Raw genomic sequence first — 72,089 nt, forward strand, 5'->3', positions numbered from 1 at the left:
TTATCATACTTTTGAGGGCTGATGGAGCCTTCAAGATGAGACTGGAGGCTGGTCTTGGCTCTGGGCCCTCGTAGTTTCCTGACTTGTATCCTTGTTATCACCGCATCACTGTCATCCTTGTATCACTGTGATAAAGCACAATGACCACAAGCTACTTGGGGAGGAAAGTGTACTTCAGCTTACAGCTCACGGTCCATCACCAAGGGACCATGGTGGAACCCTGCTTCCTGGCCTTCTTTCACTGGCTTGCTCAATGTAAGGTAAGACCACCTGCCCAGGAATTGAAATGCTTACAGTGGACTAGGCCTTTCTGCTTCAATCACCAATCAAGAAACTGCCCCATAGGCCAATGTGATGGGGACATGTTCTTAGATGAAACTTCCTCTTCTCAGATGATTCTAGTGTGTGTCGAGATGACCTAAAAAACCCAACCAACCCAACTGTCTGGTCTCTTTCTATCTCATGGGCCTATCTTATCTGTAAAATAAAGCCTAAAAGAGAACTTCTTTTTAAAAATTTATTATTATTATTATTACTTTGTGTGTCCATGTTTTGGTATGTGCATGTGTAGGCATGTGTGTGTCGTGGTGTGAGTGTGGAGGTCAAAGGACAACATCTCAGAGTCAGTTCATTCATTCCTTCCATTGTGGTTCCCCAGAATAAAAATCAGATTGTTGGGTGAAATCATTTCCCCAAAGGGCCATGGGTATAAAATTCTCATCCGGTATGACATGAATACAGACAAGGCTGAGATAGGCCTTAGAATCAGAGGGAGGAAAAAGTGGTGGGTGGGAAGGAAAGTGGATGAGGAGGGTGTGACAGAAGACTCCCCGAGGATAGGTAGTCTCCCAAAGACAGAGCAAGTGGCAGGTAGAGTAATGAACAGACTCAGGTGTGCCCGAATGCTAGCTTTGCTGTATGACTTTCAGTTGATACCCGATCCTGTCTGGGTTTCAGTGTCCTCCTGGGAAACACCAGTTCCATTGGTGAAGCCTCTTGGAGTTTTTAGATCCCCTGGTATGTTTGACTGGGGACACTGGATATACCTGTCCAAGAGCCCTCGTTCTTATTGGCATACTCGGAGCAAGGCTAACAAAGAGCGAGTACCCAGATCCTGAGTGGGATACTGAGGAGAGCTAAGGATGGCCAGGAACAACCCCCAGACCTTAGCAATAGGTAAGGACTATTCTTATGGTCGGTTGCTGGGCACAGTGGAAACTGAGCAAAATAAGTCCCTGTGCTTCGGCTAAGAAGAGTGAGCCACACCAAGTTCCTGCCCTCAGGACTCACATTCAGGGGGTGAGTACTGCCATTTGCTGCTTGTAGATGTAAAAGTCATCATCTCAGCAAATTGACATTTTAAAATAAATATATAATGTCCTTCTTTGTCTTTTAAAGTCACAATTGATTTAAAGGCCATTTTATGTGACAGTATAATCACCCCAGATATCTCCTGGCTACCCTTTACATGAGACACCTTTTCCGTTGCTTCTCTTTCATTCTATGCATGATGTCGGATGGAAAGAAAATCTTTTGTGGACACCAGATAGTTGAATTTTATCATAATTGAATCCACTCATCAGTTTATGCCTTTATGCATGTATGGTGTGTGTGTGTGTGTGTGTGTGTGTGTGTGTGTGTGTGTGTGTGTGTGCAGAGGTGTGCTTGTCATGGTGTGTGTATGGTAGTCAGAGGATAGCTTCAGGTGTCAGTCATTACTGAAGAGACCCTGGCTAGCATGGTTCTGGCAGGCCTTACCCTTCCTCTGCTCCCTCCTCCTTGCTAAAAACCATTCAATTACATTCCTATAGCTAGCCACCAAGGTCTATTCCTTTGGCCACTTCCTCCTGAAGCTGACAGCCAAGGTCCAGCTATCAAAGTATTGAAGTTCAGCAATCAAAAAAACCCCATCTGGCTCATCTCACCAATTAAAATTAAACACCACATCCTAACACAGGGTTTCCCATTTTACCTTTATAAACTGCCATTTTCTTATGTGCCACATCTGTCTCCTCTATCCAGAGGCAGTCCTTTGTCCCACTCCAGGACAGACCCCCTTACATCTCTCCTTTGCTGCTTTTCTCCCCTCTCCTTTGTTCCCTTTCCCATCCTCTCTCTTCCTCTCTCTCCTGTCTTTTCCCTTATCCCCACCCTCCGTCCCTCTGGAGCTAAAGAATCCCCTTTATCCTGAGATTTGGTCTTGGGAGACCTGAGCTGATCCTTTTCCTTGCAGAGAGTGTCTCTTGTAGTGTTCTGTTCTGTGTACACTAGGCCAACCAGTCCCTGAGCTTCCTCCTGTCTGCACCTTCTGTCTTACCACCACACTGGGATTCCAGAGCATGCTGCTGTCTGGCTTTATGTGGGTCCTGGGGATTTTAACCCAGTCCCCCAGTTTGTGTGGCAAGTACTTTATTCTCTGAGCCATTTCCTCAGTTCAGTGTTCAGCCTGTGCCTTTTGACTGAAAAGTTTAACCCATTTACATTTAAATGAGTTACTGATAATTACATTTGCTGCTTTGTTACTTGTTTTCATGGCTGATAGTATCTTGCCCTTAGTCCCCCCCCCCCAACCACCTCCACTTTCTTTTCTATTTAACTGTTTTGTTTTGTTTAGTTTAGTTGCTGTTGTTGCTTTTTTTTTTGTAGTTTTTATTTCCTTTTTGTGTCTGTTGATATTTTTTTTCAGGAACCACCCACCCACCAGCTCCCAACCTTTACCCCTAATGCCCTGCCCTCTCGCATCCCCATCCATCCCTACTCTTTTCAATGTTACAGGTTCCTTCTCTGAGACAAAGTCTTGCTTGGTAGCACTTACTGGATTGAAACTCGCTGTGTAGACCAGGCTAGCCTCTAGCTTGCAATGATCCCCACCTCCTTCTGAGAGCTGGAGCTACTGGTGCTCACCATCGTGCCCTGCAGTGATGCATCTGGTCTTCTAAAGCAAGGGTAAATTTGGAGCTTTCCTTAGTTTGGAGCCAAGAGCGTTCTTTCTCTTTTCTCAATAAACAAAGCCGATCCAGCTGTGTGTCTTGGTCATTTTCTCCCATGTGGCTATGCTACCGGATGGAGCAGAGGTCTTCCCAATGTTCTTGTTGTTTTTCCTTGTTTCACTGTTTGCGGCACAGCAGCAAAGGCTCCATCTTGTCTGCAGTCAGTATTTCCTGCTTTTATATTTTTGTCTTTTCAAGACTCTCAGTGTAGGGTAGGTAGCGGCTACCACTCTCACATATCGTGGACATTACTCAATAGTCCTGAAGTTACTAGAGTAAAGCAACTATGTAGGCAATTATTAAATGGCTACTAACAGGACTCTAATTCATTTGTGTTTTTCCTCCACAAACCGATACTCAACAATTTAGCAAAATACCAACAATCCACCCCCTACCCCAAACCTCCTATCGACCAAGTTAAACTAAGAAGAAATGGTTTCACAATGGCTACTCTCAGGGAGTTGGAAATGCTTATTGTAGAACAGAGCTATAAAGGTTCAAGTTAATATTTCAATGAAAATTCCTAGGAGGCATTCACCGTCTGTTAACATGAGAGAAATGTATTTGGTCATATCATTGAACTATTTTATAGAAAACTTCAGGTCCTGCTGTGTTCTCTCTGAAAAGCATAACATTTCAGTGGCCACACAAGACCATTTACGTATGATCTAGGCCTCTCCATAAACCTAATGTGTACCTTTATAATACATAAACATAGCTAATACATACTTGTTCTTTTAAATGAAAATAGTTTTATAGAAAGACCAGCTTCCTATATAGGAAATCTTTTTTTATTATTATCTTTGAAGTTTTAATATAGTTACATCATTTTCCCCCTTCCCTTTCTTCCCTCTGACTCCCCCTCTCACCCCTTTGCTCTCTTTCTAACTCTTGCCCTTTTCCTTTAATTGTTGTAACATATATATGCATATACACATATACATATCCTAATACAGAAGTACAAGCTGATCAGTCTTTATAATGTTACTTGTATGCGTGTGTTTCCAGGACTGACCATTTGGTATTAGATAACCAACTAACGTGCTCTTCCCTGGGAAGGCTGTTTCTCTCACTCTCAGCAATTCTTAGTTGGCTGTAGTTCATTGTCTAAGGCTGAGGCCCCTGATCCTTCCTTCTTCCATGTTATAATGTCTATTGGTGACATCCTTGCCCAGGTCTTATATAGGTAGCCATGTTGATGAACTATTCCACACTGAACATGCCTGATATCATCGGTTGGTCGACATTTAAAATATGTCCTATAAACAATAGAAATATGTTCTACCTATACTTATAAGTGGCTGTAGTTCTATGGCCTGCCAGATTACAGTTATTTCTTTTTGATTTTCACTGGAATTACACAGATCCCAACTTCTTAAACTGTAAGTTTCACCCCATGGGAGATCTTATAATGGCATGCGGTAGTTAAGTAAAAAAAAAAAAAACCTGGCAGATTAAAGAACAATAATAAAATAATAAACAGAAATAAGTATAAAATAAAACCTGGCAACAGGAAAAGGCTGCTGAATGTGTAACAACAAAACATCATTCAGAGCCCAGTGTGGAACGGATCTGAGGTTGCAGGCGGTGTTTACGCATGTTGCATCTTGAACTTCAGGGAAGCCTTGCTTCTGAACACACTTGGTACTGCACACGCCATGAGACTCAAAGCAGGACTGAAGAGCGTGGCTTCTGCCCGTAACCACACAGAGCATATTGTGCATGCCTTCCACAATCTTTGGCCACAAGCATCTGTGACCTAGTATGTGTCCTGCTCCTTTTTCCTTAACAGAGCCCAGTGGGTCGTCTCTGCTTGAGAGAGATCAGAGTCAGAACACACAGTAGCATCCAGCTGGCCTTGCAGCATGCTAGTAAGTTGTGAGTAAGGTTTGCAGGGAGAACCCCAGGTGCATGACTGCTATGCCTTCTTGTCCAATACAGCAGCAGCACTACAGAAATGCTGGGGCCCGGGCCCAACAGATGCCACAGAACTTTCCCGACTTCTCTGAAAGGGGCTGTTCCTTAATTGGACATCTACTTGGTTGTTATAAACCTTAGGCTTCTGTGTCAATTCATCCAGTTCCTGAGCGTGTTCACTTGATGCTTCCATGATGGAATGAGAAAGCAAAACTGGCACAGGAGAAACGCACCAACGTGGACAATGTACCGGCAGGGAGGGAGGTGCTACAGATGGGATCCAAAAAGACTATAGGGAAGGAGTGGCCTGGGGGCTTAAAAAAATGAAAGAAGAGGCAAAGAGAGAAGTCAAAGAAGGAACAAAGCTTGGAGTGGAAAATCTGGTTTGTCCTGGGTCCTGTTCAAAGGGAAGCAGGGGAATGTGGAGCTGAGCCAGGGTGCACAGTTGAGCCCCTGTGGTAATGAGGCTAGAGACTCATGAAGGGTATGAAGAGCCTTGTAGTTTTGTGTGAAAGGAACAAGGTTGTCATTCAGAGGAAGCTTGGGGCTGAAGCAAATACACTAGGGAAAAGGCTACGTGTATACCTGGGCAGGATACAGCCAGAGTGCGGGAATCAGGCACAGCTTTTGGCAGAAAAAGGGAGGCTGAGAGTTCAATAGGAACAGATTGGCTGGTCCCTGAGGGCTAAGGGGAGGCGGGGGCTGAGTAAACCAAGTCTGGCCCCGAGAAAGGGAAATCTTCTGGCTTCCTGGGCTCCCTTCTCTCCCAGGAAAGGAGATACATCCCTTCGCTGGGCTTAGCCGAGACAGAGTCTCTGAGGTTTATGCTTTTTGAATGGGAACCTTTGAGAACAATGAGGAAGCTGGGGCCCAAGTGAGGAAAGCAACCCCGTGCTTGGCCCTGCAGTAGGTGAGTCAGTTCCCTCTGACTAGGAAGTGTCAGCATGTTTTCTGTGTCTTAGGTTAGATGGAGAATTCAAGTGTCAGGGTCATCTGACCAGCATCCTGACCCCACTGGCTCACAATGTGAGGCTGTGGAGGCTGCTGCTCTTCTCGGAACCTTTCTCTTGGGTCCCACAGAGGTGAAAGTCATCCTGTGACACTGGTTAGCACAAGCTGCACACAGTACTCAGCAGGATTCCTGCTCGCTGTAAGTGTTCCCCATTAACACTTCTAATGATATTGTGATTACTGCTGTAGCTCTACTTTTTAACAAAGAATCCCACACTTGGTTTGAGATACCTCCAGAGGGACAGAATCAAGCTTGGTCCTGTGTCCAAGATTGTCAGTGATTCCTTCTTCCTTTTCCCTCCATCTTAGCCCCAGAGCTCACCTGTTTCCAGGCTCTGAAGGTTGTCCTAAGTCAAGAGGCAATGTCAGGGGTGAAATGGAAGGGATGGTAAGAGGAAGGACAGGAGAGTGAGCATTCATGCTCTAGCCCCAGGTCTAATAAAGAGAGAGTGAACAGGCAGACACTGGGACTCTTCCTTAAGGTTGGCTTGGAGTTGCTTTGCCAAAGTGACAGGAACTTTGCAGTTCTTAGAGCCCAGATGTCAGCTACTGACCTCAGAGCATGGAAGGAGAGTGTCCCTAGCTCCCCCATCTCCCCTGCCAGGAATGAGGCAGGACCCAGGAGGCTGCTGCCTCAGAGGGCTCTGTCATAAAGCACACAGTGGTAGGTTACTGGTTTCCACCTAAGCCAAGCCCTTGATCTGCATGTTTGAGGAAACCCTTTGTTCCTTTCAAATCTCTATTCTCTCAGCTGGCTGGTACAGTGACTGCAACAGTCAGGGTTTTTTTTTCTTCCTTTTCTCTTTGGGTTTTTAAAAATAACTGGCTTGTGAGTTCAGACAGAATTGGGTTCCAGTCTTGGTTCAGGGCCAGGGACTTCTACATCCTTTTAACCCCCTCAAAGGTCCAGTAACAGGTAAGAGCCTGAATACTAATCAGGGTAGAGGAAGACATGCAGAGGTGGCCTCTAGCTCCGGTCTAATAAAGAGAGACGGAACAGTATTGTCAACAGGATGTACACTCTATGATAGCAGGGAAGGGGCGGACAGACACAGGCAGTGAGTGCATTTACCATCTACTCTAGAATAGGGGAAATAGTTTATTGGGTATATTGCAAGAGAACAGCAGTCCGAAGATCAATTATATTCCTACCTATATATGGTATTAAAGGGCAATGTCTCCGTTTTAGAGGAACACTTTTGGTTAGGACTTGTGTGCAGTTTCCTAGCATGCAAAGGAATACAGCCCAGTCTGGCTGGTGTACAGTCTGAGGTGTTAGCATCAGTGGCTACACACATAATTTCCAGCTCTCTAATCTCTGGCATGCAAATAAAGTCTGTGCAAACCATGACCATGCAAATACGGGCAGCCTTGGCTGATTAAGGTTCCATCCTGGTCAAAGCTTTTGGCCATAGGGCACTTGGCTCTGTGGTATGCAACTGTCCAAGATTAGCAGTTAGAGATTCCTGGAACACACTAGTGAGCATTCCTTAATTGGGAATAGACTCCATTTCTCTGCTCTCCTGTTAATGGCCTTCCACCCACAAAAGGCACAGGCAGAATGATGGGGATTCCTGTGCTGTCTGAGCTCCAGGTGCCCCATCTCATTCTGGAGCTCAATTTTCTTTGATATAAAACCAGGAGCCCTTAGATGTGTCTGCTTTCTTTGTCCACTCATGGCTGACATCGGTAATCATTTTTCCACATGCAGTTTGGATTCTCAGATCTCCGAGAATGCTTTTTAATACAGAGTCACAGTTACCTGCTATCAATTGTATTTGGCCTTCAAAATGAGACCTTTCTCCCATTCTGAGACAAGATCATCTCTAAGAGACCAACATGAAATATGTATGCAATAAACATTTGTTGCATGAATGGACAATTGATTTTAGCTAATTATTCCATGCCGGGGCTATTTTAAGAATTGTTTTAGCAGTTAAAAACATACGTTTTTGACTTTAATATAATGTGTATGGGAGATGGGCAGCAAGCAAATAAGAAAATATAATAACGCTTGTGCTTGGTAATGAGTAGTTGTAACAAATGAATAAACACAAAGCAATGGGAAGTGTCATTGGCCAGGGCACTTGTAGATAAGAAGTCAGGAAAAGCCCTCTAAAGCTGGAACATGGGAATGCAGAAAAAGAGATGGGAATACAAGAAACAGAGGGTCTCCTGGGACCCTGCTAGATTGTTAGTCTAACTTGGTCTGGCTGTAAGATTGAAATCTTTTAAGAAAGACTCTAGAGGTCCAGTGATTAGTCACTGTTCTATTGCTGTTACAAAGCGTCATGACCAAGGCAATTTATAAAAGAAAGCATTTAATTGGGGGTTCACAGTTCCAGAAGACTGCAGTCCATGACCATCATGGTGGGAAGCATGGTGGCAGGCAGATAAGCATGGTTCTGGGGCAGAGCTAAAAATTCACATCTGAGCTGCAAGCACAAGAGGGGAGGGAGAGAGGAAGGAAAGAAAAGAGAAGAGTGGGAGAGAGAGAGGAGGAAAGAGAGAGAGAGAGAGAGAGAGACAGAGAGACAGAGAGAGACAGAGAGAGACAGAGAGAGAGAGAGAGAAGCAACATGTGTTTTCTTTGATTGGTGGTTTAGTTCCAAGGAGCTCTGGGGGTGCTGCTTAGTTCATATTGATGTTCCTCCTATGGGGCTTCAGACCCCTTCAGCTCCCTGGGTACTTTCTCTAGCTTCTTCATTGGGGACCTTGTGCTCTGTCCAATGAATGACTGTGAACATCCACTTCTGTATTTACCAGGCACTGGCAGAGCCTCACAGGAGACATCTATATCAGGCTCCTGTCAGCAGGCTCTTGTTGGCATCTGCCTAGTGTCCGGGTTTGGTGGTTGTTTATGGGATGGATCCCCAAGTGGTTGGGGGGGATGGTTGTTCCCCATTCTAAGAAGGAACGAAGTATCCACACTTTGGTCTTCCTTCTTCTTGAGTTTCATGTGTTTTGCAAATTTTATCTTGGGTATTCTAAGTTTCTGGGCTAATATCCACTTATCAGTGAGTACATATCGAGTGTGTTCTTTTGTGATTGGGTTACCTCACTCAGGATGATATCCTCCATATCCATTCATTTGCCTAGAATTTCATAAATTCATTGTTTTTAATAGCTGAGTAGTACTCCATTGTGTAAATGTACCACATTTTGTGTATCCATTCCTCTGTTGAGGGACATCTGGGTTGTTTCCAGCTTCTGGCTATTATAAATAAGGCCGCTATGAACATAGTGGAGCATGTGTCCTTATTACAAGTTGGAACATCTTCTGGGTATATGCCCAGGAGAGGTATTGCTGGATCTCCAAGTAGAACTATGTCCAATTTTCTGAGGAACCACCAGACTGATTTCCAGAGTGGTTTTACCAGCTTGCAATCCCACCAGCAATGGAGGAGTGTTCCTCTTTCTCCACATCCTCACCAGCATCTGCTGTCACCTGAATTTTTGATCTTAGCCATTCTGAGTGGTGTGAGGTTGAATCTCAAGGTTGTTTTGATTTGCATTTCCCTGATGAGTAAGGATGTTGGACATTTTTTCAGGTGCTTCTCAACCATTCAGTATTCCTCAGTTGAGAATTCTTTGTTTAGCTCTGTACCCCATTTTTAATAGGGTTATTTGATTGGAGTCCAACTTCTTAAGTTCTTTATATATATTGGCTATTAGTCCCCTACCAGATTTAGGACTGGTAAAGATCCTTTGCCAATCTGTTGGTGGCCTTTTTTGTCATATTGACGGTGTCTTTTGCCTTACAGAAGCTTTGCAATTTTATGAGGTCCCATTTGTCGATTCTCGATCTTACAGCACAAACCATTGCTGCTCCGTTCAGGAATTTTCCCCCTGTGCCCATATCTTCGAGGCTTTTCCCCACTTTCTCCTCTATAAGTTTCAGTGTCTCTGGTTTTATGTGGAGTTCCTTGATCCACTTAGACTTGAGCTTTGTACAAGGAGATAAGAATGGATCAATTCCCATTCTTCTACATGCAAACCGCCAGTTGTGCCAGCACCATTTGTTGAAAATGCTGTCTTTTTTCCACTGGATGGTTTTAGCTCCCTTGTCAAAGATCAAGTGACCATAGGTGTGTGGGTTCATTTCTGGGTCTTCAATTCTATTCCATTGAATATAAAACCCATCCTTATGAAAGTATCACATGTACTTTAGAAAGACTTCTGATCTCCATTTAGCTTACTTTATTCCTTAAGAAAATTTATTGTAAGCTTTATTTTTCACCCTGGATTGATCTAATTATCACCGAGAAATTTTTCACCAAGTTCTACTGTGCTTAAGGATGCTTAAAATAAATCACTTGGGGGTCAGACTCTCAGAGTTTGAACTAATAGCGGCTACTGTCATGCTGAACAGACCTGCCCTCTTGCCGCCCACGGATCATCACTCCGCTGGACGTGGAGGTCACAGAGACCACACAATTTGGAGAAGGTAAGAAAATTTTTCTTTAAGTGGGAGTGGAAGGCAGGAGTTCAGTCCTCTCACCCGAGGAGTCTTCACCATAAGAGAGGGTGAAATAATACGGGCTCGTCTCAGTCTTCTGAGCAAAGCATTTTATACCATTATTGAGACGTCTGTTAGCAAAATATTCAGAGCAAAAGCTCTGAAGCTTCATACAAGTGACCGTAAAATTCAATCCTTGGTTTCCTGAACAAGGACCCATCGATGTTGCCAATTGGAAATGCGTAGGGAGCTAATGTGAGAAGAGACCATGAAGAGGGGATAAAATCCCTGTCAATTATTTTTTGATCTCAACTGCAGTGATGCACTGCCTGGATCCCCTCCAGGAAGACCATCAAGAGGAAGGGCCTCTGGACACATCTCGGCAAGGGGCTGCTGCTCCTATGTTTAACGAGACTGATTTAGGTTCTTATGCTGCCTCCCCTTTCAAATGCCCCAAATTTATATCCAAGTAAAACAATATTCATTCCCATTAGTCTGATTCAGAAAGCCTGTCTATGCTGCCTCCCTTCCAGAGACTACTTAGAGAAGATGGGGGACATAATCAACAAGAAAATGATTGGAGAGAACCTCTTACCATACCAGCTCCTCTGATGTCTGTAATTTTAAATCCTCAAGATCCAAATGTGTGTCAACATTACCAATTTACTTTTGAGTTTTTAAAGAATTTCAGAAAATCTGTTGTTGCCAATGGCATGCGTGCTCCATTTACTGATATGATATGGGAACATTCAAGTAGGGATATTGTCACTCCTTGGGACAATAAACAAGTACCTAAAGCTTCCTAAGCCCCAGGACAATACTTAATGTGGAAAGCAAAATATTATGATGAATGTGATGAACAGACAGAAAGAAACCATAGCAATAATGTCCCTATTAATTCAGACATGCTTCAAGGGAGTAGACTAATACAGTGATACTCCAACACAGATGAATGGTTTGGCCCAGTATTTTGACCAAGTACACTTTTATGCACTGCAAGCCCACAGAACTACTCCTGATCATGGAGAAACTGTGGGTCCTCTGGTCATTTTGAAATAGAAGGGCAATGAGCCTTGGCCAGAGTTTCCTATCCAAGTTATGAGAGCACTAAGCCAGAAAAGAACTCACGGGGAAGCTGTAGATATCAGGCAGCTGGAGTTTGATGAAACTACCAATCAGTGTGGAGCTGCCATAGCACCAGCAAAACATGGTGAGTTTTTTACTTGGGTACCAGTCACTCAAAATGCTGGCAGCTCTTCTCACAGCAGCAGCTATTCAAAAGCTTTTCAGAAGGGACCTTTATTTGAATGGGAGAATAGAGGACACTGGAAAATTTAGTGCAAAAAAAAAAAATCTAGTAATCCAGCCCCTTGCCTTTGCCCATGATGTCAAAGAGGAAAACACTGAGCTAAGGAACTTCAATCCAAATTTGACAAGGATGATAATCCTTTAAACGCCCAACCTCAGACTCAAGGTTAAAATTCACCCAATCAAAAATGAACCAGACTCAAAAACAATATCCAGTCACTCAGGAAGAAAAATGGAATCCATTGCAAGGGGATTTAATCCCTTTAAATCTTGCTTTATGGACAAGACCTGAGGATGGGTATCCTATGTTGACATACATGGACAACTATTCATTTAGAAGCATGATAAATACTGGGACATATCTTTCAGTTATTATTAAGAACGAGGGCTTCCTACACCATAACGTTCACAGCTGACCTCCCGCCTTTACAAGGTGTTGGAGGCCAACAGGATTCTTTAAAAAGTACTAATGTCTTAAATTGGACTAAGATTCTCCCTTTGTCCCTGTGAAGTCTTATATTGTCCCAGGACTTTCATATTATCTATAGGGAAGAGATATATTACAACAAATGCAAGCAGTGGTTATCATTGCTACAACGAATCATCTGATAATTATAGTAAAAAAAGTATAACACCCCTAATTGGGGTTATTGCTCAAGGGGCCATCCACACAGTTTTTAGAAGTAAAATGGGTCTTTGATGACCCAGTATGGATTAATCAATGACCTCTTTATGGGGAAAAGTTAAAACATGCCCAGCCTCTACTGCAGGAACAATTACCAGGACATTGAACCTTTATTTGGTCACTGGAATTCCCCTACTTTTGTAACTCATAAAAAGGCAAATAATAAATTTCCACTGTTGCCTGATCTCAGGGGCGTACATGTTACTATGAGAGCACTTGGGGCCCTCCTGCAAGTGCTCCTCGCTCCTACTGTGATTCCTCAAGGACATTATATTATTATATTTGACTTGAAAGATGGCCTTTTCTCTACCCCTTTATATCCTGATAATAAGAAACGTTTCACATTCTGTTTCTAAACAATCAACAGTCAATGACCCAATATCAGTGGAAAGTTTTACCATAGGGATGAGAAACAGTCCCACTATGTGTCAATATTGTTCTCACAAAGCACTTAATCTTGGGCTGGTTAAATTTCCCAAGGCATTGGTCATTCAGTATATGAATGAAGCTCTCCTCTCCTGTTCATTTAATCAATGCTTAAATAAGAGCTTAACTTTAGTGTTAAGTAATCTGAGCAAAATTTAAACAGAGTTTCAGATAAAATAAAAGGTAATCACTTTACAATTATTTAGGATATTATTATGCATCAACAAATTTGCCATCATCCTCTTGCTTAGAATGTCCCAAACAATGTTTCCTCAATTAACAACAACAAAACAAAACAAAAACAAACAGAAAGAAAACTCCAAAACACAAAACCCAAACTGGGGCCATATCAGTTTGACAGGTCCTTATCTGACTATCAACACTGTGGACTTGGCTCTGCTCTTTAAAGTTGTTTTCCAGAGACTCTCAGGCAAACTTTGTAAGATACATAACACCAGAAGCAGAGTGAGTTACTAGCTTATTAATTAATGCTGCCTCTAAAGTGGTAGCTTGTAGACTTAGTCCCTTACTTCCTTATCAATTATTTATCCTTCCTTCCTCCTCTTTGCCTACTGGCATTACCTAACAACAAGGTAATGGCATTACAGAAATTATGAATGTCATAATTATCTGGAACTTCTTACTTCCAAGAAAGTATAGACTTGATAATGATGGGAAGGACGGGTCTTTAACGACTTACTGGTAAAGAAACCGCAGAAGTCACTGCGCCATTAAATAAGACTGATTATTTGTTCCACGCTGATAGTGATCGGCAGGTGGTGTTGATATGTTACTCAGGATACATAAAATCATCACCCTAAAGATCCCCTTCTAAGTTACTTTTGAAGACACTCTGAGTTTTAGCTAAAGTCACAGCTAGTAAATCTCACAGAGATCCACGTGAATGCTTTTACAGATCACTCTTCAGAGGGACAAGGAGCTTGTGCTTAGGTACAAATTCCACATTCTCCACAAACGAAAAGACTGTACCCACCCTGGTTACTGGACTGTTCTCAGCCATTAAACATTGTAACTGACTCTGCATGTTGTGCTCCAACGGTTTCTCCTTTAGAAACTGCAAGACTTAAGCCCAGGACCACCACTAATGTTATTCCACAATTATTTCTTTCCCTTCAGACATCTATATGATAACGAACCTTTTTTTTTGTAACTCATAATCCTGCTCCTTCTAACTTTCCAGGTCTGTTGGCATCCGCCGATGCTCAGGAGGATGTGCTGTGGCCTCCTTGCCCCCTAGTGCTTTTTCACAGGCCACTCAAAAATCTCACGAACTTCATCAAAATGCAAAATCATTACAAGTAATTCTCCTAACCTCCTGAACGAGCACAACACACTCTATGAACCTGCCCTTCCTCCTCTATCACCCCACTGCCCTCTGCTGGCGCAATCAATCCTCAAGGATTAAAATCTAATGCCATTTGGCCATACAACATTGGTTGTATCTCAGAATTTGGACGTTTAAAATATGTTCATGCAACAGTTGATTTTTTTTTTGTAATAGTACTGCTGCTTCTGCTCACAAGCGTGCAAACATTTTGGATGCCACCATTCGTTTATTTTACCTCTTTCCTTCCCGGGACTCCCATTCCAACCTAACACTGATAATGGTCCCGCTTATATTAGCAAATGCTTTAAGAAATTTGGCAATTTATGGAATATTAATCGTGTTACTGAAATTTCTTAGAATCCACAGGGACAAGCTATTGTGGAACACCACCATTAAGTACTTAAATGGCATTTTTAAAGGGGGGGGTCATATACCCACCTAAATCATTCCATACTATGCTACACTTAGCCATGCTTACTTACACTTTTTTCATTTTAAATGACGATGCTGTTTTTGCTGCCTCAAAACATTTTGCCCTAAAGGAAACACAGTCTGTTAAGTTTTGTTAAATGAAAATATCTAGATACTCATCAATGGAAATGATCAACTGTTCTTCTAACATCAGGGTGGGGTTATGTTTAAGTCTTTCCAGATAATGAATGGAGTCTCAGATGGCTCCTGCTCCAGAGCATCTGACCTGGACAGCATTGGCTTGGGGAGACAGTAAGACTTTAACTCATCAAGTCAAGACCTTGGGAAGAATACAAGGATACAGTACTACCAATCCCAAAATGATGCTGCTAGGTTTTTTGACTGTATTACATGTTATTTCTCAGCTTGTCAATATAGAATCCAAATGCCTTTTGGCAGGGGTCAGAAAGGCATAACCCTATTAGGAGACAGTATGAGGTTGGTTTGCAATAATAGGGATTATTTTTATGGTTTTTTGTTTTTGTTTTTTATTACTAGTACTGGCAGTTAGTACAAGCATGCAGGGAGAAATTTCAAAACTGACTTGTATGGTTAGTAAAACTACTAACATTACAGTAGACCTATTGGTAGAAATTAGCCAAGAAATGGGTGAATTGAGAACCACAATTTTACAAACTAGAGCAAATTCTATATATTATTTGCTGTTCAGTCATAATCTTGGTTGTCAACAATTTCATGGTTTGTGCTGCTCTAATGTGATATATGTCTCTCTTACTATCAATGGTCAAATTAATGATCTACATAAAGAGATAACACAATCTCTCAAGTGACCTTTGAGTGCTGGTTTAGATGGCTTTCCTCTTTCCTTGGTCCTCTGCTAGATATTCTTATAATTCTGTTATGCTTGTTTATAATAGTTAGACTAGCCATGCAGGTGATGTATACAACCATAGCCTCTACTACAGTCCCAACTTTGTCTTTAAGCAAAATGGGAAGAGATGCTGGAGGCATGGAGGGCCTTGCGCTCACATAAGTACTAGAGGAATGTGGAATGCTGGCACACACAGTTGTTCCTTCAAGGGAAGGAATGTTATACCTGTTATCTCCCCAGAAGGCTGGGGAGGGACAAGCATTCTACCCTGATAAACTTTGTGCTTTATGTGTGACCACCGGACCCTTACCCAGGACCCTTTCATAGACATCTTTGTCTCGGTCAATCGATAGAGCCTAACTTTGTGAAAGATGTTGCATATACTTTACAAAGAGTTTCAATGTTAGTCACATTCAATCTTTATTTAGCTTACTTTGTTCCTTAAAGAAACTTATGTACCCAGTTGCTGTGCACATGGAAGTTAGTTAATTATCAGGAGGAAAGTTTTCACCCAATTGTGCTGTGCTTGAATATGCCTAAAATAAACCAGTCAGGGTCAGACTCCTGACATTGCGCTAAATCCGACTGCCTTCTTGCCTTCTTGCCTCCCACAGATCATCACTCTTTGGGTTGCGGAGGTCTAAGAAACAAATGTTCTAATGTTGCTCTGAAAGCTTAGTTACAGCAACTTCATACATGTCCATTCAGGAAGTTCCTGCAAATAGAAAGGAGTGAGACCCTCTGGTGGCAGTGCTCTGGTGGCAGTGCTCTGGTGGCAGTGCTCCTGGGGCTGGGCTAAGTCTCATCAGTCAGAAACCCAATAGGCTGGATCAAAGCCTTAAAAAATGATGATGACAGGATGCAGATGATCTCTAGAAGCTCAAACCAGACCAAAATCCACTATGGAGGAGGGCAGGTAGCCACCCCTACCTGAGGAGCACGCACATTTGATTGCTTCTGAGAGAAGGAGAGTCCGTTTTCTTTAATGGCATATGACACCTGGTGCATTGGCCACACAGTGGGGCAAATGAGTGGGTGACCAACACAAACTGGACTTGATGGGGGTTGGGAAGTGAACACAAAGTTGGATGGACAGGGAGGTTGAGAGGACCTGGGGGAAGTTAGGAGAGAGGGATGAATATGATCAAGATACACTGTATGAAATTCTTAGAGAATTATTAAAAACTGTTTTTTAAGGAATGAGTTAAACAATGGTTTTCAGCTACAAGGACATCATGAAAACATCAGGCTTCATGAAACTGGAAGGGAATGGTACGGATGCTCCAGTCAGGTGATGCGTAAAGTTCTGCAAGAGCCCATGGGAGGTGACTCTTTGCTATTGGCAGCATTGGACAAGGTCTCATGCAGGAGCTGTTGGTGTTTGAGCGGGGTCCTTGGAAGGACATAGGGAGGGGTGAATAAAGGGAAGGGGGTCGATTGAGAGACTATGGCTTGGTAAGGGCCAGGTTGGTGGACTCAATGGGTATATGGAAGGATCCTGGGAGAGAGGAGGTTGGTTCCGTTTGGAAGAGTATACACCATATTTTGCCCTACCCTTTCCCACTCAGCTCCACCTGCCCATATCAGAGCCAGGTAATTTAACTAAGTACCTCATCTTAAAGGAGACAGAGCTGTTTAGCACATGTTATCTTCCACTCAAGATGAAGGTCCAACTTGGCACTGGGCACAGCATTTCCAAGGCATCTAATTTGTGAGACTGTAAAGGGGGAGAGAAGTACAAGATACAGTGCTCACTCAGTACTCACCCTCTCCCTGACTGTACCATTACACTCATTACATAGTTCTGTTGGCTCTGTCTGCTCTGGGGTTGGAGGTACAGAGTCCTCCTGGTTAGGGACCTGAGGTGGCTTAGTCTTGCTTGTTGTCACTCAGAAAAGAAGAAAAGAAATGAAGAGAGACCACAGAGCCTGCCAGAACCCTGATATCATTTTAAATGCCACAGATAAAAGCTGTACCCAGCTGAGCCCATGCACAAAGCTGGGCAGGTATCTGCTGCTTCCGCTGTGTGCCCTTGAGTCTTTGATCCCTCCTGAGGCCAGGCCCAGCTCCAGGACAGAAGCGTTGTGCTCGCTCTTTGCTCTGGTTGGGGAATGTCCTCCCTCCAAAGCCCACATGACTAACTCCTCCATGGCTTTCCTTGACCACCTAACCTAAACTTTCCCACCATTTTGCTCCCTGCCCCATCATTCCCGACTCCCCTCCCTTGCTTCATCTTTTATATTTTTTTAATATCAGTGCTTTATATATCTCTAGTTTCCACATCCATGGATTCAGCCAACCCATCATGGTAAAAATGATTTTGAAAACAAGCCCTCTCATTCTGGAGCTGGTTATGGTGCCTTGTTCATGTAATCTGATTACTCCTGAGGCTGAGGTAGGAGGGTCACTAGGAGTACAAGACTAAAGAGAGAGTTCAAGTTCAACCTGGGTTACATAGCAAGACCTTGTCTCAAAAAAATAGAACAAAGCATCCAGGCATGATGGTACATACCCTTAATTCTAACACTTCAGAGGCAGAGGCTCTGTGAGTTCGAAGCCAGCCTTGTCTACAAAGTGAGTTCCAGCACAGTCAAGGCTACACAGAGAAATTCTGTCTCAAAAACCAAAACCAACAGCAACAAAAATTAGAACAAAGTGAAATCTTATATTTTTCTTGTCGTTATTCCCTAAACAGTGTAGCAACCACTTATTGTTACTAGTTATTATTATCAATCAGTGTAATAAATCTAGAGATGATTTAAAGGAGATGGGAGAGTGAAGATTATACGTACACTAGGCCATTTTACATAAGGGACTTGCTCTCCCAGGGATTTCTATATTAAGGATCCTAGAGCCAGGCCCCCGTGGTTACCAAGGGAGGACTGTGCTGTTTAGTGTCTGTTTCTCTTCTGAGAATTTAAACTTCCAAGGGCAGGGACTGTTGTCGGTTCTGTTCATCATGGATTTTACAGCATTCCGAACAGTGTTAGACATGGGCTACAGTTTCATCAACTTTTGCTCAGTGAGTGGAAGAGTGGCCTGTATAGGTCTCCTTGAACATATAAGAATAATGACATCCAAAGCACTTTCCTAGGATTTACATCCAGGCAATGGTGAGGTGGGTTTAGAATTCATGTCTGCGTGGGGTAAAAGCTGTGTTCTCTTCACTTCTCCTCACAGACTTCTATCTCTAGGGATTCCTGGTTTCTCCTGGTTTAGCTCCAGGTCCTCCGGCTGATACGGCAACTCCCTGTCACCTGGTTTGTTCCCAGCTGAATCCTGGGTGAAGGGACCCTCTCACTGTGAGAACTCCACTCTGAACCCTGGATTACACACAGACCACACCCAAGCACTTAATTCCCAAAGCACAAACCAAATGCAAAGAGATCCTTTAATCAGCAAGGCAAAGAGACAAGTTGGCTGAATCCGAATCAGGCAGACACAGCAGCAAAAAGCTTTGCAGGTGTTAATTTTAAGAGGGGGAAAGGGGAGGTATGTTAGAATGAGCTAAGTTGACAGGTTGGCTAAGTTCTGGTTGGGTATTTTAGTTGGGTTAGTCAAAATGATGAATTTTGATTGCTGGATGGACCTTGATATCTTGATGGTTGGACCTTAGTGATAAGTCTCAGGAGGGGGAAGCGGCCAAATAAAGGTCTAGACCTTGTTGGCTTTAGGAAGATAATCTAATGGTTTAGCAAAGGGGGAAGGGCAATGTTTGCCATATCTGTCATGCTTGAGTCTGTGCCTGTCATGCTCAGGTCTGCTAGAACCCTTCCCTGGGCGCCTCCTCAGAATGTGCAGAAGGAAAGGGGGAGGGGCTGAAAATGGGAGGTCAGGAGGGGTGGGGGTGGGGCGGTTCTCCATACCTTTGGTGTGTTGTGATTGGTTGGATGCCTAGCCCCTCTTGAATACAGATTGCAAGGAAATCACTAATCCTCTTAGACATGAGCAAGCTGAGCTCAACCAGCCCACCCAGGTTATAAGTGGCAGGGCTGGCATTGGAACCCACCTTTCCAGAGCTCACTTGTCATGCGAAGAGGACAACGACTTAACACGCTTCCTGGCTCACTCTACCCAAAGGTAACAGCTGTCTGGCCAGAAGGTCCACTGGCAACCAATTAGGACCTGTGTGTCTCATTCAAGGTCAGAGCTTTTGGGGACAATGTGAAATTCACTTTTAATTCACAACTCCCTTGTTGTATCCATTTATGTAAAAAAACTTTCATGTTATTTAAACCCAAACCCCCCTCGGACTTCAATGGAAGCTTTGAATCCATGTGGAAGGTCAAAGGCATTTCTTTGAAAGTGTGTAGGAACCCGGTAGACATCATATTAGCATATTCATTATCATCAGGGTTCTTTGAATGTAGCTTTTTGCCATTCTCTGAAAGTGATTGGAGAACTAGGGCTCTTTTTTGTTCAAAACCTCGCGATCTGAAGTGAGGCTGTGGCTGCCTACTGGGTGCTACAGCCTACCTTCCAAAAGCAGTAATGCATCTCTGTTGCATAAGTCAGTGGTAAAATGTCACCCATGAGGAGTCTCCACAGTGGCCAAGCCTTGCTGGAGTCTGGAAGATGTAACTCTCTTACTCATTAAGTACGATTTGTGGCAGAACCCAAGGCAGTGCCCAGCTAATAAAAGATGGCTTCCTATGGAAGTTAGACACTGCTCACAGGAGGACCCTAGGTGAGGCAAAGAATCAGGGTTATACCTGTCCAGACAGAGTAAAGGGTCAATTCTGTGATAGAGGGATCCGATTCTTCGTGATAAGTGGAGGAGAAAATTCAGTATGAGAAGTTTTCAGTGTTCCAGGACACCTTCCATGTACACACAGATGTGCTCATACAGAGTACCAAGACAGTAGGTAATATTGGGTCATTCCAGATGGTGTATCGGTAGCTCAGAACATGGTAAGAAGAAGTTAGACTCCATGTTGGTAAGATGGAGCCAATAGAACCTTTTGGCCAAGGAAATACTGGGGAAGAGATATTGGAGTGGGAGACAAGGAAAGCAGGTAAAGACAGCTTCTAGGTACTGACCTCTACCGTGTAACCACAGAATTACTGATGTTTCCTGAAGAGGGGGAATCATGCTTGAGCCATGATCAAGAGTGAGGTTTGGATGGGTAAGATGTGACATGTCTGTAACACACAAATGCAATTAAGTGGGCAACTGGATGTGTGTCTGTGGCACAGGGGAGAGTAATGCATGGCTTAGAGTCCTCCCTAATGATGGGGATGGAGACCGTGAAGGGTTCCATCTGGAGAGAAGTGTACTGGGATCGAGCCAGGCTTCTCTGGGCTTCCTTGCTCATGGGCTATGAGAGGGAATGACCTAGCACTTTGTATCTTCCTTCCATTTACCACTTCCAGTTCTAGTTACTGTTCAGGCAAAGGGGAGGGCTGAATCAACCCCATTCACAAATAAAGGCAAGACACATCTCAGCTGATCTGGATCACACAGGTTATTGTAAAGCTGCCTGCAGAGACTCATGGCTGGGGATTTTGACCATACATGACAGAACATAGTTGAGTCTTTGAGAATTTACACAGGATCTTGCGCTCAGCTATGCTGATGGCTCTCTCTGGATTAGGACTGTTTTTTCACCTGTGCTCTCCTGAGCTTCTGGCTAACTCTTTCCCCTGGCCTCCATTCCATTTCAAATGATGGAATCTGTAGAGTCTTCCAGCTTTCATGGTCTCGTGTGACATTTCCTGGAACCATGGTGATGTAGGAAATGACCAAGAGAAGAGATACAAGGCTGGAAGCTAGGAAGCAACTTTATTGCATGAACGCAGCAGGCCTAGGCAACATCAATCCCAGGAGGGAGCTTCATTCAGTTAAGCAGAGAATTTTATACCACTTCTGTCCCCTTGCCTGCTTCCTCACCCCCACATAGCAACGCAGAGTGACATATTTTGATTGGTTATATTAAGCTTGTTTAGTAGAGCTTGCTAAATTCCTCTATAAGCAGACATTTTCCTTAAGCAGAGCAATTACCCACAGACCATTTATAGTACAGAGGGGAGAGGTGAGAAACATGGCTGCAGAGCAGACACAGTGATATACCACAAGGGTGCGGCCCAGCATGTTGTGTGTGCTTTCCATCAGCTTCTTAGACTCTTTTACCATTGTGATGCTCAACTCCCTTTCAGGGTCTATTTTAACTAGGTTTTCCATTGCTGTGACTAAACACCATGACCAAAAGGGCTTATTTCATCTTACAGCTCAAAAGCCATACTATATTGCTGAAGGAAGTCAGGGCAGAATCCTGGAGCCAGGAGCTGATGCAGAGACCATGGAAGATTGCTGCTTACTGGCTTGCTCCCAGTGGCTTGTTCAGCCTGCTTTCCTAAAGATCCCTGGATCACCAGCTAAGGGTGGCCACACCCACAATGACCTGGACCCCTCCTACACCAATCAATACTTAAGAAAATGTCCTTCAGGCTTCCTCTTTCTCATTGGAGGGATTTTCTCAGTTGAGATTCCCTCTTTCAGACAACTCTACCTTGTGTAAAGTTGACGTAGGACTAGCCAGGTAAGGAGGGCTAAGAGCACCATCTACTATCTCAGGTGGTATCCAGATACCTGAAATATAACTACCAACATACCTGGACAGGGCTTCTAATACAGGCAAGCAAGCAAGAGTCTTCAAGTGTTGGAGGGAAGAATTCTTTGGTGTGTCTCAGCGTGTGTGTGTATATGTATGTGTGTGTGTGTGTGTGTGTGTATACACATCCTTCTCAAGCAAGGTTAGCACATAGTTTGTCAGGCTCTGTTCTTAAAAGCCCTATAGTTATACATAAATCAAAAAGATATTTTGACTAGCTAAGGGAACTCAGTCATTAATAGCAAAAATAGATAAAAGAATGTTAAAAATTGTATGTATGTATGTGTATTTTTATCTGTATAAAAAGTCTTCTAGAAAGAGCAATAAAAAACTATTAGGAGAATGAAAATAAAACAAAACAAAACAAAAAACAACATGAAAATTTGCTAACTACCACTTGTCTGGGAGGCAACAGAAATTTTCTGCCATGTCAGGGCTATAGCAGTCAGGTCTACAGCAAATATTAGAACAAATGTACATAATGTCAAGGGGTATAATAGATAAGAAAATAAAACAAATAATCTACTTGTTTCTTTTGGTAGTCAAATCCTCAAGTTTCCACTCTGCACAGCCTGGTGAGCTCCCAGGGTAGCTCTAGCATCATCCTCCTGTCTTACTGGTCTTCCAGCATTAAAGCTTGCTCACTCCACATGGTCAGTTTACATGATGTTGACAAATCAGGAACACATTCCCAGTTGCAAGAGGCTGGCTTCATTCTGTTGTGTTGAGCCCAGGAAATCATCTCTGCCACCATTAGTATAGAGGGATGGATTCCAAGGCAAGCAAACATGTCCACCATGGATCCCGCCGAGTTTTCACACCTCACACAAGGATTGGAGCTTAGTTTGAATAGTTAGAGCTTAACTTTATGGTTTTACATGGTTGACTTGGCTTTGTAATTGTGCATTCAGAAAAAGAAAATGTGTTCAAATGCTACCACTGAAAAGTGTAGTACAACTTTGGCAAACAATGTGGAACCTTAAGCACATATTTTGATTTTCAGAAGTGTTGACCCTGCAGAATTTTGACTTTCTCTTAAATGTCTCTTAAATATTTATTAACAATACATTTATAAAATGTAACTAATGTTTTCAATTTTTGTTTGTGATATTCATCCAGAATATATTATGATAATATTTATGAATTTTGGAAGGTATACATTTTGTAAGTAGTCATTGAATAAATACTTATAAACATGGAGCCATATAACATCTAATTGTAATCATGACTCCTATGACTTTGACAAGGAACTCAGTGTGGGGCAAGTGGACCATACTACCAGACAGAAGAACTGGTAAGGCTGAGTGAGCTCAGACCCCAGGAATCTCAGAATTGAGAATGGTAGGAGTGAGGCCACTCCCTGCCTGCCTCTACCTGTTCTGGAACATATAACCCTGCCACCCCACTGAGGACCGTGGCAATCAGTCACATAGCATAAAAACCCTGGAGTTCTCCATGCTAATGAGGTATCAAGATATGCCTTGAGCATTCAGCCAATGAGCTTCCCTTCCTGGGTATCCCTTCCAACAAAAGGTATTTAATCCCTGGTTCACCCTGAGTAGGGTGTATCCGTTCACATCCTCCATCAAATAAAACAGTTTGGACAAGAGAGGACTGTTTCTTCATCACGGATCGCTGCCAGGAGAGGCCTTCAGAGTTAGTAAAGAGGAGCACGGAAATCTCCTGAAGAAGGCCTCCTCTCTCCCAGCCCCTATGCACTCATTCAGAATCACATCAGGCCCCGCCCCTGTCCTGGGCTATGTCTTCCCTTTTCTGCCCAGCGAGTGGATGCTCTGAGAGGAAGCTGCTCTGAGAGAAATCATGAATCCCCATTCCTGACTCCTAGCAATATGCCAGTGTTGCCTGGGTACACAGGAGACTGGGAACCAACCACAGCAATTGTTTCAGACTCTGCTATTTCTCACTCCAGGAAAAGACGGACTAAGGACCTCCATTACAGACTTTGTTCTGCTTCCCTGAACAGCTTCAGTGTATATATATATATATATATATATATATATATATATATATATATATATATATGTGTGTGTGTGTGTGTGTGTGTGTGTGTGTGTGTGTGTGTGTGTGTGTGTGCTGTGGTCCAGCTAGCCCAACAAAGGCTATCTCCTGAGGCAATGTCCAAGAACCTGGCAGCTATTCAGTTCATGAGGCTAGATGTCTTAGCTGGTCTTCAGTCAGTGCGAGAATCCTGAAGAAGCAGGTTCTAGCACCAGCAAAGGAAAGCCTCAGCAACAAGGTAGATACATTTGCCAGCAATGAAGGAAGGTAGACAAAAGGCAAAAGCTTCCTTCCTCCATGACCTTTTATATGGACTGCGACCAGAAGGTGTGGCCCAGATTTTGTGGGTCTTGCCACTCCAAATGACCCTATCAAGGAAACCCCTCATAGGTGCGCCCAGCTGCTTGGGTTTTGGATGTCTCTGGATGCAGTCAACTTGAAAATCAAGATGAGCCACCACACCAAGTATACTACAAATCTCTTTTGTCTTTAGCATCATAGTCAGGATCCCTCCCCTACCCCCAAGCCATTTGGCTGGTGACATCCAACTGATGGTACTCCTGAAAGATTAGCCCAGGTATAATTGATAAGCCTTTGTTCATTATTTTATGTTTTTATTTATCATTGACCACAAAAAAATATAGCCTACTTGAATTTTGTAACTATTTGTTTACAGTCTTAAATGAATTTGGAATTCCTCTGGGGATTCCCATAGAGTCAATGCAGATATTAAAGTACCCAGATATTGTCCTCTTATCCCTGGACTTAGCTTTACTAGGAGGAGGAGAGTGGAAGGCCAGGGTAAAGGGTGCAGCCAATGAGGCAGTGTGCAGGTCCCACCAGTCTGGTTGTAGGCTTGAATAAAAAGTTCCATGGTCCATAGAGCCACCATATTTTAGCTTGTGAAATGAGCACAGAATACTTATCACATGTCCCTTGTTAGTTTGAGACATTCATAGTGTGGGTACAGGCTCCAAGCTTCCCCCATTAGACAAAAGAATCCATCCCCCTGTTGTGTTAGACTTGAGAAGTAGCTCGCCTTCCCTATTAAGGAGGGGTGTTCATTGATGGCTCTGCCTATAGAGTTGGGAGCAGGAGCAAAAGATTTTGGCAAGCCTCGCTTTCCCATATTCTGCAGCATTCATCAACTAACACTCAATTGCTACAGTGGGGTCTGTGCCCCATCCAAGGGAAAGAGTACTGTTTTCATCAGGGGATGTTCTTATGTGCAAGCAACACGTATTGAAAAGCCAATCAATTTTATCAAAGTCTTTAATTCTCCATATCGAATTCTTTGCATACATAGTAAAAATAAAACCAAAGTGAATTCTATCAGCATTAAGTCCTTTATATAATATGGTTTTGTGTGGTTTGTTGTAAGTGCTGGCCCATGGTCTAATCCTGTAGTAATAGGAATTACAAACCTAGAAACCATTTATTTTAGAAGCAGGGCCACCTCCTATGAGTAGAAAAGATTTCTACCCAGCCTGAGAAACTACACAGACGAGCAAGCATTTGTAACCCTGATTTAGGGAAGTTCTGTAAAATCAACAACCAATTGGTTTAAATTGGGATTTTCCAAAATTCTATATTTGAGGAGGGCCCTAAGTCACTGTCATGGGTTATCCTGGGCACAGGGTCACACTGTCTACATGCTCGTTGGGTATCCTGGCAAGTTTGAGAACATAAAACTGTGAGCCTAATATAATTTCCAGAGCTGTCTGGCTGATGTGAACTCTCTTATGGAACTGTTTAACCAAGTCGGGGCAATGGCCTCAAGGATGGCTATCATTTCTCTTCAGATGCTCAATAGTCCCTGTTTTCAGTCTTAAACAGCCATTTCTTTTTGTAATTGGGGTCCCATTTACTTAATTGGCTGGGAATCAATGCGGTTAGTCACAAAGGAAGTTCTTCTACCACTACCTCCTCCCCCCTACATTTTGGGGAAGTTGCTACTTCTGTTTCTGTCTGCTCTGTGGTTGCCCCAGGCAGTAGCAATATTTCCCTTTTGCATGTAGCAGAAGACAGATAATTTTACCACATTATCAGTAGCAACTGGGAGGGGGAAGGTCTTTGTCTCTGAAGATCTAGCACATTGCCATCTGTATATATTTTAGTCTTTATTACCCCCCCCTTCAGTGGTAAGCTACATATCTCTCACATACTTGTTTAGCAATGGCGTAGACCCCATATGATTATAACATCTATATTGCATCAAATGTAGCCTAGGTCCCTGCTGATTTCCTTTTTTGTTGTTTTGTTTTGGTTGATGTTGCTGTTTTGTTTGTTGGTTGGTTGGTTTTTGTTTGTTTGTTTGTTGTTGTTGTTGTTTTGAGGCATGATTTCTCTGTGTATCCCTAGATGTGCTGAAACTTCTCTGTAGACCACGTTGGCCTCAAACTCACAGAGATCCACTTGCTTCTGCCTCTCAAGTGCTGGCAGGGCACTTGGGTATGTACCTCCATGCTGACCATAGGCACAACTTTTTAAGTTAGTTTTTGTCACCATGAATAGATCATTATCACCTTGGGAATCTTAATAAACTTTAACGATTAATTGTATCATCCTTAAGTCCTGTCTTAGTTAGGGTTATTATTGCTGTGATGAAACACCATGGCCAAAGCAGCTTGGGAAGGGAAGGGTTTGTTTGGCTTACACTTCCATATCACTATTCATCTTTGAAGGAAGTCAGGATAGGAACTTAAACAGGGCAGGAACCAGGAGGCAGGAGCTATGGAGGGTAGTGCTTACTAGTTTTCTCTTCATGGCTTGCTCAGCCTTCTTTCTAATAGAACCAGGGTGATCAGCCCAGGAATGGCCCTACCCACACTGAACTGGGCCCTCCCATATCAATAACTAATTAAGAAAATTTCATACAGTCTCTCTTATAGCCCAATCTTATGGAGGTATTTTATCAACTGAGATTCCTTCCTCTTCAATAACCCTGGTTTGTGTCAAGATGACATAAAACTAGCCAGCACAATGGATCCTTTGTCAATTTGACACACAAACACATCACTGTTAAGCAACAACCTTTCCTCTCTTGTTCATCTCCAAGATTTCACATGAATATCCACATTACAATATAAACATCCCACAGTCTTCAAAAACTCAAACACTTAAAAATTCAGTCACTTTAAAATATTCAAGCTCTTTTAAAATCCAAAATCTTTGTAAAATCCCCAATCCTTTTAAAAGTTCAAAGTCTCTCGACTGTGAGCTTCTTTAAAATCACATTCCATGATAAAACAAAATTTAAGCAGTAACTATCTACAAATACAGCCCCACAGGAGGTACTAGAAGGAAAACTTCAACCCAAAGAAGCTAAACATGCCCAGGAAAACACAAGGAATAAATTATATCAGATGAGCAAATCAAAAGAAGAAGGGAAAAATCCATACACCACCACAACTAAATAATAAAATCAACAAACATGGCTCATTCATATCTCTCAACATCAATGGTCTCAATTCCCCAATAAAAAGGCACAGTCTAAACTAAATGGATTTGAAAACCTTCAGTTGCATCCAAGAAACACACAGACATATATCAGGGTAAAAGGATGGAAAAACAAGCTCAAAACTAACAGACCTAAGAAGCAAGTCCTTGTAGCCATTTTAATACATGACAAAAGAGACTTCAAAACAAAACTAGTCAGCAGAGCCAAGGAAAGACACTATGCATTCATCGACAAGAAAAATCCACCGAAAGGACATTGAAATTCTTAACATCTGTGCACCAAATACAAGAACACTTTTATAAAAGAAACATTACTAGAGCTTAAATCACATTTGACCCTCACATACTGATAGTAGGAGACTCAATACCATGTTCTCAGCAATATATAGGCTATCCAGACAAAAAAATAACAAAGAAACTCTGGAGCTAACTGGTGTCATAAACCAAATGGAGCTAACAGATATTTACAGAACATTTGACCCTAATAGAAAGAATATATCTTCTTAGCAGCTCATGGAACATTCTCCAAAATTGACCAAATACATGGCCATGAAGCAATTCTCAACAAATACAAGAAAATTGACCCAACACCCTGAATCTTATCTGACCACCATGGATTAAAGCTGAGTATCAAAAACAGAAACAAGAGAAATCTTACTCACTTATGGAACATGAACAACTCACTACTGAACGGAAAACAAGTCAAGATAGAGACTAGTAAAACAAAACAAAATAAAACAAAAACCAAAAAACTTAAAACTCTCTAGAATTGAATGAAAATGAGAATCTAATATACCCAAACTTATGGTACACAATGAAAGCATATTCAAGTTCCCATAGCACTAGATTCCTCCATTAAAAAAAAATGGAGATAGCTCATATTAGTCATTTTTCAGCACACCTGAAATCTTTAGACTAAAATAAAGTAATAACATCTAAAAAAAAAAAGACTAGATAGCAAGAAATAATCAAACTCAGCATTGAAATCAATAAAGTAGAAACAAACAAAAAAATCAATATAGAAAATGAGTAAGACAGAGTTTGTTCTTTGAGAAAATCAATGGAAGTGACAAACCCTTAGCCAGTTTAACTAGAGGGTTGAGAAAGAAGATCCAAATGAAGAAAATTAGAAACAAAAGGGGGACAACAACAACAGTCATGGAGAAAATCCGAGAATCATAAGAAAATACTTTAAAAACCTGTACCCCATACTGATTCTTCCCTTCTTTCCCCTTCCCCTCTTCTCTTCCTCCCAAGTCTCTCCCGTCCTCTACGTTCCTTGATTATTTTGTTTTCCCTTCAAAGTAGGACTGAAGCATCCACTCTTTGGTCTTCTTTCCTCTTGAGCTTCATGTGGTCCGTGACTTGTATCATGGGTATCTTTGCGGAATATCCACTTCTAAGTGAGTGCATACCATGTGTGTTCTTTTGTGACTGAGTTACCTTACTCAGGATGATATTCTCTAGATCCATCCATTTGCCTGTGAATTTCATGAAGTCATTGTTTTTAATAGCTGAGTAGTACTCCATTGTGTAAATGTACCACATTTTGTGTATCCATTCCTCTGTTGAGGGGCATCTGGGTTGTTTCCAGCTTCTGGCTATTATAAATATGGCTGCTATAAACATAGTGGAGCATGTGCCCTTATTACATGTTGGAGCATCTTCTGGGTATATGCCCAGGAGTGGTATAGCTGGGTCCTCAGGTAGTACTGTGTCCTATTTTCTGAGGAACCACTAGACTGATTTCCAGAGTGCTTGTACCCGCTTGCAATCCCACCAGCGAGGAACAGGAAACTGAACAGAGGTGTGTAGCAATGGGGGATGGGGAACTGGGGGTAGCAAACAGAAAGTCCCAGATGCCAGGAAAGCAAGAGCCTCCCATGACCCCGTGAGAATTACATTAGTGGAAATACCCCCACAAAAGGGAGGGAGAACCTGTTGAGACCATATTCAGAGGTTAGGCATGCCCCCTCTCCTGGGTTGAAGGATGGGGCCACCCACCCATCTCTAAAATTTTAACCCAGAATTGTTCTTGTCTAAAGGAAATACAGGGATAAAGAGTGGAGCAAAGACTGAAGGAAAGGCCATCCAGAGACTGCCCCACATGGGGATCCATCCCACATGCAGACACCAAACCCAGACACTATTGTGGATGCCAAGAAGTTTTTGCTGACAGGAGCCTGATATAGCTGTCTTCCGAGAGGCTTTGCCAGATCCCGACCTATACAGAGGTGGATGCCCATAGCCAACCATTGGACTGAGCACAGGAACCGCAATGGAGGATTCTGGGGAAGGACTGAAGGAGATGAAGAGGCCTTATCTGGCATCAATAGGAGGGGAAGCCCTTGGTCCTGTGAAGGTTTGATGCCCCAGTGTAGAGGAATGCTAGGGTGGTGAGGCAGAAGTGGGTGGGTGGGTAAGAGAGTACCCTCATAGAAGCAGGGTAAGAGGGGAGGGGATGGGGGTTTGCAGAGGGGAAGTGGGGAAAGTCGATAACACTTGAAATGTAAACAACATATCCAATTAAAAAATAGCCGACCCAACCAAGTTGGAAAATCTGAAAGAAGTGGATAATTTTCTTAATATAGACCACTTATTTATTAAAGTTAGATCAAGATCAAATAAGCAATTTAAACAGAACTATAACTCTTAGTGAAATAGAAGCAGTAATTAAACCTGCCAACGGGGGGGAAAAAAGACCAGGGCCTGAATTCTATCAGACTTTCATAAAGAGTTATTCCCACTAATCCTTAAATTATTCCACAAAATAGTAACAGAAACAATAACCAAGGGCAAGATGGTTTAGCTCAGAATTCCACCAGATTTCTAATGAAGAATTAATGCAAATACACCTCAAATTATTCCACAAAATAGAAATAGAAGGAACATGCCCAATTTATTTCATGAGGCCAAAGTTACCCTGATACTCAAACCACAGAAAGAGCCAACAGCAAAAAGAGAATTATAGACCAATTTCCCTTATGAATATAGATTTTAAAATTCTCAATAAAACACTTTGCAAACGGAATTCAAGAACACATCAAAAAGGCCATTCACCAAGATCAAGTAGGCATCATCCCAGAAATGTAACTCACATGTAAACAGACTGGACGGCAAAAGCCACATGCCATCTCACTAGATGAAGAAAAATCCAAAAGTCCTTTGACAAAATCCAACATCCCTCCATGATAAAAGTCTTGGAGAGATTAGGGATATATACAAGGGACATACATAATCATAATAATGGCAGTTTATAGCAAGCTCATAGTCAACACCAACTTAAATGGGGAGAAACCCAAAGCATTCCCATGAAAATCAGAAATAAAACAAGTTTGCCCACTCTCTCGATACCTATTGAATTCAGTACTTGAAGTCTTTGCTAACAGTAGTAAGACAATTGGAGATCAAGGGGATACAGATAGGAAGGGAAGACATTAAAGTCTCTTTATTTGCAGATGGTGTGATAACGTATGTAAGTGACCCTAAAAATCCCCCTAGGTAATTCCTACAGCTGATAAACACTTTCAGCAAAATAGCAGGATACAAAATTAACAGAGAAAAATCAAAAGCCTTCCTATGCACAAATGACAAATGGACTAAGAAAAAAAATCAGGAAAACAAAATAACAACAGCACAGTACAGGCCCAAAAGCTGAAGAGGCAGAAATAAGTTCACACACCTATGGACAGCTGGAAAATATAAAATCTGGAAAATATAAATATTAATAATCTGGAAATATAATATAATCTGGAAAATATAAAATATTTTGGAGTAACTCTAACCAAGCAAGTGAAAAAACTTGTTTGTAAAAACTTCAAGATATTGAAGAAAGTAACTGAAGAAGAGATCAGAAGGTAAAAAGATTTCCACGTTCGTGATATTGGTAGAATTAAGGTAGTTCTAAGGTCCATAAAAATTCGAACACAATTCTTTAGAAAACTTGGAAAGGCAATTTTCAGCTCCACCTGGAAACACACAAAAACCAGTAGGGCTAAACAATCCCAGATAATAAAAGAACTGCCAGAGGTATCACCATTCCCAACCTTAAATTGTACTACAGGGCTCTAATAATAACAACAGCACAGTACAGGCCCAAAAGCTGAAGAGGCAGAAATAAGTTCACACACCTATGGACAGCTGACTTTTTTCTTTTATAAAGAAGCCAGAAATACACAGTAGAACAAAATCAGCATCTTCAGCACATGGTGGTGATCAAACTGGACAGATGTGTGTATGGACAGATGTGTGTAGAAGAATGAAAATGGATCACACTTACCACCCATGCAAGGCACAACTCCAAATGGATCAAAGACCTCGATCAGATGCACTGATTCTGATAGGAGAGAAAGTGGGGAGTGGCCTCGATCTAATTGGCACAGGAGAAGACTTTTGGAACACTGGCAGCACTGACACAAAGAACAACAATTACTGAATAGGACCTCATGACGTCGAAAAACTTCTATACTGGGAAGTACACCATCATCTGGACAAAGTTTCAGGCTATAGACTAGGAAAAGATTTTTACCAATACATCCAATAGGAGGCTAAGATCCAATATACATGAAAAACCCAAGAAAACTGCACATTGAGAAAACAAATATCCCAATTTTAAGACGGGGTACAGAACTAAACAGAGTTCTCAGAAGATGAAGCGCAGTGGCTGAGAAACACTTAAGAAAATGCCCTACAGGCTTGCTTATGTCCAATGGAGGCATTTTCTCAACTGAGGATCTCTTCTCTCAGATGACCCTAGGTTGTTATGCTGACAGAAAACCAGCCAGCACAAGTCCATCCTCTATAAACCTAGTATAAGACCCAGCTGTAGGGTATTTTTTTTTTATATTTTTATTACATATTTTCCTCAATTACATTTCCAATGCTATCCCAAAAGTCCCCCATAGCGCCCCCCACTTCCCTACCCACCCATTCCCATTCTTTTGGCCCTGGCATTCCCCTATATTGGGGCATATAAAGTTTGCAAGTCCAATGGACCTCTCTTTCCATTGATGGCCGACTAGGTCATCTTTCGATACATATGCAGCTAGAGACAAGAGCTCCGGGGTTCTGGTTAGTACATCATGTTGTTCCAACAATAGGGTTGCAGATCCCTTTAGCTCCTTGGGTACTTTCTCTAGCTTCTCCATTGGGAGCCCTGTGATACATTTCTTAATTAGCGATGGATGTGGGTTTTGTGCTTGCAATTACAACATCACGATGTGGGACCTGGATACAGATGTGATTTTCTCCAGAGCAATCACTTGAATGAAAGCCTTATTTCCTTAGGCAGATTGCTGTTAAGTTCTTTCCATGACTCTGGACCTCTCTGTGTTTGGTTGATGGTCCATTTGTTTATTCTAAGCTGGTTAAAAATTCTGATTTGGTAGATACCATTTTGGTCTGTTTTCAAAGTATTTAGCTAAAAGTAGCTAGTTTGTTTGCTTTGCAGCATTTTGGTCTAGATATTTTGGTTGGGTTTTTGCTTTGGGATCTGTAAAGGCATTTGAATTTTTGTTCACTTTGGGAACTTTGAAGGCATTTTTCGTTATGTTTTGTGTGTTATGGTTTTCTTTGTCTTTGGAATGTTTTCATTTATTTCTCTCCCGACACTCTCCCTCAAATATATAACTTTGAGTTTTTCTATTGTTTTTCCTATGACCTTGTTAAGTCTTTAGCTTAGGGAATTTTTGAACACAAGATGCTGAAGACTCTGAAAGTAAGAGGACCCTTGTTCTCTCCCATACAAAAACGTGGAAGTGTCATGGGGTGCAGCAGACATGGAGGGATTTTTATTCACACTCACTCACTAAGGGGACCCAGAATGTTAAGCAAAGAGGACTGTTTCTTCAAAGAAAGGAATGCAAAACCTGTTTTCTGCCAGAAGGCTGGAGTGGCGGTGCTTTCTAGTCTGGTGACCTTTGTACAATCCGTGTGGCCAAACACTTTCTAGCAGTGGATCCTGTTCCAGCTCCACTCTCACAAACTCTTTTTTCCCAGTCAGTCTATAGAAGCCATCTTTACGGAAGGTGTCACACGTACCTTACAAAGAATTTCAATGTAGTCATATCTCATCTGTATCAAGCTTACTTTATTCCTCAAAGAGATTTGGGTAGGCTTTGTTGTACTTGCAGGATTGAACCAACATTGGCTACTCAGTGGTATGTTGAACTATCTTCTTGCCTACCATGGCGCGCCATCGATCCCTCTCTCCCCTTACCTCCTTTGACAGAAGAACTTCATCTTCCTCCTTTACTACTTTCCTCCTGAGTGTCTTTGGTCCTCAACCAGCTATTGAGTGAGTACCAAGCCTGCAGAAGAGACGGGGAGCAGAGTGTCGTGCTGTAGTGAGCACGGCATATGAATGACTGGGAGACTGTTTCAGGGGACAGCTCGTTGATTGAAATAGTAAGGCTAGCTTAGATAGTTTGAGTCAGGGAAAGGGGAAGAAAAAGGACAAGGGAGGGCCTGCCGTAGCAGAGGCAGGGGCCTTACAAGTGAATCAGCACAATTAGCACTCCTGTGATTTCTGAGAAGTCAGTTCTCTGGTGAGGAAACAGCAGTCTAAGAGGCTTTATCATGACATGGTCATTGTCTCCATGGAATTGAGTAGACTCAGCCTGATTTGGGTACAGAGCAGCCCCACTCTTTCTGTGCTCTCTGAGAGATGTCCTGGAAATGGGCAATGCTCTACCATCCTTTATCTGGCTTGGGAACCCGCAGCTCCTGCTTTGATTTTTATAATAGGGCCGTGTTGTCATATGTGTCAGCCTAGTCTGTGGGACTAGCTTGATATTGTGACTTTTGCTACTTGTTTGTTTGAGAAACTGTATAAGGTATGGGGTAAGAAAGAGGAGTGCTCTGATGCCCATCAAGGGCAATTGGGGTGTCAGGGGGCAGGGTCATTGAAGACCTATTGGGACCTCAAATTGTTGCAGAGGTCATGGAGGATTTTAATATTTTGTTTAATCCCAATTCATCTACATAGAAATGTCATTCCTCTCCCAGGATGACTCACATTCCCACCATCACCACCTCTTATGTTGTCAAAAGGTCCAGAGCCCTTCTACTGTTTAGTACAACTGCTCATTTGTTGTTGGAGGGCAAGGCATCCAGGCTATCTGAGGTAGCTGCCACCTATTAGCAATATCAACCAAAGTTTTCTGGCCTATATCAATTAATTCAATTATTGATGTCAGGAAGTGAGGCAGAAGAATGGCTTTGTTCAGCAGAGTGGAACCCACTCTACCTTGAGGACTTTTGTAAAATAGATAAGGATGCTAAAATGCTTGTGATGAGTTGAGTTAAGAGATCATCTCTCTGCTCTGATGCCAAAGTCATTCCCACAAACAATTGGTCCAAAATAATACAACAGTGTGAAATAAAGCCAAGGAACCTGACATCTATGTCAGGTTTTCAAAAACATTTAAGGAATACTCAGGAATTCTCCCTAAGAACACTGGGGGTCACAGAAGTGATGTCTGGTTCCTGAACCTGGGCTATGATGTGTGTACTGGCTGGTTTTGTGTGTCAACTTGACACAAGCTAGAGTTATTACAGAGAAAGGATCCTCCCTTGAGGAAATGCCTCCATGAGATCCAGCTGTAAGGCATTTTCTCAATTAGTGATCAAGGGTGTGAGAGTCCATTGTGGGTAGTGCCATCCCTGGGGTGGTAGTCTTGGGTTCTATAAGAAAGCAAGCTGAGCAAGCTGGGAGAAAGCAAGCCAGTAAGAAACATCCCTCCATGACCTCTGCATCAGCTCCTGCTTCCTGACCTGCTTGAGTTCCGATTCTGACTTCCTTTGGTGATGAACAGCAATGTGGAAGTGTAAACTGAGTAAACCCTTTCCTCCCTAATTTGCTTCTTAGTCATGATGTTTGTGCAGGAATAGAAACCCTGACTAAGACAATGTGCTTTTGGGGGAGGGGCTTGTCTTCATGTTTTAGTTATGTTCCCCAGAATTGCAGCATCCCTGACAAATTAGTATTTCTATCAGGATGGAAAGGGAGACTCCCTCCCCACAGGTGGTAAAAAGGAGGAAAGCAAAGGTCATGCCTGAGAATAAGAGTATTGCCAAGGGAGGGCCCCTACCCAGCAGTGTAAGCTGGCATGACACTGCCTGGGGAACTAGCCTGGACTGTAGAGCTGCACGGAAGCTGTACGGAAGTTGCACAGAAGCTGCACGGAAGCTGAGGAGCTGCAGAGGCTTGGGACTCATCATCCACGTTAAGTGGACTTTCTAGTGATGCAGCTGCTTTTGTAGTCTCACTGTCCCTTGTAAGTAACCCCTCATCCACACTCATATTATTCTTATGAAAGCTCATTACTTCACCAAATTGGCCAGTGGTACAACCATTACTTTAGGCTAATGGTAGCTCATTTCTGGAATGAGTGAATTCTCCATATTTTTCTCCAAATTGTTAAAAGTTTTATATAGAGAGTCACAGAATCTGTTGCCTCTCAAAATTGATGAACCAGGATAATCAAATGCATGTGTCTCCTTGAGCATGTAAGATTGCTCACACTATGGGTGGCTTTAGTACTTTCCAAGCTTCTAGGACAGGTTTCAGTAACTGGAGAGGCTTCAGAAACTGTAGGTGCTGGCAAACTGGAGATCTTCTTCCAGATATTTAAAAAATCAACCTTATACTTCTATTGCTGTAGAATGACTTCTGGTACCAGAATCTGCGTTAGTTAGAATTCTCTAGAGAAACAGAACTGATATTATCTATCTATCTATCTATCTATCTATCTATCTATCTATCTATCTATCTATCTATCTACCTGATAGCTAGATATTCTCTCTCTCTCTCTCTCTCTCTCTCTCTCTCTCTCTCTCTCTCTCTCTCTCTCTCTCTCTCTCTCAACAGAAAGTTCAAAAATCCAGTAATTGTTCAGGCCACAAGTCTGAATGGCTCAGCTGGTCTTCATTATGTGATGGAATTCTGAGGAAGTGGGCTCCAGGGCCAATGGAGGGATAGACTTACCAGTGAAAGCAAGCAGGTAAAGAGAACTAGCTTCTTTCTTCTGTGTTCTGTACATAAGATGTCAGAAGAAGGTGTGGCCCAGATTAAAGGGGGATCTTCCCACCTCAAAAGATTTGAATTAAGAGTGGATCTTCCCACTTCAAATTTTCTTTCCACTTTATTTCCCTTCTAGGTTGTCTCTTCTCACTTTCCCTCTTTACCCCTTGATCAACCAGACATGAAGATCTAGTTCAGTAAACCTATACCAGACTCGAGGGTCCACTCTTCCTGGGAGCATCTCTAAGGAGTCATCTTTCTAAGAGTGTCTGCCAAGTTGGGTAATGGTGGTTGGAAGAAAGGAAGAAACATCTATAAAAGTTTCCCTTGCAGGCTAAATAACTTCCCTGTTCCTTCCCACGTTAGCTAAGTGGACACACTGCTGGGGAGTGGGGAGCTGGGAGGGCTGTGGGAGGGGAAAGAAGACATGCCTGCCTCATCATCAGTTCTGGGGACACACTTGACACTAAGGGTCTCCTTATTGTTGCAGTGTTTCTTCTATGTACTCAGGACATGAAGCATCTTTCATGTCAAAATATTTTCCATTGGGGAAATGATAAAACAGCAATCAGTTAAGGCTGGAGCAGAATTGTTTAACATGCTTTATAAAGTCGTTAGACCAATTCCTACTATTACAAAGAAATAAATCAAACAAAAGCTCTCAAAAATCCCCAGACCATATGTCCAAGTGTATAACTGGGAATTCAGATACAGCAGAATAAGGATAGAAAAAACTAAGGGAGAAGTTTTCCCAATCAGGTCAGAGAAACAGGCCACTATGTCTCCACTTCATTTCTCTGGAGCTTGGTGACTATTAGATGATTTTGAGCAACAGAAAATGCCCAGGCAACATTTATGAACCCAGACAAGTGGAGACCAAGGGTTGGCTTTTAAAGCCCATGCTCTATCTTCATTGTATCTGGTTGTATTTACAAGATTCACTAGATCTGCCTTTCTGGGACTCAGTGTCCATTCTATATTTCTATAAGTTGTTCTAGGACTATAGATAGAGTAGACTGGGTGATGGTGATGTCTGTTGAATGTGTTGGTCCCTCCAGAAAAGGGGAGTCTAAGGATCAGAACATCAAAGACCAGCTCTCTGGAGGTAAGCTCAGCCCCTCCTTAATCTGGCTTATGGGTTCCCAGAAAACCAGCATCCAGCCAAAGTGGTAAACTTTTTTTTGGCTGTGGGTTTGGGGAATGGACAGAAATCTTAGCCACAATGGCCACTTCCCTTACTGTGGCACAAATTTCTGCCCAAGCCCGGTTAAGTGTGGGCAACTAGGGTATGTAGGGCAGCCCAGGTTGGGAAGAAACTAGCCAGAGGCTCCTGGGCTCACTCAGAGCTTCATCCAGGTTTGTCACCTGGTACATGTCAGGGCTGATACTTCTTATCATGGCTACCACACTGTGGAAGGTTCTGGGCCTGGGGCCTCTTTTGTCAACACTTCTTCTGGCATTTGCAGGTGAGTCTTGGCCATGGAGAGCCTTGGGAATGCAGAAAAGTGCTCAGAGGCAGCAAAATCCTGTTCTCCACAGTAAGCTGAGTCCTAAGGTTCTTCCTGGGCTGATTGTGCCTTTTCCATACTATAGACTTTTTAGATAAAGGGAGCTAGTGGGGCCTTAGGGATTGGAGGAAGAGCATGTGACATGGAGATAGGGGCTAGGAGGCCTGGTGACAAGGAAAGAACCTGAGTTCTATTATGTCAACTCTTGACTCAGTGACTACTAGGTCTATAAGTGAGGGGGAGAGAGAGAGAGAGAGAGAGAGAGAGAGAGAGAGAGAGAGAGAGAGAGAGAGAGAGAGAGAGAATGAGAGAACATGCAGGGAATAAATTGAAATAATGAGTCCTGGATCCAAAATCAGATGAACTGGCTAAGCCTTCTTTAGTCACTGACTGACTGACTTTGAGCAAGTTATTAATCGTCTCTGCATCCCCTAATCTCTCAAGAAACAGATACCATAATACTATCCTCCCACCATTGAATTGTAGATAAAACTTATACCTGGAAGTATTTTACAACCCTCAGGAGCTATGTTTACATAAAGCAGAAGGAAATATAATCGACTATATCAGAGCCCATGGCTACCTACACTGTTCTCTGTCTTTCTTTGTCATGTAGGGCTACTTGACTCTCTCTTGTAACCTGACTTTGAAAGAAGAGTTCTTGTCACCAGGTCCCTAGAGTATAGCTCTCCGTCTGAACACAGTAGGGATGCAAGGGAAACAGCATGACTTAAGTAAACCGCTGCTCTGAATCTACAAAAAAAAAAAAAAACCTATCCCCAGATAGGGCAGTCTTTATTACTCTAGGGGAGAAACCCTATGTTAGAGTAGTGAGGACTTTGTCACAGTCTCACAACGGTACTGCGTGAGCCTGAAAGAAGGTGTTCCTAGGATGGAGGGTGTTCCTGGTTTTGTCTCACCTGCCTTTGTTCTCAGTTTGTTTCTTGACCTTAGCCATCCTGATGGGGGTAAGATGTAAATCTAGCTTCATTTGTTGTCTTTCTATAGTCCCATGACTTTGATTATTCCCCTCTTCTATCTGAGGATCACCTCCAGGATTGTGTGTAGGGCTGTTTTGATGAACATGAATTTCTTTAACCTGTTTGTGTGTTGGAAAGGTTCTCTTTCTTCTTCAGCTATGGCAGATAGTTTTGTTGGGTATAGTAGTCTAGCTTGGACTTTTAGAAGTTGAAGAGCATTGCTCAAGGCTTTTAAATTTTCCATCGAAATCAGTGGTTAATATGTGGGATTTCCTTCAAATGTGTACCCTCTTTTCAGTATATTTCATGTTTTAACTATAATATGCATGGGAAGTTTTGATTCTGATCTTGTCTATTTGATCTACTGAGTATTTCTTATATCTATGTGGTTGTACCTTTCCTTCGTTTAGGGAATTTCTCTTATGATCTTGTTGAAGATATGGTTTTTGCCATTTATTTGGGATTCTTCTCTTTCATCTATTTCTATAATTAGAATATTTGGTCTTTTTTTCTTCCTTCCTTTCTTTTCTTTTTTGTTTGTTTGTTTTTGTTTTTTCTTTTTGTTTTTCAAGATAGGGTTTCTTTGTGTGGCTATGGCAATCCTGGAACTTGCTCTGTAGACCAGGCTGGTCTCAAACTCACAGGGATTCATCTGCTTCTGCCTCCCAAGTGCTGGGATAAAAGGCCTGTGCTACCACCACTTGGCGAAGATCTTTTTATGTTGCCTCATATTTCTGAATGTTCTTTTTATGTGTTTTTAATTTCTATAATTATATTTACTTGAATGGTCCAATTGTTCTACTTTACCTCCAAAATATGATATTTTATCTTCTATGTGATTCATTCCATTTGTAAGGCTTTCTTCTGAGTTTTCTAATTGTGTTATTGATTATTCAATTCTATCTCCACTACAGTTTAAGTTCTCAATATTTCTGTCTTTACTATTCTGGATTTTGTTTCTCATTTCACTGAGCTACAGATATTTTCTTATGCATTTACTGTCTTCTTCTTCAAATTCACTGAGCTGTGTCTTTGTGTCTTCCTTAAATTTTATGACTTATTTAATAAAGTTTTTAGTACTTTTAAGTTCTGTGTTATGGGGTTCATTTAGGTAATTCACACCACAGAACATTTATGTGGGCCTGTCAGGTTTGAAGAGACAGACAGACTTTCTTATCCTTTCATATTTTTTTTTGTTTTGTGATGTTTTGTGGGCATGTGGACTTATTTCTTTGGTTGAGTGTATGATATGAGATTCTAGCTTCCATTAGATTGGATCCATGCAGGAACTGGGCAAATGGACATAGGCCGGGAATATCTAGTGTATGGTCTGCTCGTTTAGAATTAGGCCTGGGAACAAGGAGTTGGGGCAGGGTAGATGTGGGTCAGAGGAACTCAGCAGACAATAGATGTATGTGAGATAAGAGTCCAGCAACATGACTGTAATTGTAGACATAACACAGGGGCAGGTGGGAGTCAGAGGATGCCCTAGGCAAATAGGGTACTGAGGTTTGCCCCTGGAGCTAGTGGAGATTATATTAGTTATGTGTATAAGAGAGAAGAATTGAGTATGCAAAGGTGATGCTCTCAGACTTCATATCCAGACCTAAGCCTGTGAGTATGGACATGGTGCAGGAGTAGGTGTAGATCAGAGAAACCCAGCAGGAAAAGACTGTGCAAGCTACACTCTCAGAATTAGGGCTGCACTTGTGGGAAGCAATGTTACAGTTTTGTACTAGACTTTATGTTTTTTTAAGCCTCCTAAAGACTTGCTGCCTAAGACAGCCAAAGAGTGGTACAGCTGGGTCATAAGATCCATTTATTTGGTATATGCCCAAGCATTACTCACTCTCTCTCCTCAGTTGCCAAATGTCATTCCTGTGTCCTCTTATATAGGAATAAGTATTTTATTCCTCAGTTTTTTAGTTTTAGTACAGAAAGCCCTGTTTCAATCACCCTTTCAGAGTGACTCCTCATTTTTCTATCTTTGTACATATTGAGTCTCCTGAGGACATCCATTCCCTCATAGAAGTCATATTTTGTTTGCCAGTTGCTTGTTATGGTCCATTTGCACTCCCTCCTCAAAGTCAATACATAGTATTTGCTTCCCTAGTATGGGTGCACTGGAATGCATGTTGACTTGAGGGAGCCATTGCTCTAAGTCTCTGAAAGGCTGACCTCTAGAAAAAGGACAGTTCTCATTCTCTATGGGACAGGCCTTGGGAGGGTTGGCATGCTCTTGCATATTGGTTCCTTCAACCCTGAGAAGGTAGAGTAACTGCTTTGTATTCTTTGTTTTGTTTCAGTTGGGAAGCCTTTCATCACCCTGATAGGCCCAGATCAGAGGACACCCCCTTCCAGTTCAGTGTCTTTTCTCTGTACTGCTGCCCCTTTCAGGTCCATGAATCTCAGTGTCAACTGGTTGAGGAACGACAATGAACATCCAGCCTCAGCCACACATGTGGTACAGGTCAACAATGACTCTTACTCTGTCACAAGCAAAGCATGGGTGACCCTGACCAAGCAAGATATCTTGTCTCAGATCACCTGTGAAGTCACCCATGGAGACCTCAAAGAGCCCCTAAGAATGACCATTAATCTTTCTCAAGTTCTCCGAGGTGAGCGATCAGTGAACTATGTGTTGGGACCATACTGCAGGCATGGAGCGTTTGCTCAAACCCCATTTTACAAATGGGGAGCAGAAATTGATCAATGCCAACCTTGAACACATGAATATGGATTAAAAGTACAGGTTTCATGGGCTGTTCAGCTGGGCTTTGATCTTAGCTGTGTCATAGGCTACAGAATATTGTCCTTGTGTCTTAAATATCCTGTGCCCCAGTTTTCTTCTGCTCCCCAAAATGGAATAAAAACAACACCTACTTTGTAAGTTTCCTCTGAAGATTAAACTAATTGTTCCTTCCAAAACACCAAGAACTATGCCCAATACATTGTAAAATGTCTAGGACTGTTTGGCCTTGCTATTATATGGCCTAGTGTTCCTCTCTGATCACACGTGTCTTATCTATATCATTGTTAATATTTTAATATTTCTAAATATTTATTATTAGTTGGTGGTATAAGACATGTAATCTCAGCTCCTTGGGAAGCCTAGACAGTATATAACAACCTCTAAACCTGTGAGGATTAAGATTGAGTTCGAGGCTAGCCGGAACAATTTAGTGAAATAAAATAAAACTAAACAAAACAAAATAAGTGAAAGAGAGCCAAGGATGCACTTCAGTGGTGGAATGCTTGTCTTCTATGAATAAGGTCCTGAGCTCTGGAAAACGTTCAGTACTGAGTAATTCACTCAATGAATAATGAACAGCTAATGTGCCAGGCACTGCTACAGGTGCTGTGCTTGGAGAGTCCCTGGTCCTGTCGGGGCAATTCACCTTAATAATTCTTGCAATTATATATCATGATATGGAATATTGAAAACTCAGATCAGATTAGATACCCATGTGTCTCCAGCTATGTTTCATGATTATTTATTCTTGTCCCTATTTGTCTTGTACCAAACATATAAAAATTGTTCATTTAAAAAAAAAAACAAGTGACCTCATGATCTCTCTTCACTCATGAACTAAGAGTAACTAACTGTTCAGGAACTGCACAAGATGAAGCCACTTGACCTTCAAGGATGGAGGTCCTCAGAAGGTCCTGCCCCATAGCTGTAGAGCTCCTGACAGCTTGATTCTGAAGAAATAAGAGTGAGTTTTCTTGAAGGGCATGGACCTGATAGGTCAAGCATGCTCCAGTGTCCCACATCCATGAGGATGTAGGCAGCACAAATTAGACTGACTGGATTATAAGACAAGAAAAGAGGGGCTGAAGAAATAGAGTAGTGGAGGCAGAAGGATATGATGTTCAGCATCATCCTGGTTATATAATGAGTCCAAGATCACCTTGAAATTCTTAGGATTCCACCAATTAACCAACCAACCAATCAATCAATCAAAAATCAATCAATCAATCTAAGTGACCCTGAGACAGGTGGATAAGTCAATGCCAAGATTTTTCCCTAGGCTTACTTATTGTTCCTGTCTAGTTATCCCCACACTGAAGATCACCACTGAAGACCCAGAGATCCAAGATCATGCACATCAAAAAGTGAACCTGACTTGTCATGTAAACCACTTCTATCCCCAAGACATGGACCTCATCTGGACTAAGAATGGGCACAAGATCCTGACCATGGAACTTCCTCAGACCACCAGAAACTCTGATGGGACTTACTCTCTACAGCACACATTACAGGTAGATGCCATATTGAATAAGACTGACTTTGTCTGCTGGGTGATCCAGGATGACCAGCCTCCAGTTAAGAACAGCATCACCCTGGGAGCTCCCAGGAAGATCAGAGGTAAGTGCCTTGTTTCCTTCATGTCCTCAGGGCATTGCGGCTAAAGGGCTAGAGACTCAGGGAACCCCTGAGTGAGCGTGGAGAAAGGAAGCCCTTTCCCAGAGAGGATGCTCTTGAAGAGCCACTCCGACCGTATGCCCCTTCTTCCAGATACTTCCACCAAGAAATGACTCTCCTTTGCTGCCCTCATTATATTGCAAATTTTTCTCCTTAACCCTTGGTTGCAAGAAATTACCACAATTAAGCTGGGCTCCAAATAATTTCTGGGAAGGCAATTAATCAAGACAGTGAATTCAGCTGAATGTTTCTAGAAATCAACTTTGAAGAGACCCAGAATTACTGACCCCCTGAGCCAGGAAAAAGAGTCACACAAGATAGGTGTGACTCCCTCTTGTCACCTCTTTCTTTCTCCTCATTTTACTTTTTTTTCTATGCACACATGTTCCTGATGGTAATTTCTTCTGTTTCTACTCTATTTCACACGTTCATGATTCGTAAATTTCTCCCACAAGAGGGCACTGTGACATTGCAATCCAGAACTTCCTTGTTTCTGGGATCCAGAGAAACATACTTCATACTCTGGCACATTTATGCAGGTGTGCAGTCAGAGACAGACAGAGTAATAGGTAAGGCATAGACAAGCCAGGGGTAAGGCAGCATGTGGGCTTGCTGGGCAACCCATTCTCATAGCAAGCTTCCACCTTGATTTCTATCTCGACCTGTGGCAGAACCAGCCTTTTTCTGGCCGCTGTAAGAATTCTCAGAGGTAATAATCTCACTCACCTTTACATTTCTTTGGGTCCTATTTCTGTTGTCCAATAGAAATAAGAGAACTATCCATCCAATGGGACACACAGACCTGGGTGCTAAACTCCAAATGGATGGGTGCCTTTTGATGGGAAGCAAGTGCATAATTTTTACAATTTTTTCTTATTACTATTGTAAGTGTATACATGACTGCTGCATCAACTTCATTTCCACTCCGCACTCCTCCCCCATCCCCCATTCCCTTTCAACTTCACGATCTCTTCGTTACCATCATATATGTATGTATACTTATATAAATGTGACTTGCTAATTAGTTCATACTATGGATTTCCTTTTCTGTCTTATTTTTCCCCTACACCTACACTCAATATATCTAACTGTCACTTGAAGGTGGACCTCATGACAGCATGGCATCAACAGTGACAGACACCACAGGGTCCGCTGGGATTTCTCTGTCTCTCTCTGTCTCTCTCTGTCTCTCTCTCTGTCTCTCTCTGTCTCTGTCTCTCTCTGTCTGTCTCTCTCTCTCTCTCTCTCTCTCTCTCTCTCTCTCTCTCTCTCTCTCTCTCTCCATCAAGGCCTCTTTCTATTTTATGTTAACATATCTTTATAGCTATGGCAAGCTTTCCCAAATCCCTTTACTCAACACCCTGGCTCCTGAGTATATCTACTCACATGCCTGTTCTATTTGGTTAGTATCCTCAGAGAACCTAATGCATATTAGCTATGGAGCACTTACTGCATATCAGCCATGGAGTACTTACTGCATATCAGCCATGGAACACTTACTACTGCATATCAGCCATGGAGTATTTACTGCATATCACCCACATAGCATTAACTACATATCAGCAGCCATGGAGCACTAACTGTATATCAGCCATGGAGCACTTACTGGGTAGAAGTGTTTCCACTGATTGTTATCTCACACTTTGAGAGCTGGAAGGTGGCGCAGGCTCTGATATGAGTGACAGCCAGCAGCAATAGGCTTACAATGCAGCTGTCAGGTTACAAACTAAACATGGTGTTTCTGTATGTCTCTCTTTGTCACCTGAGAATGTAGACCTTAGCATTGTCACAAAACGCTTCTCAAATCCTATTGGAGGGTATTTACTTTTCTTGAAATATCATATCTGTCTATGCTATTCAGCACCCACAGTCAAAAACTTCAATGATGGCTGAGAGCCCAGGCCTGTGACTTTATAGTGTAGGCTCCTCTTCTGCATGCCTCCCTCCCCAGCTCTTGGAGGAAGAACAGGCTTATGTTTGAATTTGGCCAGACTTTGCAGTTGAATGGATCAGTGTCAAACTGAAGGATCAGTGTGGCCAATGCTTATCTGTGGGACTCCAGGTAAAGCAGTTTCCTTTCAAATTTCTTCCATCAATCAATGAGAGCTGCCAAGTGTCCTCTTCCTTGGCTCCTGCATGGTATCTGAACACCAGGACAGCTTTTGCGATGATTATTCCAAGTTTACATGTCCCAAAGCTGGGCTGAAAGCAAGACAGTATTAAAAATCACTGAGAAATATAGAACTAACCTCAGAGATGTAGCTTTTTTTGCTAGGGGAGTATAGAAGGCATATATAGATTTTCGTAAGTTGATTTTTGTATTCTACCACTTTTCTGTTAACAATTTCTAGATGAATCTTTGGAACCTGTTATATATGAGTGTGATAACTCATATAAATGGTCTTCAAGACAAAACTCAATAGGTGCAGAAAAGGCCTTTGACAAAATCCAGCTTGCCTTTATTTTAGTTATAGAAGGACTTTATTTATCATTATGTATCATCTGCAAAGAGGGAAAATTCAACTTACTTTCCTACTCTAACTCCTTTTATTTGTGTCTCCCATTTTGTTGCTCTAGCTGCTGCTCCAACCACTGTTTTGCAAGGGTGGGAAGAGAGAACAGCCCTATGTAGTTGCTGACTTTAACAGAACTGCTTCAAGTTCTTCTCCATTTCAGTTGATGTTGGCTGTGGATTTGTCACATGTTGTTTTTACTTTTGTTGAATTATGTTCCCTGATGCCCTTCTACGACTTATATCGTGAATGCATGTTGAATTCTTGCTAAAAGACCCTTTCTGCATCTATGGAGACAAGCATATGATTTTTGTCTTGAAGTTCTTTGATATGATTTATTAAAAAGGATGGATATATCTTACATATCCATCTTGCATGTCAAGGAGAGAGACAACTTGATAGTGGTGGGTGATTTTTTTAAAAATACATGCCCACATTTAGTTTTCAAGTAATTCATTGAGGAAATTTGCATCTATGTTCATCATGTATATTGGCCTGCAGTTTTTTAAAGAATTTATTTATTTATTCACCTCACAACACAGTATTGGCCCTTCCTCTCCTCCAAGCACCCCCTCATGCAAGACCTCCCCCCATTCCACCTTCCCCTTATCTTTTGAGAAGGGGGAGTCCCCATCCTCTGAGGGTCAACCAACCCCCTGCACATCAAATCACTTCAGGACTAGGTGTATTCACTCTCATTGAGGCCAGACAAGGCTGTCCATTTAGGAGTGCTGGATCCACAGGCAGGCTGGCAACAGGCTCAGAGACAACTCCTGCTCTGGTTGTTGGGGAACCCTCATGAAGACCAAGCTGCTCATCTGTTAAAGATGTACAGGGAGACTAGGTCCAGCCCATGCTTGCTCTTTGGTTTGTGATTCAGTCTCTTGGAGCCCCCAAGGGTCCAGGTCAGTTGACTCTGTTGGTCGTTCTTTGGGGTCCCTGTCCTCATCATGTCCCTAAATCTTTCTCCCAACTCTTTCATAAGACTCCCAGAGCTCCATCTAATATTTGGGTATGAGTCTCTGTATGGGTGGAGCCTCTCAGAGGACAGTTGCGACAGGCTCCTGTCTGTCTGCAAGCATAACAGAGTGTTATTAATAGTGTTAGGGATTGTTTCTTGCCCGTGGGATAGGTCTCAAGTTGGGGCAGTCATTGGTTGGCCATTCCCTCTGTTTCTGCTCTTTGTCCCTGCACATCTTGTAGGCAGGACACATTTTGGGTCAAAGGCTGGGTTGCTGTCCTTATCCTTCCACTGGGAGTCCTGCCTGGATACTGGAAGTGACCACTTCAGGATCCATATCCTTCAGCTAGGAATCTGAGCTAGAGTCACCCCCCCATATACCGTCTGGGCCCTCTCCCCAACACAGGTTTCTGGCACATCCTAGAGATTGCCTCCCCCAGCCAATCTCCCTTCTCTCTCCCCTGCTCTCCCTATATATGATCCACTCCACCCCTCCTCTCTCTGTCTCCACTTCTGCTCAGTTCCCTCCTTCCATCAATCTCTGATGTTTATTTTGTTTCCTCTTCTGAGAAAGATTTAACTGTAATCCCTTGTGTCCTCCTTGTTATTTGGTTTCTTTGGGTCTGCTGATTATAGCGTGGTTTTCACTTATTTTATGGCTAATATCCACTTATAAGTGAGTACATATCATACATGTCCTTTTGGGTCTGAGTTACCTAATTCAGGATGGTATTTTCTAATTCCATCCATTTGCCTGCAAAATTAATGATGACCTTGTTTTTAATGGCTGAGTAGTATTCCATTGTGTAGATACACCGCATTTTTTGTATCCATTCTTTAGTTACGATATATCTAGGTTGTTTCCAGTTTCTGGCTGTTACAAATAAAGTGGCTATGAACATAGTTGTGCATGTGTCCTTCTGGGATGGTAGAGCATCTTTTGGGTGTATGCCCAGGAGTGGTATGGCTGAGTATTGAGGTAGAATTCCCAATCTTCTGAGGAAGTGCCAAATTGATTTCCAGAGTGGCTGTACTAGTTTATACTCCCATCAACAGTAGACGAGAGTTCTCCATGCTCCACAACCTTGACAACATATGCTGTCCTTTGAGTTTTTGATCTTAGTTATTCTGATGCATGTAAGATAGAATCTCAGGTTGTTTTGATTTACATTTCCCTGATAACTAAGGATGTTGAACATTTCTTTAGGTGCTTCTTAGCTATTCCGTGTTCCTCTATTGAGAATTCTCTGATTAGCTCTGTACCCCATTTTTAATTGGGCTATTTGGGTTGTTGGTGTCTAACTTCTTGAGTTCTTTGTGTATTTTGGATATTAGCCCTCTGTTGGATGTAGGGTTGGTGATTTTTTTCCCTATCTGTAGGCTGTTGTTTTGCCCTAATGACAGTGTCCTTTGACTTACAGAAGCTTTTCAGTTCTGTAATAAATGAAGTCTCATTTATTACTTCTTGACCTTAGTGCATGAGCTACTGGTGTTCTGCTCAGGAAGTTGTCTCCTGTACCAAGGAGTTCAAAGCTATTCCCCACTTTCTATTCTATTAGATTAAGTGTGTCTGGTTTTACATTGAGGTGTTTGGTCCATTTGGACTTGAGTTTTGTGTAGGGTGATAAATACAGATTTATTTCCATTCTTCTACATGCAGACATTCAGTTAGACCAGCACCGATTGTTGAAGATGCTTTCCCTTTTCCATTGTATAGTTTTGGCTTCTTTGTCAAACTCAAGTGTTCATAGGTGTGTAGGTTTATTTCTGTGTCTTCAATCAATTCCACTGACCCCCCCCTGTCTGTTTCTGTACTAATACCATGCAGCTTTTATTGCCATTGCTCTGTAGTACAGCTTGAAGTCAGGGGTAGTGATACCTCCAGTGGTTCTTTTATTGTTCAGAATCATTTTAGCTATCCTAGGGGTTTTTGTTTTGTTTTTCTATATGAAGCTGAACATTGTTCTTTCGAGATCTGTGAAGAATTGTGTTGGAATTTTGATGGGGATTGCACTGAATCTGTAGATGGCTTTTGATGAGATAGCCATTTTCACTATGTTAGCCCTACCAATCCATGAGCAAGGGAGATCTTTCCATCTTCTGAGTGATATCTTTCTCAATTTCTTTCTTCAGAGGCTTGAAGCTCTTGTCATACAAGTCTTTCGTTTGCTTAGTTAGAATTACAAGGTGTTTTATATTATTTGTGGCTTTTGTGAAGGGTACTGTTTCCCTAATTTCTTTCTCAGCCCATTTATCATTTGTACAAATACGGAGGGCTGCTGATTTCCTTGAGTTAATTTTGTATCCAGCCATTTTGCTGAGGGTGTTTATCAGCAATTACCCACAGTGTGCAAATACTTCTGGAGCATGGTGTGAAGTTCTGTGGTGTACACCTGGGAGTAAAATATCTAGGTTATGGTCTGTTTTTAACCTTTTTGAGAACTCTCCAAACTGCTTTTCTCAATGGCTGTATTAATTTGTATCTCTGCCAACACTGGATACGGGTTCCTTTCTATCCACATCTTCTCCAACCAACATCTGTTGTCAGATTTGTTGATAGCAGCCTTTCTGACTGGGGTGAGGTGGTATCCCGGAGTAGTTTTAATGTACATTCCTCTGATGGTCAGAGATATTGAACACTTTAAGAAACAGTTGTTGGCTATTTGTGCTTCTTTTATTGAAAACATTCTATTTAGTACATTTGCCCATGTGTTTGTTGATTGGCAGTTTGGTTTCCTTGGTATTTAAATTATGCAGTCCTTTATAAAATCTGGATTTTAGCTTCACTGTAGCTGGTGAAGTGTTTCCTTTCTTTGGCTGTTTGCTCTGTTGATTGCTTCCTTTGCTGTACAAAACCTTTATTTTTACCCAGGCCCATCGGTCGACACTTGTGCGCAGTTCTCATTCTGTTAGTGTTCTATTCAACACAGTCCTGTCTACCCCAGTATCTGTCTTGAATATGCTTTCTTCTTGAAATCCGTTTCCAGTTTTAAATTAAGGTCTTTGATCTATTCTGAATTGATCTTTCTACAAGGTAATAGGCAAGAATCTAATTTAATTCTTCTACAGAGAGAAATCAAGTTTTGCCAGCACCATTTATTGAATAGGATACTGTTTCCCACTGTATAATTTTTGCATGCTTTGTCAAAAAATCAAGCAGGCATAGTTGTTACTTTTTGTTTCTAGGTCTTCTATCCTTGTCTATTGATTTCCCTGTCTGTTTTATGCCAGTACTGGGCTGTCTTTATCACTGTTAGCTCTATACTATAATTCAAGGTCAGATATTGCAGTGCACGCAGTAGTGCTCTTACTCCTTAAGATTGCTTAGGCTATCCATGGTTGTTTGTGGTTCCATATTAATTCCTTGTATTGTTTCTTTCTAAAACTGTGAGCTATGACATCAGAATCTTGAAATGTATTGTGTTAAGTCTGTAATTAATGTTTATAGTGTAGCCACGTTCACAACATTATTCCTACCAGTCTGGAGCATGAAATACCTTCTACTGTCCAGTGCCTTCTGTGATTTTCTTTTTTTATTGTCTAGTACCTCCTGTGATTTTCTTTTTCAATATTTTAAGGTTTTCACTGTAAGACTCTTCTTCTTCTTTGCTTAGATATATTCCTAAGCACTAAATGTTTTTGGAGTTATTTTTCAATTTTCTTTTAAAAGATTAGTTCTTTTATTTTTGAGATCATAATATAATTTTATCATTTTCCCATCCCTTTCCTCACTCCAAGACCTCCCATATAATTCTTCTTTGTCCCTCAAATTAATGGCCTCTTTTTCTCATTAATTACTGTTATATGCTGTATTAACTAAGGATATATAGAGAAATAGAACCCATAGAATTAATGCACACACCACACACACAAATGGCTTGCAGGCTGTACTCCAGCTATCTCCCAACAATGGCTCTACCAATGGAAGGTTCAAGATTCCAGTAGTTGGTCAGTCCACAAGGCTGGCTGGCTGCTTTATTTTTAGATTCTGATAATCTAGATTCAATTTTGTCCATTCTACTTGTAAGTCTTTGTCTGAGTTTTGGATTTGGGTTGCTGAGTTTTTCAATTCCGTCCTTTTTGAGTTTTTATTAACATTTATATTTCCTTATATTTCTTTTCAAATTCTGAATTTTCTGCTTTGTTTTATTCAGCTTTATATTTGTCTTTTCTTGAGCATATCTCACATATTTGTTAATATATCCTTTAAGTTCTTTGGGTTATTTGTGTCTTCTTTAAACTCCTTGAATTTTTCAATGATATTGATCATTTTTCTTTTACATTTTTTTTCATGTGTTTCATCTGGGTAGCTATCAGTGAAAACTGTTTCTGTAGGAACAGTGACTGTTGTTGGTATACTGTCTTGGTAATTCATAGATACGCTTTTTCAATGTGACCTAGGCATGTGGATGTCTTTCCTTGATTGTGTGTCTGAACTATGATTCTTGCCTACTTCCTACTGGCTTGGTGCAAGGACTGTGTGACGAGCTAGATTTGTGTTCAGAGATGGTCTTAGTCCTGGGCAGACTTACTAGGGGGATCCAATGTGAAAGCTGTACTTTTGGAGCTAGAAGTATTCAGATGGGCTTAGGGGAAATTATCAGGGAATTCCAATGGGTGACACTTGCTCCCAGAACTAGACCTGAGTATAGGAATGCCACTTGCAGAGTTGTGGGGCTCTTCAGGGAAAAGCAATTCGTGAGCTCTGGTGTTTACTTATTTTAAGGTAATAACAAACCTTCAGGTGGTCCTTTAAGATTTTAATGTTATAGTTGACACTTGTAATGTGATTATCATGCTACATACACTCAATATTGGCTTCCTTTCTTGTTATCCAGAGAAATAAAATTCACCCTGCATTGCTAATTAAGAGTAAGATTTCTGAAAAATTAACCTTCTGGGGCTCATGTGTGTGTGATGGGGAGGGGGTACAGATGTAGTTCGAGTGGACACCAACATTTATGCTGCCACATTTTCTGTATGACATGCCTGTGGGCATTAAGGAATCTCCCTTTAGTAGTGAGAGAAAGAGAGTATAAGGTCAGAGGCCAGACCCTGAGACTAGACTACCTGTTTTGAACTCCTGACTATGTCATTAATTTGGACTTGTTCTCCTATCCATTATTTGATACATCCAAGAAGAACCTGTTTGCTCTGGGTGTGTTTTCTGTGGTGTTGGTCTTCTGAGATGCACATCCCTTTGGTCTTACTGTTTGCCATCTGCTAAAAGCTTCAGAATCCTCCTATCAGAAGGAAATATTAACGTCTCTATAAAAGAGGAAGTGATGGAACTTTACAAGATGGATTCCAGGCAATTGTTCACACTGGAAATTGATGTGATATGTGGCTTCTCTTCTTGCAGGAAGGACAGAGTATTCTCACCACCTTGAAGGCCCCCTGCAGCGGTTTCCACCTGGATCAAGCATCCAATTGAAGTACACATCCTCTGCACTACAAACTCGTCAGGTTACTGTGACCTGGCTCAAAAACAACCACACCCGTCTCCAGTCCCAGACCAGCGTCTTCTCCAATGGAGAGACCTACAATGTGACTAGCACTGCGATCGTCTCACTGGAGAGTGATGACATATTATCATTAGTTCTCTGCCTGGTTGAGCACAAGTCATTAGTAGTTTTCCAGAAAGTCATCTACTTGGGCCAGTACCTCTGTGGTAAGACTTTTCTCTTTCTGGGTGAGGTAGGCTGTGGGCTTCTCTTGGTGTTGGTTTATTCACTGAAATGGCCTTAGTTGGTAGTGACACTAGAAATGAAATCTGTAAAGTACTTAGTGCTATGTTCAGGCTGACTAGGCAGAGGTTTTGTTGTTACACTTATTTAAAGTAACACTCATAGCTCATTTCCTTCATCTGAAAACCATAGGCTACTTAGGCTACTTACCCAATGGGATTTCATTTCAGTATTGCTGGTCTATAGAAAAAATACTTGAAGGGCTTTGCAGTCTTCTAAATTTTAGGGACTATGTTGTATCCTTGGATCATTGCTCCTATCTGGATTTGAGTCTAAATTTTCCTTCTTTGTTGTTGGTTGTCACAAGATACACTGATGCTTGCCACATCTGTAAAATCAAAACAACAGATTTGCAATTTGCTAAATGGATTTGATACCTCATTTTCTATAGCTCAAAATGAAAAGAAGAAACATTGGGAGGTCCCTTATTATCTATCCACCTATCCAAACTTGTGTTTTCTCTTTCTCTATTCCAATTCCTAAATCCTTATTTGTGGCAGGCACTGGGTTGGACCCTTGAAGATGATCCCATCCTCAAAGAACTTCCAGTAGATTTCCTGCACTAATTCTCGGCTTTATCTGGATTTTTGTCAGTTCCCCCGGCAGTGAGAGTGTCCCAATCTTCAACTGACTCCAGTTTGGTGACTGTCACTTGCCATGTGCAGAGATTCTATCCCCAGGAGGTATATCTCTCCTGGCTGGAAGACTGCCATGTGATCAGGAGAATAGAGCAACCTACACCTAAGAGGAATGAGGATGGGTCCTACACTCTGGAAGTCCTGCAGTTGGTAAACACATCAGTGGAGAGGTCTGATCAAGTACTCACTTGCAAGGTAGAACATGAGGAACATCCTCCCATCCAGGCCAGCATTGTATTGTCTGCAGCATCCTTTCCCACATCCAAAGCCATCAGGAGCCTGAGTAAGTTTGCCTTTGTCCTTGTGGGCATATGGGAGTCACCTGGGTTTCCTTGCTGCATTTCAGAAGACTCTAAGGAGACAGGTTTCATAGTCAGGAAAGTCTTGTTCAGATCAGGAGTCTGAGGTTTCGTCCACAGACAGAATGGTATCCAGTCAGTAGCTTCCTTTAGGGTGACCACCTAGAATGGTACTTTCATTTCTATTGGAAGAATGCTCTACCAGTTCATCCTCTTTGAAAATGCCCTAGAGAAAGTTTAGCTTAGTGCTGATCCACTAGTGACCATGAGAGTTTGTCACCAAGTCTCTGGTTTAAAGTAGTCTCAGGTGTATGGAAGTAAGCTTGCATGTACACTGTCCTATAAGACTTACTTGAACATGCATATCTGGGAACTGCCTTATGCCCACTCCAATGATAATTATTTTACTTCATTTTTTTTGAATGAACATATAACTCTTATTCAACAATTTCCTTACATGTAATAAACAGGCTCCTAATTTGTAGAATCCTTTTGAAAATTAAACATTAATATATAATAAATACAAAACTGGTATGTTATCTACACTAAATATCAGCTGTTAATATTATTTGTTTTTATGTAAAATTGTTTTCAAATTAATTTCCAATAATTACAGTTGTGTAAATTTAGTCAACACTGTCAACTATCTCTCAGAGATTCCATTTCTTCACCTATAAGATGTTAATGATAATAACAATGTTCAAGGATTACAACAAATGTTACTTTAAGTGACCACAAGACCTTAGAGGGAAGACAATGATTATATTCGTGTTGGCATGTTAGCCCAAGGATGGGCTCAGAATTGGGGAACACTTGGAACTACCTGGCTACCAATCTCAGATTAATCATTTCAACTCACATTTCACTCTTTGTTGACCCCTTTGATGTGTGTATTTTAGGTTCAGAGAAATCTATCCACGTTTTTGTGGCCTTCCTTCTGTGCCTCAAGTTACTTCTGGTGGTGTGTTTACTAGTCATCTACATGTATAGGCGATGGAGCCTGTGACAAGTGAGTTTGAAAATGGTCCTTTGTTTTTTGAGAGTGAGGTCACAGCCATGGTCATGGGTAGCAAGAGAACTTCAGGGTAAACACATGAGATTCACAGAGTATGCCTTCAAAGATTCCCACAAATGTTATCTACCCTCAAGAGGAAATTGTGAATATTCTTATTTTCTCCAAATATCTTTTGGAGTTCTTAGAGGTTCCCAACCCTGTGCATTGTGTGATATCCTGGAGTTGGAATTTTTTATAGTTATGTTTCTTATAATTCCAGAGGTAAGAGTTGAAGGTGTGGGAATGGAATAATAGTCAAGACCTAAACTCCAAAGAGTCTGCCCACACATTGTTAAATTGTCCTTTGACGTCAACCAATCTAAAAGAATGGACATGCTAACTGGTGAGAAAAAAATGAATGTGCATATGGAAGAGAGGTCAGGTCCCAGAAAGACATGTGAGTTGGAGTAGACAGAGACTTCATTTCTGACATTCCTTTTGAATTCAGAACAAGAAGAAAACTAGCTACTTAGTCCACATTCAATAAATACTAATGGAGTGAATACAGGAATGAAGAACTGAATAAGTAAGTGATGTTTGCTGCTTCTGTATGACCTGTGATACATTGCCCACTACCCTCTCTAAGCAGCTCAAGTGGAGAGAAGATGCAAGGGCCTGCAGTTGATCCGAGACTCCTGCTCTTCACTCGCCCTCCTCCATCCACCACAGATGTGCTCCCCCTGCACACTGTCAGACACAGACTTGGATTGTTTAGTGATATTTCAGACTCAAGATACTGAATTTCAAATGATCTCTTCTTACAACTAAAAGGCAATTTAATGATGAGGAAATGAATGTTCACTCTGTCTCTGGTCATGGTCAATCCTTAATTTTCCAGTTCTGACTAACAACTAGAATTTCTGGAAGCACAATTTAATTTTAACAGACACAAAACTCATATTACTGGACTGTTGAAAAGAATTTTTCCTATCTTGAAATGGGATTTAAAACAGTATAAAATACCTCTAGATTCACTATAACATTTTGTAAAATATAACATCTTGTCCATATCTTCTTCAAGTTTCTTTTGTATATTGCCCTGAATTTGCTGGATTTCTTTCTCAATCATAGTTTTATACTGTTATGACATAAGCATAACCTTTAAACAGCATATAGTGCTTTCTGTTTTTATTCTTTATAAAATCTATGATATCATATGTAATATTTTGAAACTTTGATTTTCATACTTAATACACCTTGTGGATTTCTTAATTTGAAGCATTACTATTTACCCATTTTATGCTGCTCTGTGGTCTTCTATTGTAACAATATGCTATATTTTGTTAATCTATCTCACAATGGACACTGATTATTCAATGCTTTTGCCATTATAATGTTGTGATATTCTTTTCCTAATCTCTTTGAGTATATGAGAGAATCTTTCTTGTTTCTCAAGCAGGACACAAATCTACAGTGTTGGTACATTTATATGTTTTGTTATCTCACAAATAAATAATGTTTTTGAACATTATGTTCTTATTTGATTACACATGTATACACACACACACACACACACACACATTTTCCTTCCTGATTATGGTAATGGTATATGTGTAAAAGGTTAAGTTATCCAGTATACACTGATATTTGCTTTTCTCCTTACTACATATTAATTTCTATAATCTGGAGCTGTACTGATAATTTACTCCATTAAACTACTTGTCTATCTTTGTCAAGACTATGCTGCCTTAGTTAGAATAGTTTTACAGTTTTTGTTTTTTCTTCTAGAAAAATTGTTCCACTTTTTTCATTTAAAATTCTTGTGTTTATTTCTTTTTCTTGTGCTTTGTATTTTTATAAAATTATTCATTGCATGAATATTTTGGAAATGGTATCAAACATTCTCCTAAAATATCAGCAGAACCAGTATAGCTTAAATGTCATTATAAAATATTCTTTTTATATCAAAGCTATCTCAATTCAAAGCCAGCCTGGTCTACAGAGCTATTGTGAGGACATCCAGGGCTACTTAAAGAAACCCTGTCCAACAAACAAACAGACAAACAAAAAGGAGAGAGGTAGGGAAAGAAGAAATGGGCAAACATAAACATGAACGTTTTTAGCTGGGCAGTGGTGGTGGATGCCTTTAATCCTAGCACTTGGGAGGCAGAGGCAAGTGGATCTCTGTGAGTTCCAGGACAACTTGGTGTACAGAGAGCGTTCCAAGACATCCAGAGACACACAGAGAAACCTTGTCTTGAAAAACAAACAAAATGCTCATAGTTGAAACTAAGCAACCTAAGCATAAACCAGAGAGAAATAAGCTTTAGTTATTATGGGTAGATTTATCTTTTTGTGTGATTTCTATATTTTATTATTTGAGTTTTTAATTATTTTTAACCACACTTAACTTGTACTCCCCCACTCCCTCTTCCACTAGAACCCTCTTATGGTTCATTTGAACAAGGAATGTCTATCCTTGTCTGGGCAGGTCTAGGAGGGGTGCCCTTATTAGAGAATGTGTGCTACCAGAGGCAGTCTTTGAGAGCTTACCTCTCATAACCCTTCCAGTTTGCTCTCTCTACTCGCTTGCATTTCAAAATGTAAACTCCCAGATTCCTTTCCTGATGCTGTGCTTGCAGCTTGTGACCATGCCTCACTGCTGTGATGGACTATCTGGAACCATAAGTCAAAATAAACTCTTTCTTATATAAGTTATTTTGGTCATGTGTTGGGGAATGTTTTGTGTACTGTGTATTCAATTGTTGATTTATGTACCTAGATATCTGGTTGCAGTCTGGACTTTGGTACTAGCATTACTATGAAGCATCTTTTGACTAGTATTCTTTGTAGAACGTAGTTCTCCACCATCTTCTGATTGGTTAAATTATAGCTCTGCAGGAGAGGAGAAGGAACATCCATGCCCAGAGGCAGGGAGAGGGTCTTAGGTGAGGGACCAGAGGAGTCACTGTTGGACACAGATGAAGAAGGAGGTGTCAGGTGAAACTAGGATGACAGGTAGTGAGTCACATGGCTGGGAAGAAGTCTAAGGCCAGCATTGTCAGGTTAGAATAGCTCAGAATCTTCCCAGCTGTGGTACATTAAACTTATTAATAAATATAAAAGTCCCATGTCATCACACAATGCAAGGGCAGGCATAGAAAAACCTCTACTTTTGCAGTCATGGTATTTAACCATAAAAATCAGAAAAATAATGTGCTGGTTAGCCTTTTTGTCAACCTGACATAGGTTGGGTCATTTGGAAAGAGAAATAAACTCAACTGAGAAAATGCTTTCATCAGACTGGCCTGTGGACAAGTCTTTAAGGTTGTTTTTCTCTTTTTGATTAATGATTGATGTGGGTGGTCCCAGTTTACCATGAGAGGTACCACCCTTAGGCAGATTACCTTTGGATATAAGAAATGCAACTGACCAAGGTATAGGTAGCAAGCCAGTAAACAGCTTTCCTCCATGTCCCCTGATTCAATGCTTGCCTTGAGGGCCTGCCCTGGCATTTCTCAAAGATGGATCATCATATGGAATTGTATTCCAAATAAACCCTTTCCTCCACAAGTCACTTTTGGTCACGGTGTTTTATCATAGTAATAGGACAAGCAATGTCCAGAAATTGGTACCAGAGAATGAGTGTTGCTGTAAATGACCTGGCCATGTATTTTGGAGGAATGTCAGAGACTTTAGTGGTTTATACTATAAAAACAAAAACAAACAAAACAATGATGCTATAAATAGAGTTTAAAGACACATTCCAGTAAAAGCCAAGAAGACAGTAGTGCTGGAAGAATGTAGTCAGTGATGCCCAGCTTAGGTTTCAGGTAAGAATGATGCTAGTAAATATGCTACAGACCATCATTTGGCAAAGAATATAGCTAGTTGCCTTCTGTCCATGTCCTGAGTACATTGCCTGAACTAGGTTTAAAAATATTACACTGGGGCTGGAGAGATAACTCATCAGTTAAGACCCTGGATGGTCTTCCAGAGAATCCAGGTATGAATCTGTAGGTTTATACTTTTTTGTTTGTTGGTTGGTTGTTTGGTTGTTTGGTTGGTTTTTGGGACAGGGTTTCTCTGTATAACCCTGGCTGTCCTGGAACTCACTTTGTAGAACAGGCTGGCCTTGAACTCAGAAATCCGCCTGCCTCTGCCTCCCAAATGCTGGGATTAAAGGCATGTGCCACCACAAATAAGGGTTCTTAAATGCTTTAACCTCCCTTAAGTTCACCACTCACCAGAGGTAGTAGAAAGGAAAGGTTTATAGGGAAAGAGGGTATGTGGACTTGTTTAGAAACAGTTCTTTTGAGTGATTCCAATCTTTGTTGTCAGGATATCAGCAGTTCAGTTCACACAATCAGCAGCAGTAGCTTGATATACTTGCAAACACCATTCACGAATCAGCAACAATTCAAATCCAGAAGAAACCGTGAGTTTCTGCCAATCAGTCTGAGTCCATGGAAGCAGCAAGAAGCTGCCAGAAGACCATGAGGATTTCTTTGGTGTGTCTCTCTCTAAAAAAGTCACAACAGGTGACAATCAGCAAAGATGACAAGGCAAACCAATGCCACACTGTCGTCCACTGTCTGTTGGGTCGTATTTATATACTTTCCAAACATCAGGTGTTCTCTCAAGTGTCTACTCTAGAAAAACATCACACCCTCTTTCTAGGCGGCTTCCAGAAAAATGCCATGTGTCTGTTCTCAGCAAAACATCCTCTCAAAAGACAGTTTCCAGAAAAACATCACATGACACAACTGAGTCTCCAAAGAAACCAGAAATTCCCATTTCAGAGTCCCAACATTCACACAGCCACTTATAACCACCTGTGATGCCAGCTATAGAGATTCTGCACCCTCTTGTGGCCTCTATGGGCACCAGTCATACATGTGGTAGACATACATGCAGGCAAAACACTCAGACACATTTTTTAAAGCAATGGGTTCATTTCTTGAAAAGGAGATTTCAAGATTGCATAATGTTGAGTCTGCGGTATGGTTGATATTGATGATGCTTATATGCAGATCTACAATGAAAAGGTGCAAGTAGGAAAGAAACACAAAACCTACAGTTTTGGAGAGAAAAAGAGCACCAGAAAACAATGTTACAGTCAAGGCAAGCTTGGGTAAAAAATGGAGTCCTGCATCCGCTGGGGGCTAGGGCCACTGGGCAAGGTAGACTTGGGGAGTGACTACAGGGACCCCAGGCAGGTGTTGGGCCAGGATCCTGCTCTGGGTGTGAGGAAGGCGCAGTCTGAGGTCCCCACGGAACTGCTGGAGTCGGGCTCCGACTCTTGGGCACCGCAGAAGAGCCGGTCCTGGGGTCCCTGGGCCACACAGAGGCCAGGAACAACAGGTTCTTGCTCTTGGACATCCCAGACGCCACTGTATGTCTCGGAAGAGCTGAGAGCTGGTAGACACCCTCTAGCAGACTCTGGACCAGGACCGAAGAGAAAAGGGTAGGAGGAGAGTTACTGCGGGGAGGAGAGTCCTAGGCAGGTTCTGTGGGTGAGTTGGTTTGTCTAGTGGCCACGGCTGAGTGCAGGGAGGCCTTCTGGTGGGAGGTTAGAGGCACAGCTCTGCAGAGGAAAACCTGTTCCATTGCTCCAGCATGCTGGTTCCAATGAGAAGAGGCAGCCAATGGTTTTAAGGCATTTATTGTAGAAAAGCAGAAAGAGGGAGAAAGTAGAGAAGTAGAGAGCGGTGATAGCCACGTGGAGAGAGGGAGGAAGGGAAGGGAGAGAGGGGGGGAGCAAAGGAGCAAGAGTAAAAGCAAGAGAATAAGAGATAAGAGAGCAAGGGGGGCAAGCAGCAAATTTTATAGTGGCCTGGGCTATTCTGGCAGTTGCCAGGTAACTGTGGGGATGGAGTCTAGACAGGAGCTTGGGGCATTGCAAGACTGATGGCCACACACCTCTCTGCAGGGGCCTGTGGGAGGCTGTGGAGCTAAAGGCCCAGGAGGCGTGGTCAAACACCTTCTGTCCCTTAAGGTTCCAGGGTTCCAGGCCTGTGCTCAACAGAGACTAGGCTGTTTGTACACAGCTCACCACCCCACAGCAAGCACTGGAAGAGAGACTAATTGTAACTGCTATGTAGCTCCACCAACAAGAGTGTTATACTGCTTAATACTATGTGCTGGCTAGTTTTCTGTCAACTTGACACAGGTAGAGTTATCTGAAAAGGGGGTGTAGTCTCCCCTTCCCCAGCCTGAAACCTGCTTGCTCAGGGGTGGAGCTTCCTGCTCATTTGTTCTGCCATGCCCACTGCTGGACCGTGCCGCTTTGCTGTTTGGAGCCACACACTGCTCACCCTGCTACTGGACCCCAAGATTATTTGGCGGGAATCGGGTCCCCTCCCCCTTCCTTTATAACTGAGTGTCAGAACAAGTAAAATTGAGCTTTGATCAGAATGCCTGTCTTAGCTGCATTTCTTTCTCTTGCCGCCTAGCCCCTCTTCTCTTCCAGGTTTCCAAAATGCCTTTCCAGGCTAGAACCCAGGCTGTGATCTGCTGGCTGGACACAACATTTGGCGAACCAATGCGGGACTGAGAAACGGCAAAGGATTTTTGGAAGAGGCACTGTTGGTTTGGAGCTCCATGGAATAATTAAAGGATAAAGGAAATTCATACCGGAGAAGGTATGGGATAAGCTGAGACAGTGTTAAACCCGAGCGCTGGTTCACTTAGGTTCAGCAGTGAAGCTTAAGAGGAGCTGGGTACAGGCGGTAGGCCGTGGCTTGCAGAAGCTACATTTTTAGGCGTGAGAAAGGAAAGTGTTTATTAAAAGGAAATTAATAGTCAGGTGGATTGCCGCAGTTATAAAAACTGCATCATGAGGGAGGAAATTGTCCCAAAAAGCAGAGAGAAATTTCAGGAGTGCCATACGTTCTCTCTGGGCCTTATAGCAGGAGTACTCTGTCCCCTTTTTGTGTCTTGTCTAATATCTGGTGCACCAATCTGTTCTCGTGTTCAATTCATGTATGTTCGTGTCCAGTCTGTATGAATGAATGTTCTATGTTTTATGTTGGATAATAAAGATGGTATAAAAAACTTTATCTGCAAAGCCGAGAGCTGCCACATGTTTCAGCCAGGAACCAGACACATGGCAGGAGGGCCCCTCCTGGAAAAACTGTTCGTTTTAGGAAAAAAGGGAGAGTGCACAGCCTCTTAGTTTCAGGGTAAAAAAGCTGATAAATGGTTCATGATTAATGTGTTTGATAATGGTAAAGTGCCTTTTATTCTATGATTGTAGCTACAAAAATTAATATTCTCTGATTGGTCTAAATGTAACTGCTTCATTTGGTTCTTTTTTATTGATAATGTGCTCTGCATGTTTTCGTATTCAGCTCATAAGTTGTTGGTTAAGATTAATAATTGTTACATTGCTACAGATGGTTAGTGTTAAATTTGATAACTCAAGTTTAGAGTCCTTCCGACACATGGCATAAGGCAGGCCAAGAGGCTGGGTCTCTAAAGATATTTCTAGTTTAGATAATAATTAATGTGGTTCCTATCCTAAATAGTAAAATTTAAGATAAGATTTAAAGCAATGCCTCTTTATTAAAGCGTTAAAGCTTGCTTTAATAGGTATTTATAGGTATTAATTGACAGCCAAACTTCGTAATATGATAGTAATGCTTCTAATATTGATTTTAAAGATGGTAAATTGTTTTAAACTTGGGTTTTGCTTTCCCAAGGTTATAGGTATTATCCTAACCTTGCACAAGAAACTTAAAAATTATGGTTAAAACTGCCAGTGTTCCATTGACTGCAGCTTGCAGTTTGATTGCAAATTTAAGATTTTCTACTCACCCATATATTGTTAATTAAGATAATTATAAGAATAATCATCTTTTGAAAGCGCTAATACAGCTCACTTCATACAAAACTGTGACAAAGTTATCTAGTTATGTTTGTCTTTGTGAATAGATTAGACCCTCAAACAGTTTGGCTATAGTTGCTGCCTGGCAGGAAACTGCAGTATGGGCAATATTTTCACAACACTAAAGTTATAAAGAACATTTTAACTGTAAGTCATCTTAAAAAAGAGCATCAAAAATTAGAGGCGTAGACAGTTAAATTGTTCCTCTAGAATCGCTCCTTGTTACAGGAGGGCCAAGATTCTCAGATTAAAAAATATTTTTTGTTTGAGTCGATGCAGGGCTCTGGGCAGCCCCAGAGCGGCTTGTGGCCTTTCTTTTGTTTTGCAAACAGTGCCTGAGCAAGTTTTTCCCTGTATTCAAGAAAATTTCTTTTAACAGTGTTGCAGATCTATTCAGATGTTTAATAATGCTTAAATTCAAAGAGTTTTGCTTCTAGTGAACTGTAATCACTAGAAAATTCTGCCTCTAGGTATGGCTAATGTAACTTTACATTATGTAAGAAAATTTTTTATTGTTTCTGCTTCTATACAAGAAGCCAAGAGTTTTAATCTTTCAGTGTATATTGTTTCCTAAGTGGAAAGTATTTTATTAACTAATACTTCTTAAAGGAAGTTTACCTTAAATCCTTGCCCTCACCCAAGAGATTCAGAGACAATATCCTTTTATTACTTAGGGTTTTAGTTTACTACAAAAGGTTTTACAACAAATAAAGAAAGCTTTTATAATTGTTATTAATTGGTAATTAAAAATTAGTTGTGCCCAAGACAATTCTTTGGCCAGAAAAAAACATTATTGTAAAGTCATTTTTCTCATCCGCCCAGCTGATCGTTGGCCCACGTGGGCCCAACTAGCTGCTGTGGGGCGGAGTCTTAAGACACACAGTTTCCCCTGTTCCAGCACAAATAATCTAGTTGTGTGCTGTAGATGTTGTTTTAAAATGCTGAACAATCAAACCTTAATTTGTATATTAATAGTCAATGCCATATCTCTGAGCTCACAATTGCTTAAAATTGTTCATCCCTCAGATACTATTAATTCTCAAATTTACAATTGCTTATGCATATTCCTAGTTAATAATAAATAAATTATGCACGTGTGACTCTTAATAACTTTTCAAGCTTTCTAGTTACAACCGCTCCTTAAGAAAAATGATTGAAAGTGCAATTAGTCACTGCCCCTTTACAGCCAAGTATTTGAAATGTGTGTCAACAAGTTATTAATCCAAAAGGTTAGATATTGTTAAATTTTAAAAACTTTTACTTCTTAAAAGACAAAAAAGAGAAATTGTATCCCCATACATACTATTTAGTGCATTCCCATGCACACTATTTAAATCATATCTTTATTTTCAAAATTTGAAATTTAAATGTCAAGAATTTAATAAATGCCTTATAGTATCTTAAAGAGATCTACTTATTGGCTTATAGATCGATCCTAAAACAGCTACCTTTTTAGGAAAGGAAAAAACAGGTTCTCTCCACAGAATGCTGCAGAAGCATATTAATTCGTGTGACGAGCTGGCAGGTAAGTTGACTCAGTGTCCTGATTGAAATGACTAAAAAACTAAATTAAATTCATGTTTTAGATCCATCCTTGCTTGTCATTTTTCCAGTTTAGACTAGCTTCTAGCCTTTTAACTTTATGGCAATAGTACATCAGAGACTGTATATTCTGACTTAGTAAAATTAGTCATTTAATAGAGTCATAATGATGTTTCTCTTTTCTTCAGTGTGACCAGTCATTCTAACTCAATCTTAGACTGGTCTAATATTCAGTCCAATATTAGAGATTCCTATATTCTAAATTACCTAGCAAAGTTAATTCAGAGCACATCCCCCAAGGTCACCAAAGGCTCATCTTGCCTTTACCTTATTTTTTCTAAATATTTTGCAACCGATATTAAAGGTCAGTCTGCAGTGGATCGCCACTGGCATCTAGTTACTTCTAATTCTTATGCATTGGTAAAATGGAAGGATCCACTGACTAGCGAATGGAAGGGTCCAGATCCGGTTCTAATTTGGGGAAGGGGCTCGGTTTGTGTTCTTTCATGAGATGAAGATAGAGCATGGTGGCTGCCAGAGAGATTAATTAGTCAGATAAACACGGATTCTGAATCTTCTTATAAGTATCATCTTGAGGACTAAAATTCCTCTTTTGCTTAAAATTCAGCTGGAAACTGAGGCTCCCAGGAAGCTGTTTTCCTGCTACTCTCTGAGCCAGCTCCCTGACAGGAGGCCGGAGACTAGCCTTAGCTTTACAATTTGCAACTGAATAAAGTACCTGGACTTCCCCAAAAAGAAAATTTGCATTGCTACTTTCTCATTGTCTAGATCTCTTTCCTTTTTCAAGCAGGTCAATCAACATCCTCCAGCCAGACTGCAGCGGGCATGCATCCCCACCCCCTAGAGCATACAAGAGGCAGCTACTATTTTCATTTCAGCACGTTTTGTGACTTTTGGTCTGAGTTGAGATTTAGGTTTACCAAGAGGGCTAGTAAGGCAGATATTTCTAATATTAAAAGAGATTGGTTTTTATTTTGATAGACGGGCTTAGTCCCTTAGCTGGCCTCTGGCTTTTCATCCTTGCTGTTACTGCAAGGTGTCCTTAGTTCCTCAGGCTATGGGAATAACAGAGATAAGGAGGAACGGCTTCCGGCTCCTATTTTAGCCACAAATCGTGGTGTTACTAATGACATAATTCTTGTCTAGGCCTTGCTAAATCTGAGGTTGACAATTCTTCTTTAGGAGCTGCACAGTACTCAGAAATGTGCATACTGGTTCGTGATCATACGAATACAGTATGAGTATCACTTGGTGCAGAGAACTACTGCAGGGGAAGGTCCAGCTTGACCGTTTCTGAGTTCCCTGTGTGACATACCCGGTTTAAAATGGAGGTTGGTATCTAAATTCCAGCTAAAAACCAAAAATATCTAAGGCTCTGCCTCCCCTCCCCAAAAGATACCAAGAGCCACAGGTGTGGGTCGTGATAGCACCCACGGCAGGAATCGGGTCAATGTCCACCCTAGCCAAGGTTAAAAGCCCACTCATCTACGGATGAGAAAATCATTTGATCACCTCAGTTAAGCATGGCCTTACTAAACTTAATTAATAGGGGGGAGAGAGGTTGGAGACGTACTATTGGAAGGGCAAGCCCTTCACTGCCTCCCACCCAAATAATAAGCCAATTGGCCTTGTACTACGGAGCCAGTTGTCACTCCCTTCTCCCTGTTTCCCGCCTGTCATCCAAAAATGCAGAGGAATATCAACTCAGTGTTATTCTTAATAAAGTGTATTTCAAATTTGTTCAGTCAAACTTAGCCAGGGTTCCAACGTCCTACTTAAAATTCAACTAGGAAGTTACCTATTCAGCACTAATTAGCATTATAAAATCAGAGCCTACTGCTCAGGGCTTTTCTGTTAGTTGTTTACTAGGATAGAAAGGACAGTCTTAGCCAGATACAGTTTACCATAAGAAAAGTTAGGGAATCCCACGGAAACAGGTTTTTTTTTCTTTAGCCCTAGAATTCAGGCAGAACTATTGAGCATAGATAAATTTTTTGCCTCAGGCCAGCCTTTTCTTTTTTTTTTTAAATTTTTATTTTTGTTAACAACAGGGAGGAGATGTAGTCTCCCCTCCCCCAGCCTGAAACCTGCTTGCTCAGGGGTGGAGCTTCCTGCTCATTCGTTCTGCCACACCCACTGCTGGACCGTGCCGCTTTGCTGTTTGGAGCCACACACATGCTCACCCTGCTACTGGACCCCAAGATTATTTGGCGGGAATCGGGTCCCCTCCCCCTTCCTTCATAACTGAGTGTCGGAACAAGTAAAATTGAGCTTTGATCAGAATGCCTGTCTTAGCTGCATTTCTTTCTCTCGCCGCCTAGCCCCTCTTCTCTTCCAGGTTTCCAAAATGCCTTTCCAGGCTAGAACCCAGGCTGTGATCTGCTGGCCAGACACAACAGGGGGGAACCTCAATACTGCAATGTGAACATCTTACTAGTACATCTTTATACACTGCTGTACTAGTACACCCATGTGCAGTACCATAGTAGTAAACCCATGTGAAATTCTGCACTGATACATCCAGGTGCACTACTTCTAGAACTCCGTGTGCCCTGCTATACTAGTTTGTCAATGTACACGTCTATATTAGCACCTCCACATGTTCTGCTCATTTAAATATCCATGTTACAAGTACCTCCTGAGTGCTGCTATAACACGTCCACGTGCACTTCTGAAATGTATGAACATCCATGCTATAAGTACTTCCTGAGCACTGTTATAGTGCATTCACATGCACTTCTGAACTGTATATCCACATACACTAATGTGCTAGTACACCCGTGAACACAGCTATACTAGTACCTCCATGTACTGCTGCACTAGTACATCCATGCACAGTGATGTAGTAGTACATCCTTGTGCTCTGCTGTACCATCCATGTGAAACTATTTGGAAACTGTGTGCATATGGATGTGTGTGAAACCCTGACTTTTGTCCATGCTTAGCAACCACATGCATGTGAGCATGCTTATATATGCCAGCCATGTGTTTACACTCTGAGATTGCATGTATATAAACATGCACATACACACTGACATGTGACTGCTCTCAAATTGCATTCATGTGTAACATTAGTGTACATGCTGACATATGAAGGCACTCCCAAACTGCATACATGTGAACATGTAATTTATATCAACATGAGAGTGCTCAGAAACAGTATTCATGTAAACATGTGTGTACATGATGACATTTGAGAGTGCTCAGAAATTGAACAAATGTGAAAACATGCATACACATGAGAGTGCTGAGAAATGTCATGTCTGTGAACATTTGCACATATACTTACATGTGACTGTATTTGGAAATAGCATGCATGTGAACATGTATACACACACACTGACTTGTGACCCTGCTCAGAAACTGTATGCATGTGAAGATGTATAAATGCTGACATGTGACCATGCTAGGTAACTCCATGTGTGTTACCACGTGCAGAACTCTGATGTATGCCTGTGCTAGAAAACTGCATGTATATAAATGGTGTGGTATTCAAATGGTAGTGGGCAGTGGAAAACTGGTGTGAAAAGAAGCAACTTGCTGTTAAGGGTGTCTTGTGAACAAGGAGGGTTTATGAAACATATCTGGAGCAAGCTTCTCTAACCCTCACCTTAATCTTAACCTACCCTTACTCAAGAACTGACCCTGACTCAAAACACCCATAACCCCATCTGAATCCTCTCTCTAACCTCAAATCTAAACCTTACTGCAAACATAGTCCTAGCACTAACCCTGGCACTCAACTATGCCTTATCCCAACCATGACTACTCTAAACCTATTCCAAATCTAGCTCAAAGTCTAATCATAATTCTAGTATTAACCACGGCCCCAGCCCCAAGACTGATCTAGCATCAACTTTTACCCTAACCCTGCGTATATTCTTAACTCTATTCTTAACCTTTTCTCTAAAACTAACCCTAAGTCTAACCTTAAATTTGACCATAAACATAGCTGCAGCCCTAACCAAAATACTCAATGTGGCTTCAATCCTGCCCATAATCTAATATATATACCTATCCTTAATTATAGCCCAAATTATAGCCCAAAATCTTTCACTAAATATTTCCCTAAACCTAGCCTTATACATATATCTAACCATAGCTCTAAATATAAAACTAACACTAAATATTAGCTTTAATTATAATCTTATATACCAACACCTTATCTAAACTCAAGCTTAATCTAAATCCTCCTTATAACTGCATCTCAAACACTAACCAGAGATACCACCTGCCATGCTGTAGGAGAACCCCCTGTGCACTGCAGTAGGAAAACCCTCCATGCACTGCAGTAGGAGAACCCCCTGTGTACTGCAGTAGGAGAACCCCTGTGCACTGCAGTAGGACATCAGTACACCCATGTGTGCTTCCGTACTAGAACATCTCTGTGTACTGTGTACCAGCACATTCGTGAACATTGCTGTATCAGTCGATCTCTGTGTGTCATTTTACTGGTAAAAATGTTGTGTGATGCTGTACTAGGATTTCTGTGTCCTTGGTGTGCACTGCTGTGACAGTCCATCCATGTGCACTGCTATACCAGTACACCCATGCACACTGCTCTAATAGTGCATTCATGTGCGGCGATGTAGTAGTGACTCTGTATCCACTGACATCAGTTACACAATTGTGTGCAGCTATGCCAGCAAATCTGTTCACAGCCCTGCGTTAGATTCAAATGTCCCTTTCTTTCTTAATGTCTTCTTTCCTCTCTTATTTCATCTTTCTTTTAGACATCTTTCTTATTTTTTTCTTTTATTTATTTTCTTTCTTTGTTTTTCAAATCTACTTTTATTTATTTACTCTCCATTAGTTTAAATCCAGGATGGGTACAGCATCACATGAATTCTGTGTCCAATGGCCTTTGCAGGAAGGTGGCTTTGGAATTTGGCGCGAGCCATACCACTGTTTCCATGGGCCCTAGTGACTTTTCCCCAGATCCTCCAGGAGTCACTGTATTGTTTTTTTGTTTTTTTTTTTCCTTTGTGAGCATAAGCACATCTCCTGCCTAAGTGAATTCCGTTTCATCTTGGGCACAAACACCTTCAATTTTAAGAAGAGCCGTGTACTCTCTTTGGTTCCGGAGACCTCAGTTGTAGCCAGCAAAAGTGGCCTCGCACCACGGCCTTCCAGACAGACTTGCTCTTTTAGAAGTCCTGTTCCCGGCAGGCCTCACAGGCGCCAAGATTTCCAGATCCAAATTTCTCCCTTCGCCTTTCTCCTTCCAAACACTCCCATATTCTTTCAGTCTGCCTTTTAAAAATATTTCATCCTTTTCTCTCTCCCACTCTTCCTGATTTTTCTTTCAGAGTTCTTTTTTCCTTCCTTCTTTCCTTTGTTTTTTTCCATCATCCTGTTTTCCTATGTCTCTCATTTCTAGCTTCCATTGATCCTTCCTTCCTCTTTTTGTCTTTTGTTTTTCTATCATTTCCATTCATTTGCTTTGTCTTTCTTTCATCTTTGCTCTTTCTTTCATTCTGTTTTCCCTTTGTTATTTTATTTTTATTTCCCTGTCCTTCTTTCCTTTCTACTGTCTTTTATTTTCCCTTCCTTTGCTTTCTTCTTTCTTTCACTTCTCCTTTTTTCTTTTGTTTTTTATTTGTTCTGCTTCTTTTTCTGTCTTCCATTCTTCCTTTCTGTCTTTCTATCTTCCTTCCCTTCTGCCAGCTTTCTTGTTTCTTCCGTTTCTTTCTGTCTCTTTCTTCCTAGATTTCCTCTCTTTCTTTTCTTTCTACCTTTTTTTCTTTACCTAATTCTGAAGGGCTCTAACAGTCCTGAGCATGGCAAACATGGCTCCAGCAGGTTCTGCCCTCACCCTTCCCTCTCCCTTGCTAAACCATTAGATTACATTCCTTTAGCTAGCACCCAAGATCTGTTCCCTCACTGGACACTTTGATATGCCTGACTCCCTCCTAAGGGCGATCACCAAGGTCCAACTATCAAAATATCAAGATCCAGCAATCAAAAAAAAAAAAAATGTTCCTGTTTGGCTACTCTATCTTGCCAAAATTCACCTAGGAGAGGCTGAAAACCAGAAGAAGATCTTCCTGAGATGGGTTCACCATGGATTCTAGAACTACATGAATGAGCTCTTTAGGCAAGGTTGAAGGGGTTACATTTTAGAAAAGATTCCTGCTATTAACATGCTTTTTCTATGATTATTAAATATGCATAACTGTGGCCTCCCTTCCCCCAGCCTGGAACCTGCTTGCTCAAGGGTGGAGCTACCTGCTCATTCGTCCTGCCACGCCTACTGCTGGAACCTGCCTTTGCTGCCTGGAGGCACACACGTGTTCGTCCTGCTACTGGACCCTGAGTTACTTGGCGGGATATTGGGTTCCCTCCCCCTTCCTTTATAACTGAGTGTCTGAAAATAGTAAAATTGAGCCTTGATCAGAATGTTTGTTGTCTTGGCTCCATTCTTTCTTCCGCCCCGTCTAGATTCCTCTCTTTTCAGTTCGAACTGCCATTCTCAGTTGAACCGTTCGTGTTGTGGACTGCGGGCAGGCCGCAACACATAACAACCAGTAGGTATTAGCCCATGATTTTGGGCAGATTTCTGCAGATTAAAACTGTATTGTCTTGTAGTGATGCTACATAGACAAATACATGATTTCTTAATGATGATCCTATAAAAATTCCCGAAATTATACTAGTAATTATTAAGCCCTTTATAATAGGACTGCTATTAAGTCTTTTCTGATAAGAAAACTGCCATTAGAACTCTGCCAGTCTACATGTGTCACAAGTTTATTGCTTCTGAGATAGAAAGCAGGTGTTCACAACTTAGAACGTATTCCAAGAGGTTGTAAAATGATTAATCAAAGGTCATAAAGGGGAACTAATGACTTATTATAGGTGCAAAGACAGAAGATAAAATATTGACTGGGGTTATCTATACAAAAGTTCAATGATAACTTAGTCACAAAAATTATGATTTTTCACTCTTAATGATCCTGTGAAGCTAGTGACAGATAATCAATATCTAGTATTAATGGGACCATATGCAAACATCTCTGTTGTAAATTTCTTATTCAATTTATGATTTGAATTTATGTGTAAACTTGTGATGAACTTTTTACTCTGTGATCATAGATCCTGAAAAATGTATAAGTGCGAAGGACAGAGAGAGTAGAGAGAGAATGTTTTGGAGAGAATTTTTGAAGAACAACTTAGAAATAAAGATTAAATTCACTTTTCGACGTGTCCCTTTTTCTTCCTGCTGTTTTCACTAGCAGAGCTTTGAAGTTCCTGCAAGAGATAAGAACAAAGGCTACTTTGCTTAACAACACCAGAGACTCTGCAGTTACTGACCTCAGAGAAACTGAGGCAGGTGGGCCAGCTACAGCTGCAAAGTAACTTAGAATCAAGACAGGCAAATGTTTTATTATTAAAAAGCAACCATAATTTCTCACAAGATCAAGTCTTTCCCCTCAGCTACCTTCAAGAGAGAACCAGAACTGGCCTCTGGCACTAATTAACAAACCAAACCAGATCTTACCAACCCATCCCAGCTCACACTAACACAGACCTCCCTTTTTTCCCTCTTTAATTCACGCCAGCAAAGCTGTTTGCTGCTGTTTCTGCCCAACTCAAATGCAGCCACCTTGTCTCTTGCCCTGCTCAATAAAGGATCTCCTTGCGCTAGAAATTGGGGTTTGGGTGTGGTCTGTGCCTGATCTGTGTCCAGAGGGGAGCCCCCACAATGGCAGGATCCCTACACATTTTTCCTTCCAATTTCCCTTTTTACTTTTGGCCTTTCCTTTTCTTTCCTTTCTATACTTTCTTCATCTCCTTCTTTGGCCTTTTCCTTTCATTTCCTTTTTCCTGTTGTTTTTTCTTTACTTTTCTGTTTTTCTTTATTTTTTTCTCTTTGTTCCCTTTTGACTCTCTTCCTTTCTCTTAATCTGTCTATTATTTTTCATTTCCTCCCAGCCTCATTTTCTTCACTATTTTTTCTTTCCATCTTTATTTTTGCCTTTTTCTTTGGTGTTTTACTCTCTCTCTCTCTCTT

At 41.5% G+C, this 72,089-nt stretch overlaps 1 gene segment (V, D, J or C); it reads left to right on the forward strand.

Annotated features, from left to right (window-relative positions):
• The first annotated feature begins 37,930 nt into the window (after window positions 1-37,930).
• LOC110290436 (Ig mu chain C region-like) lies at window positions 37,931-54,636 on the forward strand. The segment is given in 6 exon segments: window positions 37,931-38,024; window positions 41,353-41,664; window positions 43,101-43,415; window positions 52,309-52,617; window positions 53,288-53,614; window positions 54,530-54,636. Coding segments are annotated over 6 exon segments (1,464 nt in total).
• The last annotated feature ends 17,453 nt before the right edge of the window (window positions 54,637-72,089 follow it).

Source organism: Mus caroli, unplaced genomic scaffold, assembly GCF_978045245.1.
Source record: "Mus caroli unplaced genomic scaffold, Mus_caroli_1 scaffold_2, whole genome shotgun sequence".
NCBI classification, from domain to species: Eukaryota; Metazoa; Chordata; class Mammalia; order Rodentia; family Muridae; genus Mus; species Mus caroli.